Below are 72,089 nucleotides of genomic sequence, written 5' to 3'. Positions count from 1 at the left end.
ACTTGATATGATATATATATATATATATATATATATATATATATATATATATATATATATATATATATATATATATATATATATATATATATATATATATATATATATATATATATATATATATATATATGGAGCATATCAAGTGAGAGCATTTTTAAATGAGAGAAAGAAATATCAACCATTGGATTCATCAAGAGAGAGAAATTAATAGCCTCATTAATGTATTAACATTCTCTCTCTTGATGAATTCAATGATTGATATTTATTCCTCTCATCTCTCATTTAAAAATGCTCTCACTTGATATGCTATATATATATATATATATATATATATATATATATATATATATATATATATATATATATATATATATATATGAGAGATCAAATTACACTCAAAGAGTTACACCACATAACTTCATTTTGAATAAATATTTTTTAAAATCAACCATTAAAATGAAACACATTATTATATAGATCATACCTATAAAGTTTGAAATTAATCTATAATGATTTACTATGTCACTTAATTACATCAAAATTAACGTTATATTACAGTTCATTTTGACATTACTCATTGGATATCTTGATGGTATAGTAAATCATTATAGATTAATCTCAAATTTTATATGTATGATCTTTATGATATTATGTTTCAATCCAACGCTTGATTTTAAAAAACATTTATTTGAAATGAAGTTATGAACGAATGTAACTCGTGGTGTAACTCTTCGAATGTAATTTGATCATTCCTCTTATATATATATATATATATAATTTATAATTAATGTGAGAATAATTACTTATATTTTAATTAAATAATCTCTCTGTAATGTTAGTTTTTTACATTGTATATTTCAATATATTTGTTGGGATAATTTGTTAGAATATAAAGAGAAATAGATACAATCAGAGTGAGTTAGAATGAAATTAAAGTGAAGAGAGCGTTGATTTTTTAATTGATTTATTTGAGTGTTATTACAAACATGTATTATATTATTTATATAGTATTATACTACTAATTAATTTCTAGTTAGTAAATCACATATAGTAGTAACCACTTCTGTAACTAGTAGTCATTATGTGGAAACTAATAGTAATCAGATATGAACTAATTATAATTGTCAAATCACCTTATAATTAACTTCTAACTTCTAAACTGAATTACAACACAATACGCCTCCTAATTTATGTTGCTTAATCTTCTCATTCCCATCAAATCCTTTAGACCATCAAATTTTGTTCTCTTCAATGGCTTGGTTAAAATATTTGCAACTTGCAACTCTATTTTGTAATATTCAATCTCCAATCTATCTTTACTTAATTGATCTTTAAAGAAATATACAAACTTTCTATGCGTTTACTTCTCTCATTGATAATTGTATGGTTGGCCAAATCTATTGTTAATTTGCTGTCTACCAACACCTTGATCTTCATAATCTTACTGAATTTCAATTCTTCTAACAACACTTCAATTAACATTGTTTGACAGACTTCATGAGAGGTTGCAACATACTCTACCTCACATGATGATATAGTCATTATCCCTTGCTTCTTTGAGCTCCGTGAAGTTGAAGTCGCTTCAATCATAAACAAATACCTTGTTGTAGTTTTCATATTGTGTTGTATTTTTCCTGTCATATTGATCTTGCTCATTGGAACCTTTCACATACACTTTGTGTTCTGATGTGCACTTGTTAAATCCTACCTTTATTAAAAAGTTGTCAAGTCTATTGTTCATATATTACCTTACTCAGTCTGCACTTCTTCTCTTCTTGCCCTTTGATCTCAAAACCTGGTGGTTGCTTAACATAGATCTCCTATAGTGGTCCATTGAGAGAAACGGACTTCACATCCAATTGATGCATCTCCCTCCCTTGTATGTTGCAATGACAACCATAATTATTATAGTTTCATGTATAAATGACATTGAAATCAATTACAAGTCTTTAAAGGAAATCTATTGCTACTAGCCTTGCTTTGTACTCTGTTATCTCACCATTTTGTTTGAACTTCAATTTGTAAGTCCATTTTACATCTATGACTCTCTTGCTTGAATGATTTTCCAACTCACAAGTGTGATTCTTCTCAATTTATTTGAGTTCTTCTTTTATAACTTCTTGCCAATTTTCATCTTTCAGAACTTGATTGAGGTCAGTTGGCTCACATTCAGCGTCATGGCTTCTTCAATCAGGTCGCCAATTTCACTTATGACTTGGTTAGAAAATCTTTCATAATTAGTTAACTTGACTAATTGAGTTATGGCTCTTGTTGATCTTCTCACATCTTAAGTATGTGCCACTTTATTTACTTAGTCATCTTGTAAAGTGGTGTTGGTGCAATTTAGCCTTTCACCAATTTGCATTGGATTGTGAGAAACTTTCAACTAGTTCTATATAATTCTCTCATCAAATTGCACTTCCCTATTTATCATCATCTTATTCTTAAACGGGGAGAATAATTCATATGCACATGTTGAGTGATAGCGAATTAAAATCACAACTTGACTTTTATCATCTATTTCCTTTTGAGTTGCACAGGTACATGCCTGTAGCGGAGTGAGCCAAATATTTGAAGTGTTAAACAGTTGGTTTCAGGCATGCCCATGCATCATAGGGTGTTTTGTTTCTCAACTTATTTGTTGGACAACTATTAATAATGTGGATTCCAATTAATATTTTTTCCCCATAAATGGTTTAGTAATTGTCTTGCCTTGAGCATGTTTCTTGTTACGTTCAATATGCTTTTATTCTTTCTTTTACTAATGTTGTTGTGCTAAGGTGTATACGGTGCTAAGATTTCATGCTCAATTTCTTATTTCTCACAAAATTATGAAAATTCAGTTGAGGTATATTCGTCACCTCCATAAGCTCTCAACCTCGATGTCACATTAACTCTATTTTTCAACTAACAACTTGAATCTCTTTAAATATGTGAATAATTCACTTTCTTCTCCATTAAGTAAATTTACATATATATGGTGAATTCATTTATGAGGGTTGGAACATAGTAGTAACCCTTATTGACTTTACTTCAAAAGTCCCACGTACATCTGAGTGAACAATCTCCAACTTCTATTTTGACTTCATATGCAAGTCAATGATCGAATGACTTCCTTGTCTGCTTGGCTATACTTTGACATTTTGATTCGAGGCAGTCTGTACACCATTTTCTTCAAGTGCATTAGGCCATGACTCCTGAAATTTAAATGTTCATATCTTTGATGCCAAATCTAGTGTTGATCCTCAATTATAGTTGATGCAATGTATTAGTGGTCAGGCATGTTGATCGTGATTTTGAATGTTCTTTTGTTTGACATAGGTGCCTTCAAGATTAGTTTGAAAGTTACATCAAACACCTCAACTCTTTATCTTCATGAGGTACAGTTCTTGCCAAAAAATTAACCTAAACTTATTAGGTTGCTTACCATTAAACATATAACACATTGCATATGATTTTTTCTTGTCCATCCTTGTTCTTCACAAGAATATTTACGATACACTCTCTTAAATATGAGCCTCTCACACTGTGATTGTGTCATAGTGAGAAAAATGAACATTTAACCTTATATATTTAAAAAAACCGTATCCAAAAAATATCTTGATAGTATCAAGATACGATATATATAATATGTCTGACATAGATAATTTTATGTTGGAATAATATGGACTTTATAAAATTTTAATATCGTCATTATCAACTATTAGAACTTGTTTCTTTACTACCCCGCGAAAAATACTTTTAAGACAATGTTCAAAAATACATCAAGATTTGCTTCCATTCCCTCCTAAATCGAATCACTTTTTAATATCATTTTGTTAAAAAGTCATAAAGAGTGTCATAACAATAACAAACTTATTTATGATTATAACAAAATAAAATTGACATCACATCTCCATCTAACATTAAGAAATGAAAATTTCTTTACCCACCTCCCTATGGGTGGTCGGTCACCTCCTGCGAAAAACCAAAACTACCCCTGCTTCGGAAGTTCATTTCCGAAAGCGTGTTTTTTTAAAAAAATTGACTTACTTCGGAAGTTCATTTCCGAAACAATTATTTCGGAAGTTCACTTCCGAAATACTGCGATTTCTGCAGATTTATCAAAACACTCCCCCTCCCCCAATCATTTACCCTAAATCAAAACAAAAAGTGGCAGAGGCGAAAATTTGTGCAAACAGAATTCCAAAGCTGCATCAAGGCTCCAATCACACTGTTAAACAACATTCAAAAGCCCTCAATCCTAACACTTTGTAAGTTTTGAAATTTTTAGATCTATTATTCAAATGCATGTTATTTAGGGTTTTAATTGCATAAATGATATATGGCTAGGTTGTTAGTAGTATTTAGGTTGTTTAGAAGAATTTTGATTTGGTTTGAAGGTTGATTTAGGGGTCTGCCATGGAAGTTGCAGGCAGGGGTGTTTCGGAAGTTCATTTCCGAAAACACCTCCATCCCAGTTTTCGGAAATGAACTTCCGAAATATATCAGAAGTTTAAATTTTTTTGTTTTTTATTTTGTCTCTCATATTAATCAATTTCAATTGTTTACAGGAACATGTCAGGCAACCAACCAGCACGCAGGACTGACGCTAAGGGAAGAAAGGGTTCTTCAAAGAAAGAGGTGAAAGAGGTGAAAGAGGTGAAAGAGGTGAAAGAGGTGAAGGAGGTGAAGGAGAAGAAGGAGAAGAAGAAGCTTTTGACTGGTTCTGCTTCGCAGCCTTCAGGCGTGATCAACGCTGATGGTTCTGATACTGAGTGGGATGAGGATTGGTATAATTATCTTCATTCGGAGGAGTTCGCTCGTCGGGAAGAATAACATGTTTTTATTTTGTTTGATGTGTATTTTGTAACGCTCGTCGGGCAGAATAACATGCTTTTGTCTTGTTTGACGTGTCTTGTTTTGTTCTGATTTCGGATTGTATCGAATAATGTTTTTGTATTGGATTTATCATCTTAGTTTTTGGAAGTGGTAACCGGGGCTGGAACATATGACGGAGGAGGTGGATGTCTAGAGGAAGAAGAACCGGAGGTACGTCCACCGCGAGACAAATGAGCCAATCAATGTAAGCTATAGTTTATCATTATCATCTGGGGACGTCATTTCTAAAAAATCAAGATTAAAAATAATAAGATTTTTTTCCCAATTTTTTGTAATGACGTCCCCTGATGATAATGATAAACTATAGCTTACATTGATTGGCTCCTTTGTGTCGCGGTGGACGTACCTCCGGTTCTTCTTCCTCCGGACATCCACCTCCTCCGTCATATGTTCCGGCCCGGGTTACCACTTCCAAAAACTAAGATGATAATATTATCGTTGTAATCTTCACCCGATTAAATAAAGCGAATTGTAACTTTAATTTTCGTTGGAAGTCTTTTTTTCTCCCCACCACTCTCTCATCCCCACTTACCCGTGTTGAACAATATGTAACTTTAATTTTATGTAATATTATCGTTGTAATCTTCACCCGATTAAATAAAGCGAATTGTTGTTGTTTTTCATTTTATTCTGTCCAGACATATTTTCGGAAGTTCATTTCCGAATTCCCCAGGGGGGTGCGTTCGGAGATGAACTTCCGAAACACCACATTTTCTGAAAAAGTCACTTTATTTCGGAGATGCATCTCCGAAATCAATATTTTATATTAAAAAAAAACACGTTTTCGGAAGTTCATTTCCGAAAACACCTTTTTCAAGAAAAAAAGTACAGTTTCGAAAATGAACTTCCGAAACAAGGGGTATTGTGGTAAATTCACCGGAGGTGGCCAAGAAGGTTGGGAGGTGGGTGAAGAAATTCTCTAAGAAATTGAATATTGTAATAACCACTCTTATATTAAAAAGTTGAGCCAATCATTTACACTTAAATTGTAACATAACTTTGATTTAAGCTTCCAAATATATACATTGGACCGATCCTAATTTATATTTATACAAACTACAAATACAAAATCATCTTATAAAACCACTTATAAGATAGTGACACATGTAACTAATTAACAACTTTAGCATGATATCTTATTAAAGCCAAAAAAAAGTGATGATGCATGCATAGCCCAAACCATTTATAATAAGTAAAGTGGCTAATGAAGTCAAGAATATGCTATACTCTAAAATTGGAGTTTCCTCACTTCAAGCCAACATGAATAGTTGAGTGAAAACAAAACAATAAATAATTGAAAGTCATATTGCCATCCATCTTTATTCAATAGTTTATACATCACTATCTTATTTCTTAACCACTCAATAAATAAACTACACTCACACAAATATTTTTATTCAATGATAACTACCCTAAACTTTTCATTGTTTTGTTTTCAAGTTTTTGTATTCTTTCCTTCATATACAACCATAATAATCACCCTTTATTTTCTTTATAACTAGATGAAATCATTTCACTTCATTTATCTAGCTAAACTTTCATTTTTATGGTGTCATAATTTTGAGTTCCATTATATAGTTGTATCTCTCTTTGTACGGCATTCTAGTCAAAAAGGGGAACAATATGTAGCCAAATTTGTGGCAACAATACAATTACACTAATCCCCACCTTTTCATTTTCACACCAAATCTTCACTATTCTCTTCACCATCTTCATCATCACCTTAATCATATCATCATAACCCTTTTCTCTCCACTCTCCAAATTCAATGAACACCTAAAAACCAATACTCACGTGCATGTCACGTGTGTGAGATTTTCAATCTTTTTCATCTTCATCTTCTTCTAGTATTCTTCACCTAAACAAATCCACTTTTCTACCTATCTCAATTTTTTTTTTCTCACCCACTTCAAATCTCTCTGCAAAGTTCGAATCTTTAGCTGAAAATAGCAACACCCAGAAAAACCGTTACTCCAATGCGACGAAAAATGATTCAGTAGTTTCGGTTTCAGTTTCAGCTTCTGTGATCGTTCATCAATGGGGGGTTGCACTTCGAAGCCGCAGAAACCCAACCCATATGCCGTTAGAGAAACGGAAGCTGACCCAACGCAAATCCCGAAGACCCCGTTAAGTCCCGTCGCCGATGGTCATGGCCGGAAAGATAAAGATGACGTCGTCGCCGGGAAAAAGTCTCCGTTTTTTCCGTTTTACAGTCCGAGCCCGGCTCGTTTCTTTAAGAAGTCTCCTTCAACGCCGAGCCGGAGTACGAGCTCGACGCCGAGGAGATTCTTCCGGCGACCTTTTCCTCCGCCTTCTCCGGCGAAGCATATAAGAGCTGTGTTGGCTCGGAGACAGGGGAAGAAGGAAACTGCGGCGATACCGGAAGATACGGAGGAGGGTGGAGGGGATTTGGACAAGAGATTTGGATTTTCGAAGGATTTTACTAGTAAGTTGGAGGTTGGAGAAGAAGTGGGTAGAGGGCATTTTGGGTATACTTGTTCTGCTAAGTTTAAGAAGGGTGAGCATAAGGGTCAACAAGTAGCTGTGAAAGTCATTCCTAAAGCAAAGGTTAATCCTGTTCTTTTACCATCTATGATGGCACTAATTGCTAGCTATAAAGTTAAAATTGTGTTTGTTCAGTGTTGATACATAGATGAATCACTTGGTACATTAAGGAATATTGATATATGCTTGGAGTTCTTTCTAATTTGGGAGATTTGTTCACCTATTAGCTTGACAATCCTTGATGTTTTAGGTTGTTTTGCTCACTTGGTATTAAGGATTTGATGTTGAGGATTATTTGTCTAGAATAGTTTGGAAATGTTTTTCTAGGACTTGCAATGGAGTGTTGGCTTATGAGTTTTTGGTGAAAATTGGGTAGATTAGCTTCTTTTATAGCACTGGCACCTCTAAAAATAGGCGTGTCTGTGTCTGACACCGACACTTGTGATTACATTCAATTAGTTCATTTTTTCAAATTAGTACCAGTGTTGATGTGTCAGTATCATGTCCGGTGTCCGTGTCTGTGTCCGTGTTTCACTGTTTAGTACTCTTATTTTGAACTTGATCTAATTGTTAGCTTAATGTTGATAAAACTTATTGGAGTTAAACTTGATAAATTGATACTATAGCAATTGAATTGGCCTTGGAGTTTGGATGATACTGTTCTTTACTATGTACTGTACTAGTACAATTTTTATTTTTTTTTACTTTTCCATGCTTCATTCAACGCTTGTCGCCATGGTGTGTTTTACTTTTATTTCCTTGCGCCGGATTTAAGTCTTGTAAAGCGAACAATGTTCATCTTTATATGTTTTGGTGCCAGATGACAACAGCAATTGCAATTGAAGATGTAAGAAGGGAGGTGAAAATATTGCGAGCTTTGAACGGGCACAGCAATTTGGTACAATTCTATGATTCATTTGAAGACCAAGAAAATGTCTACATTGTCATGGAGTAAGTTTGGGGTGTTTGTTTCCTTTTTCGATTTTGAATTTAGTAGGGCTTCGCGCATCCTAGTTAAGAAATGTATTTATCTATACAAAAAATTTATTTGTTAGTTCAACTAGTGGGTTAGACGCTCATTCTTAAGTAGATCAAATCTACAAACATTCGTGCAATGTAAGAAACAAGTAAGTAATTAATATTTATTGTTTATATAGCATTTTCATAAGTAACCGGGTACTATTTACGTTTCAGGTTATGTGAAGGAGGAGAGCTATTAGATATGATATTATCAAGGTAATTCCCATGTTGTTAATAGTGGGAAATAGTGATGTTATCGGCGTCGGGGTGGGCAACCACACCCAAACGCAGCATCATGTTCCATAAGTGAGCAACGGCTGTCACGGCTGTGTGATTGCGGCGTGATTTCAATAATGAAATTTATTTTTATAATTGCACCTTGCCACTGTTAAAGTATTTAGAAGCAGAAAGAGAAAGAATATTGATATTGTATTGATTGATTTGTGATTACAATGATGAGATCTATATATAGCCTAACCTAGCAGCTCTAACAGAATGACAGCTCAGCTAGTTAGATATAACAGAAATGATATATAGTCTCAATAATAGAACTAAAGCTATGTATCTCTAATAGCCACTTACTAGCTACGTGTTTTATTTCTTCTTCAGAGGAGGGAAATACTCAGAAGATGATGCAAAGGCTGTCATGGTACAAATACTAAACGTTGTTGCATTTTGTCATCTTCAGGGTGTGGTGCATCGTGATCTTAAGCCTGAGGTGAGCATTTTCCTTCATTTGTAATTTCAGATTGTTAATACCTTGGAAATGATTGATTTGGCATTTCAATTCGGAAATTATTGCTTATTGTCTGACCAACCAACCACCTTGCATTTCTTATTCAGAATTTTTTATACACTTCCAAAGATGAAAGTTCCGAGTTAAAAGCTATAGACTTTGGATTATCAGATTTTGTCAGACCAGGTTTTTCTTCACAAATCCTTGGTTTGGGTATTAGTATCTTTTTCCTCTCGGGAATTGAGTGATTTTCTTATCTTTTTATCATGTCCTTCAGATGAGAGGCTTAATGACATTGTTGGAAGTGCTTATTATGTGGCTCCTGAAGTTCTTCATAGATCTTACAGCACAGAAGCTGATGTGTGGAGTATAGGTGTGATAGCATATATTCTATTATGTGGTAGTCGTCCGTTTTGGGCTAGAACAGAGTCGGGTATTTTTAGGGCAGTTTTGAAAGCTGATCCAGGCTTTGAAGAAGCTCCTTGGCCATCCTTATCTTCAGAAGCAAAAGATTTTGTCAAACGCCTACTGAATAAGGACCCACGGAAACGAATATCTGCTGCTCAGGCACTGAGTGAGTTTTCTTATGACCTCTAATATCGACGAGGTTCTAATAGGGCATTTTCTTGAGATTCGGGAAATAATCTTGTGTTTTTCAGGTCATCCTTGGATACGTAATTACAATGATGTAAAAGTTCCACTTGATATTTTAATATTCAAGCTTATGAAGACTTATATGAGATCATCATCTCTGCGCAAAGCTGCCTTAAGGGTGTGTTTTGGTTTCTTAATACCTTCTAAATACACTATAATGCTATACGAATTTGCGACTAAAATCACGTTACTTTGGTTTTAATTGTATTAGTTAATTTATGCTCATCTCTTTGGCAGGCCTTGTCAAAGACATTAACTGCCGATGAACTCTATTATCTGAGAGAGCAGTTTGCACTGTTGGAACCAAGCAAAAACGGCAGCATATCCTTGGAGAACATTAACAAGGTTTATTGTTATGTCACATCATATCAAGTTGTAAGAAGTTTATTGCTTTCTCAGATAGAATAAGTTTTTCTCATTCATATTTTCTGGGCAGGCCTTAAAGAAATATGCAACTGATGCCATGAAAGAGTCCCGTATCACTGATTTTCTTTCCTCGGTAATAATACCTTGTTCTGTTATTGTAGATTCCATTAGTTTTACTGTTTCCTATCTTACACTTCCTGCTATTTCTGTTTTATTACAGCTGACTTCATTACAATATAGAAGGATGGATTTTGAAGAATTTTGTGCCGCTGCATTAAGTGTGCATCAACTCGAAGCTCTTGATCGTTGGGAGCAACATGCCCGCTGTGCATATGAACTTTTTGAGAAAGACGGAAATAGGGCTATTGTCATTGAAGAACTTGCTTCAGTAAGTTAAAATCACTTTAGCCATAGTTATGGATATATTGCATAATGCCATATTTACAATTACATGGCTAATCATCATAATATTTTTTTTAGGAACTTGGACTTGGTCCTTCAATCCCTGTTCACGTTGTTCTTCATGACTGGATACGCCACACCGATGGGAAGTTAAGCTTTCTCGGGTTTGTTAAATTATTGCATGGTGTATCTAGCCGAAGTATTGCAAAGGTCCAGTAATGACGTAAAAGCAAAGGATTGTGGATCTGCTGAATTTTCTCTGCTATGTTGTTCAATCATACTTGAGTTTGTGTCTATTGTGCTGAGCAACTGATGATTGTTGCCTTGGTATTTGAAGCTAATTGCAAGCATAGCTCATTAAAGTATAGTTTGATAATGAAGTGCAAAATGATTCTTTTGAAGGTGATCAAATTGTAAAATAGTCTACAGAACCATGGCTTAAGAATTAAAATATGAATTGTAGATTTAGAATTAGCTTTGCCTTGATGGGTGGTAATAATTTAGTGTCACTTGTCTTAATGAATGCTTTTGTATACATTTTACATTTGTAAGTGTTATAATTTCTAATCCTGTTTTTATTGTATGTGTCATTGCCTGTTGACAATCCATAGTTGCTGGTTTCCAGTTTCATTTTTGTTACAGAGTAATTTTGAAAAAATTGTTGTGATAAAGTACTTGCAAAAATGTGGGATAAAAGAAGAGCATAAACACATGTAGTGCAACTTTTACCAACTAAAAATTAGTCTATCACCAGATAAAATTTATCTTAAATTTTGGATATAAAAAGCTAAGATTCTTGCTGCTCTTTAAATTGGCTCATAAATCATTGTAGTAAATTGAGATGCCTAGAATGCTTTCTATCATTGACTTACAATGCAACTATATTGACACTTTATCCCAGTTCAACTCGCCAAACCATTTGATATTATTGAGGATGTAAGTGGCGAATCGGATCCCTTTTTACCCTTTGAACACTGCCATGTCGATGTCGAACTTTAACATACTTACGGTTTTTGCCATTGCATCTGTCCTGATCCAAACTTGCGGCACTGTTTCCGTAGTCTACCATACCTGAAGCAGTTCTGCAGTAAGTCACTAGCTAAGTATATGCAAACAGCCTGCTTCTAGCTAAGTATATGCAAACAGCCTGCTTCTTTTCAATGTCTTCACATACCCTTTCATTGGTTTCTTCCAGACACCAAAGTAAAATCAGAAAATCTGTTTTCAACAGCATGTTTAACTTGTTAAGTGTTTTCTACAGCATGTTTAATTTGTTAAGGAGCTGAAAAATTAACTCTATACATCCTCCTGCTACCTCCACATTGTTGAGCACAGAAAAAAAAACATGTCATCGTTTTCCATGCTACAATCACATGACAAACAGTTCATTATTTTTCTTTTGCTTAACAGCCTTTGACAGGTTGGAAGAATACCATTTGTTATCATCCTCCATAGAAAAATCTTGATTTTGACGTATTTTCATTTTCCAAATGTGCAGCCAATTTTCCAACACCACAGTTCAACTTAAAAAGGAAGTAATTGCATGTGAAAAACTTGTGATCCCGTTACTCTAAAACCATGAGAATATCTCATTCCGATTTCGACACCATTAGCATTTCTATTGGCTGAATTGACTTCCAAAAAACCTTTACTTGATTGGCTCTTTAAGATGAGTTTCTATGTTTTTAGACTATAGATGTTGTATATAGTTTATAAGATTCATATTACAAACAATTTTATAACTTTGCAGCATCGCAAAGATATAGCACAGCAAAAGAATGCTAAAACCATGTTAACAGGACAATAGAACAGCTTGACATTCAAGCATCAATTTACTTAGTTGTAATGCTACTATAAATTTCATCAGAGAACATGATAGTTTGGCAAAATGATTTATCTTGACCAGGTTGCAAAAGGAACCCGCGTTGCAGAATGACGAAAAACCCTGCCATTAGAGTTAAGTTAAAGTTGTCTCAAACATTTCATTCAAATCTAATGTTAGTACAGTAGTCCTCCTCATCCACGAGAAAAGGAGCCATTACAGTTGAACACATCCCCAAATCCTGTAATCTAGTTTTACATCTGGTTACTAAAATCACTCAACATAAAATACATGAAACACATCCTAGAAGAGGAAAAAAATATTCTATTCAACAAACAAAAAATCTACATGAGGTGATTCATCCTTACCATCAACAAGACATTAAATTAAAAAGTCACTATCTTGTAGAAAGCTTTTGGTGCAAATCCTCAGTAAGAACTTGCCTCAGGCTTTCCCCAAAGAAATACAAAGACTTTTCACTATCCAGCATTCTGGGTTGAGCTCCACTCTCATCAGGATCCTTCCATTGCTCGGGTTCAGGCTCCCTAGCAATTTGGCACAAATTATGCAAAACACAACACGCCACAATGGTTTGAGGCACATGATGAAGACCTACATTCAAATCCTGAAGAATTGTCCACCTTCCCTTAAGCAAACCAATAGCTTCCACCACCACAGACCTTCCCTTCATAAGCATTCCATCAAACAGGTTTTGAGCAGGAGTACCCATCCCACTTGGAGAATAAGGGGTAAGCAAATACGGCAACAGAGGATAACACCAATCCCCGACAACATAAGGACGAACATGGTGACCACGAACATTAACAACTTTGTCCCAAACAACATCCCCAGACGTTAAACGCTGGTAAAGAAGACTATCCCTGAAATGGGTAGCATCATCAGTTCCACCAGGAGCTTTCACACAAACATCCCAGAAAATCTTCTTGTGGTCAGAAACAACCTGAAGAAGAACGGAAGGATAACCATAACGCGAAAGATAGGTAGCAGGGTTAGAACTTGGACCAGACCGGAGCTTCACAGGGCTAGAGTCAATGGCTCCGCACATGTTGGGGAGTGAGGTGAGTTCTTCAAAGGATTGCGTAGTTTCCACAAGACGGCGTCGACCGACCGGGATTTTGATGAATTCCGGGTAGAGTTTGGTGGCAAGGAGACGAGTAACCATGTTGGTGATTTTTGTAACAAGGTAAGGTTCAAGGGAGTAACGAGAAGCGAGGGTTTTAGCTGAGAGGCCATGAGCAAGACGAGAGAGGACCATAGCGACGGCGTAATCTGAAGGAAGAGAGAGGTTAGAGACGGCGATGTGGGGTTTGAGTTTGTCAACGACGGTGGTGAAGACAGGGTAAGAGAGACCATATAGAGAACGCCACTGAGCGTCACGGAGGGGAGGTTCAAGGGACCATATGTGTTCCGTTGAGAGGGCACGGAAAGCTGCGACGGAATAGTCGGAAGCGTTTTTGTTGCGGCGGCGTTTGTTACGGCGGGTGGTGCTGTTGGAAGGTGAGGATGGGGTACGTGTGGATGCGACGTGGGAGAGGACGGAGGCCATGGTGAAGAGGAGAAGTGGTGCGATGGAGGAAGAGTGGAGGAGGGAGGTGGTGGAGGAGGCGGAGGAAGTGGCGGTGGAGGAGAGTGTGTCGGTGGTTGGGTCGAGGGAGTTGTGGAGATGGAGGAGGTTAGAGAGCATTACTAAGAACCATTGATCCATTACTGAGTAGCGCAAGGTCTGAGTCAAAACCCTAATTTAGTTATTGTTTTTTTCCCAATTGGATCGGAATTAGGGTTTTTATTTTGTGAGAAACGGATATGGTGATGAAGATTGAAGATCGATCGATTTATCTGTGTGGCAGTGAGTAATGGGTGGAAGATGAATGAAGATGTGTGTTGTATTTGAATTTGACGAGGGAGGAGAAGGTGTGGGTTTGGGATCTGTAACAGAAAGGTGAGAGATTTGTTGCGTTGTTTGTGTTGAGTCTCTTTCTGCTTCTGGCGGTGGTGGTGATGATGGTGGTGGCCGGTCACTGCCGGGTTGAGCGCCCACTACCAACTACCGACCCGTTTCCCTTATTTTAAAGTTAACAAAACAATCATGCCGTTTTTGTGGGACCACTATTGCAATATGTTTTTTTGTTGTTGCATTTTTTTTAAGCAAGAATGTATTAAGAATATATTGATAGGTCATAGGAGAACTCAAGTTCTCAAATTTGATATAAACTTGATAAAAAAAGTTCAGATGGAATCCGTAAAAAGAAAATTACATGTCAATCGTTAATTACGATAAATACATAAGAGGGTTTCTACCAAACTCGTAAAAACTACAATGGGATTATGCAATTTTTTTAACAAACGCCCATCTCCAAATCAGGATTTTAATCTCCCCCATTATATTGAAAATGTTCCACGAATCTCCCCTGAAAACTACTCCATTTCTTACCAACCATAGGATCCAACAAACTGCGTCCTGAAGGATTCCCTCATTATCCTTTCTTATTTTCGCTTTCTTTCAACAAATATACCAATGCAGAAAACATTCCATAACGCTTTTCGTTCTAAAGAATTGGAGTTGTATTTATATTTTTACTTTTCATAAATTTCTCATAATATTTGGATTTTTTTTAGAGTTAAAAGTAGGGGTGGCAAAACAGGTCCGGTCCGCGGGAAAAATCTGTTTTGCCCGCACTTTTGTGCGGGGCATAGCAAAGTTTTAAGACTGCTCTCTTTAATGTGTCTGTCCCCTCGCATTCTGTTTTTAGCCGACTTTTGCGGGTATTAATTTTTTCATACAAATTTACTATTTTTAGTCTAAAAACTTCAATGCCCGCTGACCTTCCCCGTCATGCCCTCATTTTTTACGAGACGGGATAAGATTTTAGACCTATATTCTCAAATATGTCTGCCACATCCCGCCTTTTTTTCCCGCAGGCTTTTGTTGGGCCGACCTAAACGGGGCGGATATGCCCGTTTGTCACCCTAGTTAAAAGGTAGTGCCCTGACAGTGTAAAATAGTTTTGTCATTAAATTACTTTTTAAATAAAATAATAGATTAATTGGAAACATAGTGATGATTGGTTGATAGTGTAAAAGTATTTTACACTGTATCACTCCTTTTATATTTTTTATTTATTTGAAAAATAGGTAAATTCTAGTAATAGCATATATTAGTAGTAGTTTATATTTGATGACTCATATTAATTGATGTGTTAGATAAATTAGCTGTTTCAATTTGAGAAAACTTATACGATTTTCTCCTCCGTTCTTTTATAAGAGACAATTTATTTTTTTAAGTTTATTTAATAACTAACGTATTAGGTTTATTTATACATTAGATATATTAAGTATTCAGTGAACCTAAAAAGTTAATTATCTCTTATAAAAATGAACGGAGGTAGCATATAATATTTTAAGTGGAGATTATATATATTTTTCATATAACAAGTGTATAATTTCTCCTAAAATGCATACAGTTTCTTTCTTCTTATTTTCACTTTTTAAATAATTTTTAGAGTTAAAAGGTAGTGCACTGACAGTGTAAAATAATTTTACACTGTCATCCAATAGAAAATCATAAATGTGTCATGTTATTAAGTTTTTTTTAAATAAAAAATGGTTTAATTGGATATATGGGTGGTGATTGGTTGACAGTGTAAAAGTATTTCACACTGTCGGTGCATCACCCATTTTCTCTAATTTTTAAATATATTTGTCATAGTTTCATTGAAAAATAGTATAAATAAACACATTAAAAATTATTTTTCATTTGATAAATTTAAACATAACAATAAACTTATGAAACGTTATCGTTTGATTACTTCGTCTTTTGAGACCATTGTTTTAGGAACAATGGACTCAAATGTCCTCATTTAAGAGACTTGACTAGAATACCTTGAGTTAGGCCTAATTATCATAGAATGAGCTCATTGTAATTCAAAGAACTTGACTCATCTATCTCCAACTCGTAAATGATTCAATAATTTTTTAATAGGAAGGGGTATGATCACATGAAGAGCACGTGATCAAGCTCACCACACACCCTATGTATATCTTAAGAGAACATACCAAACCACATTTTAAGTAAATCCATCCAGTCACTCCTAGTAAATGATTGGAGTATTTTTGGCCATACAACTTAATCGCATCTCCTACATTTAAGGGTGACTCACCTCAATCACTTAAAATCCCAAGCAGTGGTACCTATCGGGGCGGGAAAAATACTTGAGCGCATCACACGCTCGAAATACAGACAGAGTCACCACTGAATTTTATTTATCTTTAAAAGGAAGGGAAAATATCAATAAAACCCAAGAGGAAGACATGAGGGTACAAAAGTCAGTTATGCAAAGAGAATGAATTAACACCTCTCGCATCCATTGTACTTAACTTGAACCATTTTGGTTATCTGTATGCTAAGGTGTTGTAAAAGGGCTACTAATTTATTGCTTACAACTAAAAATAATTTTTAAATTAATGTGCTCCCCTCGGTTTTGAAACCCCGTGCCTACGTATCTCCATTGTGCAATGAAGAAAATAGAGCTTCGTAGTTCGGCTAAAAAATTATTTTTGTTTGTTTGTGTTTTTTTAAAGAACGATGTTATAATCATATCCTAGAAGTGTTTAAACGTGATTTGTTTGATCGTAGTTCGGATGCTCGAAGCTATTAGTCATACTGCTAAGGAACAAATCATGACAGTTCTTTTGTAAAAATAATTGGTTTTTAGCATTAATAAGGAAAAAAAGAGTTTGATGTGTTATTGTGGTTGATTGTTTTGGGATATATAGTTAAATGGTCCCCTTTGCAGGAGGCACGTAGCTATACAGAGAACCGGAAAAAATGCACCACCAGTTCTTCGTCCACCTTTATTTGTGAAATTGTTTATGAGTTGAATCGTACTAAAGTCTATGAGTGGAAGTGAATACTTTGCACGATTGGGTCAAGCCTCCCGCATACAAAAGTATTCAGAACAAGGTCACCGAGGGACCAGAGATTTGCTCTTGTTAGTGTTGAAAATTGCCGATAAATTCACCGACGAGAAACCCGAAAAATTTCAAAGTAAGCTTTTTTCACTCTAATTAAGTCCAATGATGACGATGATTGAATATAAATGAATAATTTTGAATATTACTTGTTAAAACTTTGATGATGAATGTAGATTAAAACCTTGAAGTAAAATGATGAGTATGTTGATGAATGTGGTAAACATTTAATCCATGAAACTTAATGAAATCTTGGATAGTGATGATGATGATGATGATTGAAAAATTATTGATGTAGAATATAATACTTGCACTAGAATATGAAGAACATTGAGATAATAACACTTGAATTTTGTTGATTCTTGAATGATGAATACTTGTGGAATTGTTGAATATGCTTGATTATGGAATTGTTGAACTTTTGATGGAAGTTGAGTTCCTCCAATCGAGAATTTCTGTTTTTGAAATTCTAGATGGTGATGAACTTTAGTGATGATTAGGGATGAAGAAAGTGGTGGAAAATTGAGAGAGATGGAGGGAGAGAGAGAGAGAGAGAGAGAGAGAGAGGAGAGAAATGAAAGTATGAAAAATGGTAAAATTGTAACACCCCAATTTATCCTGTCGAATATTAATAAAATCAAAGTAATAAAATTTCATTCAACACAAACCAGGAAGTCACATTTCTTCATAAGACAAACACTTGCTCGCAGTTAACAATAGATACATAACACAGTTAAGTCGAATGAACTGATCAAAATATTATAGTCATCAAAAACATCTTTTATTACGCAGCAGAAATTATTCATAATTCAAATAAAAGCCAACATAGCAACATAGTTCGACAAATAGTCAACATCAATAAAAAATTACTTCAACAATCATATAAAATCCAAACACGAAAACAAGTAGCATTCATCCCCCCTCTAGTGTTACGTATCAAAGCACGACGCCGACTCGGATTAACGGAAGGAAAAATCCTTCACTCGTGCTCACCTGCACGTTACCAACATACGGGTAACATTCAAACATAAGGGGTGATATATCATAACAATATAAAGAAGTGTATGATAACAAGTATATGAAGAATAAAGTCCTACACAATTCACCACTTCACAAAGCATCAATATCATTAATCAACAAGTAGTATACAAGTATTTCAACAACAACAGCAACTCATCATCACATCATTAGTTAATACAAAGATTCATCATCAAATAACTCATCATCATTCATCACTATGTAAAATTCAATGAGACCAACAACTATGCGAATGCATGGGGTACTAACTAGGCATAAGCCCCAATCTCAATTGCCAATAAATAGAGGCAACAACAAGGCATAAGCCTTCATCTTAAGTTTCCAAACCAGGCCATCTTACAGAGCATAAGCCTCCATCATGAATGCAATGTATGCAACACATCATGTAACAATAACGACAACAATTATGCAACCATAAGGCATAAGCCTTTAACAAACGCCAACATAGGTCATCGCAAAACCACATCATACAATCACAAATTACAGTTAGAGGTGGAAAAACGGACCTGGCCCGTTTGACATGTCTGTTTTGCCTGCACTTTTCTGCGGGGCGGGCTAAGATTTTAGGCTTGCAACCTCTAATATGCCCGTCCGCCCCGTTTTTTTTGCGGGCACGGATATTTACATGTCTCTACATGTATAGGCATACACCCCTCCAACAACACAAATACATAAATTAATCACAATTTCACCGAATAATTCACAATCAATAATGATTAAAATGCTTAGGTCCCCAAAATTGTGGAAATTGAGGGTTTTTATAGTTTTTTTAGGTGATTATGGGTCATTGGGTTATGATCAAAGTAAGCACTTTATTAATGGTTAGGAATTGATTAGACGCTTAGTTGCAGATCACCAATCTTAACTGTTGGATGAAAAGTTATCAATGGTGAAAGATTAATGAAAAATTGGTAGAAAATTTGTTTGATTTTGTGTTAGTTTAAAACTTTTAAGGAAATTGAAGATAGATAGGAGGATGGAGGATAAATGCATGTGTTTAAGAATAAATAAGTAGTTAAAGGAAGTTAGAGACAAGACATGTTGGGATTTAGCATAAGTACCAAGTCTCAATGTAAGACTAATGTTCACTTGAAATGAACTTGAATTTTGATTTGTATTTACTTTTGAATTCCCCACTTTTCTTTGAAATTTTGTGAATCAAACCATGCTTTTGAATGTTTTGTTTGGGAAATGATTTTGTTGGAAATGAACACTTCTGCCTCAAAAATTCACTTTGAACCGATTAAAACCAACATCACCGAACCTTGACCTGATGATTGTGCTATGCAAAATGTGATTAATGCATGACCTATTTGGATGAAAAAATTTAAAAAGGTGGAGCAAAATTGGGGTATGACAGTATCATGTACATGCATGATGAAAATGCATATAATGAAATTCAAGGCAACACATACAACAAATATAAGGATGTCCAACCATAAAATCTTACTTGTTTGTCTTGTATTTGCAATTAAAAATTAACATTAAATGAAACATATTCAGTAACTTCACAGAAACAGGATGTGTTCAAAAGGTATCTGCTACAACATCTGACTTGTCCCTATTTCTATTCCAAAACATGTATTTCTCGTGAGGTTTTCTGGATCTTTGCCTTTCAAAGTAGCAACTATGTACCTTGAAACCATACACTACGCCAAAATGCATTTTTAATAGCACTTTTTTGAGCATTTAATAGCGCTTAAAAGTGGTATTAAATCCGCTGCTATTATATGTTTGCTACCTATAATAGCACTTTAAAAGCGCTATTAAAGTGCAAGTTTTATTAGCACTTTCCTCAAAGCGCTATCATAGTTAGTGTTTGGTTATTTAATAGCAATTCCTTAAAAAACGCTATCCTAGAGCCTTATATTTAATATCCATTATTTGAAACTGCTATTTGAGATCCTTTTAATTTTTTTCCAACAAAATCATAGTAGGAGATTTTTTAAATATGTACTACATCTAAAACTATTCTATTTTTCTCAAAAATGTAAATAATTAAGAAAATCTAAAACAAACAAACAAACAATATATATATATATATATATATATATATATATATATATATATATATATATATATATATATATATATATATATATATGAGGAGGGATCAAATTACACCCGAAGAGTTACACCATGAGTTACACTCGTTCAATAACTACATCTCGAATTAATATTTTTTAAATTCAACCGTTGGATTGAAACATAATATCATATAGATCATGCCTATAAATTTTGAGCTTAATCTATAATGATTTACTATATCATCAAGATATTTAAAGATTAACGTCAAAATGAGCTTTCATATAACGTTAATTTTGATGTAATTCAATGACATAGTAAATCATTATAGATTAAGCTCAAACTTTATAGGTATGATCTATATGATATTATGTTTCAATCCAACGGTTGAATTTAAAAAATATTAATTTGAGATGTAGTTATTGAACGAGTGTAACTCATGGTGTAACTCTTCGGGTGTAATTTGATCCCTCCTCTCTCTCTCTCTCTCTATATATATATATATATATATATATATATATATATATATATATATATATCCATTCTTTTGTATAATAAAACTAAATTTGTCATAACACGTTATTTAAGATGCATAAAATGTTTAAAAAATAAATCATAAAAATGAATATGATAAGTCTGCAACAACTATCAAATATTAATTATCAATTGACTACAACAGAACCTTGACATTTTGATGCTTGTTAAGAATGCATTAGCTTTAAAATAATAAAAGAATAGTATTCTAGTAACAAGCAATTTAGTTACATGTTGCATCATCTTAGAGAATTTAGAGAAAAGAATCTTCCTGGAAGCTTCATCTAGAGCTTTATATTTTGAAGGGCAACTAGAGTAGTTTCAAGCATATATAGTCCAGCTTGATTTGCATAAGTGAATATTTGAGATGCCTGTAATAATATTTTAATAAATTAATAGAATTTTCATTGGATAGTTTATAAGGAAAAATCTCATAGAATATTAACAAGTTAAAGAGAAAAGAGATTACATTTGTTTTATCAGAATGCATAATTGTATTACAATGGTTGAAAAGTTGCTTTATGTTTGCATCGCTAGCTTCAAACTCATCAAAGAAAAGCTCGACACTAGTGTGCATTATAAAAAAACGCTAGCTGGTACATTATTACTAGATCATATATTTAGGAAGTAACAAAATTTTCACATGGCTGATACAATATTACTAGATCATATACTTATACTGTTGATGTCAATTCCAATATCTTTCATGTAGCTATGACATCTTAGAATGCACAACAATTCAATACATCAACATATGAAACAAGATAAGTAATCAAGCAATACTTCAATAAACACATTTCATTAAACTCAAACTAGTAGTTCTGTAAAAGTTGGGAAATGATATTTAGGATCCAACAAAATCACAAGAATGTTCAGCAAATAGTTAAGATAAATACCTCCTCATGCTTGATTTTAGGAGAAAGAGGTACAATGATCTTATATTGGTGAAGCCGCCAAATTTTGCACACGGAACCACACAGGGGCTAGATTCGAGACAAGCATCAGAGTACGCATCAACGCCATAATTAACCCACTCTAGTCAAATGTCCCTAGAAAATCGAACAAGAAAAGAATGAGAAATATAATATGGATAAACATTACAAAAAAAGGTCCCATGAAGCCTAGGTTAGACCCCCATAATATATAAAACATTTCATAGAATTAACCTATAATCAACAACAATATTGATTTTCTGATATGAAATCCAACATAATTGTGGGCACCTTAATTTTTGAGGTATTGTTGCTTTTCACACTGCTTGTTCTACACCTTGAGCAAACTATATTAAATCATTAAAGATCATAAAAGTGGTACTCATCCATGTTCCTAAACTTCTTATTTGATGATTCCTGCCTCTATTGTGCAATTCATCATAATAAAAGTGACAAAACTACATCACAATTTTGACCTAAGCAAAGGTCAGAAGAAAACCTTGAGCATTAGAATGTCACTGATGAAAAGAAGCAACAATGGGAGAAAGATTGGTAAGATGACTAGGTTTTAAAAAACGGTCCGCAGCCCTGAAAACCAACAACGACACAACGGTGTTCACCATTTCTATGTTAAAGAACAATTTGAAGTTAACTCACATCGTATCGACTGCAATCAATGCTGCAACACCTGTACCGATTGAAAAATCTTGAAAACCTTTACGGGACCAAAACGCGACCGTGGCCATTTTTTCAAACCTTTTGACTACCATCCATCCTGCTTTCTTCAGTATAAGTGTAGATGCTACCAAAGTCACACAACAAAGAAATTTCTAAGTTAATCATTCTTGAAGCTTGATTAATATTTTACACTATTTATTAACAAAGTAAGAATTGTGTTGGAAAATTTAAACATCTCTTAACAAAAAATACTACACAATGTAGCAAGTCATATGATCAGTGGTTTATCCAAATAATTTCTAAGAATAACAGATCACAAATGCTTCATATTTGTATAAGAGAATCCATTTACAAACTCATTAATATTATTTCTAGAGAAATAACTGCAAGAGTTTTTTCCATTCCAAAGAACAGAGGTTTCTAATCAACTAAACCCCAGGAATTAAGATTTACTTCTCTAAATCCTTATACTAACTACTAAGCACTAAGCATGTTTCACTCATCTGTAATACGTTTTTTTTTTCATCCAGGGAAAAATATTTTAACAGACAACAAAAATAAGATTTACCCTAAATCATAAAAACCAAATTAAAAAACAATTAAAGTTCAATATGAAGATGATTGTACTTGTAAAGAAGAAGAGAATAGTTGTAAAGCTTACTTTAGCGTGAATCCAAATCTGTGACACACAAAGTATTGTTGAAGATGGAAGATGGTTTTTGGGTTTCAATCGATTTTTGGAAACAAATAAATCGAATTCTAAGTTATAGGTTCAATCGATTTATAGAGTTTTAATAGATTTTTGGGTTCAATCAATTATTTTTTTAGGGTTTATAAGATTGTGAACGTGATTGGGTTTGATAGAGAGAACGAGGCTTTTGAGATCGAAGGAGATAAGAATAGGCAAGAAGAGGGTTTTTGAGTTTAGGGGTAAAAGAAGGTGAGGGAAGACGAATGAAGAAGAAGGTGAATCGGTAAAGCTGAGGGTAAGTGCCATGAGAAAGTCACGGAGCTCGTGGGGTTGGAGTTTTGTTTTTATTTATTTTTAAAATAAAGTGGTAAGTGTTTTTATTTATTTATAAGTGTGTTTATTTTCCATGTTCAGAGTATTTTTCCACGTCTTTTTTTATTTGCTAAAAAAAATCTATGATAGCGCTTTTTAGAAAGTGCTAACAAAGGGGCGTCTTTGTAATATCGTTTACCCAAAGAGCGCTATTGAGTCTTTCGATCATTTTCGTTTTCATTTTTGTAAGTAGCCTATAATAGCGTTTATAAGAAAGTGCTATTATATGTCTCACTATATAATAGCGCCCGAGTAAAAAGCGATATTATAGGTCTTTGTGTAAGAATTTTAATAGCACTTTATTAAAAAGCGCTATTATATGCCAAAAATGTAGTAGTGATATTGTACTTCGTCATGTCATTCATAAACTTTCTTTCATAATCTTTTAGGCAACCCAATATGTCATGGTCTTCCAAATCCTTGGATAGTTTATGATTCTGCATCCCACATCTAACCATCATATTCCAACTGATACCACTTAGAACAAATCCCAGCCTAAACAGATATTTATCTTTCATATAATAAATGCCTTTATGAGGAATTAGTGTTTTCGGATACATTTATTATTTTTTAATTTCCTCCTCTCCCATAACTCATAATCAATTTATCCTTTCTCCATGGTATTCCATTAGTAGAATCATAACAAATAGTAGTGACTACAATAATGCCATGCTGTTTACTTGTAACATGTGTCAGTGCTAAAACTTCAGATCAGAATTTAAATATCTGTCATTTACAACACATAAATATTAAACTATCACTTTCATAAATATGGGGAAAAAAAATTCAAAATTACATTAGTTGAATAGAAAACATACGGTATATATGATGAAGAACTCCGTAAAATTTATACAAGAATCAGTCGAAGAAGCTGTGGGCTCTAGACCACACAAGTAAAGAACAAGATCGGCAGACATATAAAAAATTTCTGGTATACCGAAAATTTTAAAACTTCCGGTTGATTTAAGGCTAACTGAAAATTTTAAAAATTCCAGTAAGTTACTCTGATTTTCTATATTAGCATCGAAAATTTCAAAATTTCTGGTAATTCGCCACCGAAAATTTGTAAAATACAAATAATTCTTTATAGAAACTCGATTTCGTATATTGAAAAATTCAAAGAGGGTACTGAAAATTTAAATTTACTGATTTTGAAAAGTAATTTTTTTAACAAATGTAATTATTTTTTAGATAAATAATAATACATACATTTTTGTCGAGAATTTCTAACTAGACCCCATGAATCTCACACGGACTGCAAATTGACAAAATTGTCCTTCTGCTTCCGTAGATGTACCTTCGAAAGCATTTTTTTAATTATTTGGGAAAATCCCAAATTAATTAAGTTCATGAAATCTTCCGTATCTACATCTATGGATTCCATAGATATACCTACGGAACATTCCGTTATATTTTCAAATCAATTGCGTTTAACTCCTAAACTCATTTTTTTTAACAAAATTGGAATATCAAATTATAGTAAATCAAAGTAATTGGAAAACCTTAATTACACTATTTTGATTTACTATAATTTGATGTTCCATTTTTGTTATAAAAATTGAGTTTTGGAGTGAAATATAATTGATTTAAAATATAACAGATATTTACGTAGGTACATCTACCGAACACTCTATTTTCAAATCCTTTCGTAGATGTAGATACGAAATATTTCATGAACTTGAGATTTTCCCAATTATTTAACGCTTCCATAGATGTATCTACGGAAAAAATCAATTTTTTTTCTACGAAAGCAAGGAGAGAAATAAAATTTTACCAAGTGACTAAGAGATTCATGGGGTGTATTGAGAAATTCTCTTTTTGTCGGTACGAAAATACGAGAGATGCCATATATAATTTTGGGGTAGGCGTTAAAATCTTCTTGAACTAGGACAACAAGTCCATTTCAAAAGTCCAGCTTTAGGCTCTGTTTGATAATACATGTTTCCGAGTTTATAGTTTATGTCTTATAAACTCATATGATAATTTAGACTTGTTTGATAACGGTATTTTCATCACGAACTTATAGCTTATTTTCTAGACGCTATTTCAAATAGCGTTTTAACTTATATCTTATAGCGTATTATTTTTTCTTCCTTTTTTATCCTTATTATTTTAATTAAAATTCATTTTTAACCCTTATAATTTATTTTAATTTAAAATAAAATAATTATATATTAAATATCTTTTATGTCATTTTATATTTATAAGTTAATTGAACCTCTAATTTTACAAACACTTCAATTAGCTTATAAGCTATCCGTCTTAACCATCTGCTATAAACTATCAATCATCAGCCATCAATCATAAATTATAAACTATCAACTAACTTATCAATCAACAGTTATTTTTATCAAAGAGACCATCAAGAAAAATAAGCCAATAAAAAGAGAATAATAATCAATAATAAAATAACTAATTAATCAAAGAAAAATAATTCAATCAAACAAAAATAAGAAAAAAACTGACAGGAAAAAAAAAGTCTCCATTAATCCCCCCAAAATAATTACAAAGCGAGAAGTGACGCAGCTTCTTCTTCTGATTCTGCTTTCATTCTGCGAGGGTTTTCAAAATTGAAGAAACATTCTTCGGTTTACTTGACGGAATTACCATAAATCATCTCTCAGCCTCAGCTTCCTTCGTTCTTCACCCCAACCCTAATTTTCCACCATGACTGAGGTTCGATCACCCCAATCTTCTCTCACAATTTCTTGTTTCATTCTAATAATACATTTTTTCTTCGATTTTCGTATTCCCCTAAAGCTCTGAAACCTAATTCCAAGTTAATGTAAATTATTTTGAGGCATGCTTATAGTTTAGATTAATTTTATATGATTGTGACTTGTGCTTGATAATTTGTATGTAGTATTTGTGTTTATGAACTGTTTTTCTCTTTTTTCAGTACTGGGTAAGTCAGGGAAACAAATGGTGTGATGTCTGCAAAATTTTCATATCAAATAACCCGTCCAGTATCAGAAATCATGAGCTGGGGCAGCGTCATAAGGACAATGTTACCAAGCGGCTCGCTACTATGAGGAAAGATAGCGCGGCTAAAGAGAAAGAACACAAGGAAACTGCTAATGCCCTTGAGAAAATCGAAGCTGTAAGCGTTTTTTTCTTGCATTGCATTCTTATTAGTTATTACTTTTTCGTTTGAATAACTACTCTAGACTACACTGGATCAAACATATGATTGTTTCTCTGTTGAGGTTCATAGGTTTGTTTCCATTTCATAGTTTCTTAATAGTTGAAAAAGAACCTTTTTAAAAATGGATAGCAGCATGGTCCTAGATAGAACATTATGGCGAAATTTGATTTATGTAGCCGATCCCACTTAGTGGGATAAGGCTTGGTCGTTGTTGTTGTTGTTGTTGTTGTGGTTTTTATGTTATATTTTTTTACTATTACCATATGTGAACAGGGCTGAGTAGTTGTCATTTGATCTATACTTGAAATAGGAAGATTTTTGTCTTCAAGTTATGTGAGATATTTCCTGTAGAATGAAAGACATTGATATTAGAGGTGATAATGAAGTAAGGACAAGAATATGCCGAAAGCCTTCTGATTAGTTACTTAAGTGTTAATAGAAGGCTGAGAAAATTATATTTGTGTCCAACACTAACTCATGACAAATGGATGTGTCAAGTGTTGTCAAATAGTTGCAATAACCACGCTACATTGTTAAAGCGTAGCTGAATTTGAACACATTGCTATTGCTTTGTGATACGCTATTTAGTACAAGGTGTTCCCAAATAGTAAATATAGCGGTGCTATAGCATTGTAGTGTTTTGAACAATCTGTTATTGACAACACTGGATGTATCCTGAAAAATACCAAGCATCCCTCTTCAATATACGCTACACACAACATAATTATGGATGCTGCTTGCTTCCGTAGTATTTTACCCTGTTGTTCTTCCCTCAAAGCCTATGAAAGTCTTAGGAATGACCTGAACCAAATGCTCAGAACATACGTGATTCTCACAAAATATTCTAACAATTTCTTTCTAGGAATAATTGCTGGAGGACTATGTAAGAATAATTGAGTAAAAGTTTTCAAGCTAGAACAACACATAATGCACATATTATGGTTTTAGTAGAATTCCAGCTTCATATTATTTTGCATTTTCTTTCCAATTAGTTCTATATTGAATTGAATCTCATGTGGGCCCCCCTAGACAACCCATAACCACTATGTTAGTGCTCTCTACATAGAATTTCACCCAATAATAGAGAAAAAGACTGTCAAAGAGTGTCCTGCTACCATTTCTTTTGGTCTCAATCCCATAAAACCACTTGATCATGTGAGGGTTGTCATGAACCACACAACTTGCTATTTCAAAAGGTTAAGCTATTGAATGAATGGACTTGTTATGTCTAATACAACACTTGCAAAAGCCCTTTAGGCTTGAAGATGACAATTAACATGTACACCGTACTTTGTGCTGAAGTTTAACATTAATTAGCGGGGACTGTAATATCATGAAGAAACTTTCATCAAAAGATTAAACTATTGGGTTAAAACATTGAATTGTTTTATATTTAACATTTCTTCCAATTTAACAATTAAACAATTCTCCAATACGTCTTTCTCATCTATCCAGAGTTGTTAATCCCGGATAGCGGAGCGGAGCGGCCGACCTCCGGGAATGGGAATAGTGGGAATAGCGGTATCCCGGATAGCGGGATAAATTTTTGTATATTAGTAATTATATAATAATTTATGAAACATGTCATGTAATTATAAATAATATAATAAATTTTTAAAAAAAATCTAATTAATAAAATAATAATAGATTAAACTGATATATGTTATTATTATTTTTTATTATTAATGATATTATTTAATTAGAAGTAATTGTTCTGACTTGGTAACAGGATTTAGTAACTTTGGTTTGGTTATTTATAACTTTGTAACTTTAGTCATTTTTAGCCTATTTTTGTGAAATTAAAAATTTAAGAAAAAGAAAAATAAAGATGAGAGAGAGTTATAGGTGAGAAAAAGAGGGAAAGTCACGTGATGCGACCTGTGCCTTAAAGTTCCCTTTTACAGCTGTAAATAGCTGTTGCTGGTGCAATATTCAATATATTATTTATTTTTATTACTTTTCAACATTTTTTTGGGAAAGTGTGTATCCCTTCTTCGTCTTCTTTCTTTGGCTACAGCTTTCTTTACTTCTTCATCTTTCTTTACTTCTTCATCTTGTTTCTTCTGTATTTCTTCTCCTCTTCTTATCAAAGTACAGAAAAAAAAGTCTAAAAAAACACAGAAAACGGGATAAGCCGCTCCGCCCGGGAACAATCCGCGATCCGCTATCCGGTTTCCCGGCTGTAGCGCCCGCTACAGCATCTCCGCCACCGCACCCAGTATCCCGCGCGGGAGGGGGCCGCTCCGCTACGGAGCGCCGGGATAGCGGCCGGAGCGGCCGGGAATGACATCTCTGCATCTATCACATCCTTTTCATATCTAAATTAAGATATGTGAACCTACATAAAAAATATTGAACTACCAATTTTAATCTTCAAATTATGAATTTTTGAACCCAACAATCTCTGCTTTTGTCATCCAAGGGTTTTCTTCGATGCATTCAACTCATATTCTCCTACATCATTCAACATCAAATATTTCAAATCACGATCAAAATATTACTAAGCAACATTACCAATCAGATACTCTTACTTGTACCATTGTTCTGTGGAAGCTATTGTTTGACCTCCATGTCAAGAAGAATTTTTCCCATAGCTTGTACTGCCATAATACAGTGACATAATTAATACTAGACTTTCATCATCGGATTGATTTTTACACGAGGGGCCAATGTGACAGTGCATCATCATGCAGTTCTTCATCAACCCATAGCTCTTGTAATCCTTGTTGGGGGGATGTCACATCCCCGTGCTTACATCCAAAGTCTACTATCAACACAATATTTTTACCATAGCTTGTACTGCCATAATACAGTGACATACTACTAGACTTTCATCATCAGATTGATTTTTACACGAGGGGCCAATGTGACAGTGCATCATCATGAAGTTCTTCATCAACCCATAGCTCTTGTAACGCTTGTTGGGGGGATGTCACATCCCCGTGCTTACATCCAAAGTCTACTATCAACACAATATTACTATATAATGTTTGTGGGGACACACCGACTCTTCTCTATTCCAATCGACATACTCTTGTTTTTGAGTTGTCTTTTTCAATAATGCTCATATCTTTGGCATCTTCGGTATCATTGAGTTGCCTGACCAATCATGTCCTGTATTAGCCCTTGTTCTATTTTTCTTTCTAAAAGACTTATTTGTAAAAAGCTTAAAAAGTTTTGTAAGTTTAGCTTGCGGGAAAGTATTAGAATTTAGAATGTATGGAACGTTTATCATACAGTATCATAGTTGATCTCTTATTAAAATTTGTTGAGACAGAGAGAGAATTGAATTACCTAGATGAGTGAAATCTAATCAGCATTATTCTCGCGAGGATTTGTTATATCCATGGCGGGCTTTGATAGCATGCCATGAACCTACTATCCCCAAAACTTAAGCTATTTTGGTGAAAGGTCTGATACATGTTTTGGACTATTTCACAAGTATGGGCTATTAAATGAAGCACAAGAATGTTTTTATATTTGACAAAGATCTTGAATTTCCAAAGGGTCTCTTTAAGTGATATGCTGACTCAATGAAAGTTTGGGGAATGAACTGAAAGTAGCAGGAAGTTCACTGATAGGTCTGTTATTGTTATTTAAGTTGTTACATGTTAGTTAAAAATTGTTAGTTTAAGAAGTTGTTACATGTTATTAAGTAGTTGGTTAGTTAGTTAATTAGTTAATGGGTAGTTAGTAGTTCTATTGAGAGGTAGTTGGGCCAAATAAGGCATACTGCCTATAAATGAAGAGGAAGATTAAAGAGAGGAGATCTGGTAACTTAAGAGGAATAGGGCCTTTTGGCATTGGGAGGTAAGCAGACCATCAAAGTGCTGTCATTGTTTGTAATCATAGGGGATTCTTCCCCATTTTCAGTTATAATATACCAGTAGGTTCTATTATTCACACTTCCATTGATGTTTAAAACTGGAAAATATTAATGTTTCAGGAATACTTGTTAGTTCACATGTTATTTTTAGATGAGATACATAACCTTTTATTTAACTATTTCTTTATATTCTAATGCAGAGAGCACTGCTTAGCTATCAAAAGGATAAAGCAAAGTTTGAGGAAGCTAGTGAATCACATGAATTGGATGCTCAAGGAGGTAAGTATTAACTTTCTTGCATCTATTTCTCTTGATAGAGTTATAATTAACAGTTAATTTGCATAGTCTATACGCAGTTATCAAATAATTATCTATGTGGGTAGTAAATGGGAAGCTGTGTTTGAAGAATTGAGAAGTTAGAATTTGTTATACATAATTATTATTATAGCCCAGCCAAAGTACCATCCTTTTTGTGAAACCCGGGCAACCTTTAATGTTATCTAATAATCTTCGTGATCTTTTCTAGACAGTTGAATGTGGTATACGGTATAGCCATGTAGCTTCATATTTGGTTCATGGTCTTGAACCTGAACTCAAAATATGTTAGTGTATTTCATTACTTTTTTTAAAATTAATTTCTCATCTCGATGCTGATATTTGATGGATGATTTGGTAGAATGGGAGTTTGACAGCACTTCAGGCTATTACTACCATAAAACAAATGGATTTTGCTATGATCAGAAGTCAGGATTTTACTATTCTGATGCCATCGGTACGAGTGTTATACTTCTCATTTACATGTATATAGTAGTAATAATATTGCGTTGATACCATATCATATTGTAATTTACTTCTAAAATTTTAACAGGTAAGTGGGTGACCCATGATGAAGCATATGCCTCACCGCACTTTGCATCAAATTCCGGGCGGAATATACCATCTGGAAAAAAGGGATCAAAACCTTTACAATCTAAGTTAGACGATATCAAACCAAGCAAACATCATGATGGACTGTTACCTGGGCCTGTTCTTAGAGTGAATCCCATGAGAAACGCAAAAGCCGCCCCGTCATCTCTTGCTGTTGGTAAGAGAAAGAGACCCAATGAAAAATCCAAGGTTGTCTCCCAAGAAGAAAAAGAAGCTCTCAAGGCAAGAGAGGCTGCAAGGAAAAGAGTTGAACAGAGGGAAAAACCATTGCTTGGGCTTTATAACAAGCCTTACTAAGTGTGGAAGTATTTGGTAACACCCTTGTCTTTTCCCATAAAAATTGAAGGTTATATACATGTCTGATTGGTTTATGCTGACATTAACCGTGTCTTAGTTCTCAAGTGTTTTATTTTCTTGTGAATGCACCTTGTAAAATATGTGTAACTGTTCCATTTTCATGCAATGCATGTTAAATTTCTGATGTACTTGAATGTGTGTTTTGGGAAAGTGTTGAAGGAGAAAATGACTTCAAAGTCAGATTTAAGTTAGGCTGATAAAATACATGTTAAATGATCCTTGTTGCATATTAATGATTCTAATATTTTTTCCCTAAACTACAAAACAATCCAAATTAAACCATGGACTTATCAACTTTGTCATATTAAATATCAGAAATGTTCGTCCTTGTTTTTGTCAAAATTATGAGGCAGACACTGGAGATATTTCATTATGAATTTAAGTTGATTTGTTTTCCAGGACTCAGGTGATACAAATTTCCAATTTTACAGAGTAATTAATGTGTAGGAGATGCCAATTTGCATTTGAAATTATCAACTTTGTCATATTAAATATCAGAAATGTTCGTCCTTGTTTTTGTCAAAATTATGAGGCAGACATTGGAGATATTTCATTATGAATTTAAGTTGATTTGTTTTCCAGGACTCAGGTGATACAAATTTCCAATTTTACAGAGTAATTAATGTGTAGGAGATGCCAATTTGCATTTGAAATTAAGAATTGTAATTTCTCTCCTCTAATAATCTATCAGAAACTTTTGAATTGATAAAAATATTCTTCAGATTCTAGAATACAATTCCATTCAATAAATCCCTACGCTCAGCAATAGAAATCTATTCTCACGACCTTTTCTCCCTTAATTTTGAAACCCTACTAAAACTCTTAGAAATACAGTATTTGTGTTTCAAATGACAATCAAATATTTAATGGACTATAGACACTATATTTCATCCGAAAACAAAGGTAATGAAATTCTTAAACCTTTTTCATTGTATTTTATAACGTGTTCGTTACATTCATGTCACATACTATTGTGCGTTTTAATATTCTTCAATCTGAACTAATGACAAACCCCCCAGATTGCACTTTCAGACTTTATAATATGAATTGACGTGTTCCTAAAATTTATTCTTAAATTAGATCTAAAGTAAAATGTGTTCTTAAATTTGTTCCTATAGATCTTCGTGAGATCAGAGGCAATATGATCCTTACAAGAAATATTCTTATGAATTTCAAGAAAAGAAATGGTTGCAATGTGACTACTATCATGTTGGGTTGAATATGGGTATACATTGGTCTATAAAGGGGATGGATGAATAAACCTTTCCCCAATAAAAAGTTTTCCGAAGTCACACTTTAAAATTGTGTGGAAGTAGAACTGTAGAAGTTTTAGAAACGTGAATGTAGAGAAATTACACAATTGACTTAATGTATAACAATGACACTTGGATGATGGGTTCACTGGTAAACAATATACTAATTAATCAAATTCTATTCATAACAGAACATTATTTTATTAATTGAATTAATTATCTAATATTATAGTTTTTACATATATGAGGAGAGATATATTTAGTCAAAGAGTAAGTATAGAAGAGTTACTCCAAATCTTAACCTTTAATTTTCATTAATCTAATGGTCTTAATTGATCATTTAATCCATTTATTTTTGGAAATATTTTTTTAAATAAAAAATTAATTAAAGCCGTTAGATTAATAAAAATTAATGGTTAAGATTTGAAGTAACTCTTCTACACTTACTCTTAGAGTAAATATATCCCTCCTCTATATGATCATTAGAAAGAATGTTTAGTCGACTAGATCGAACATAGATTTAAGCTTAAACATTAAATCACTGTGAGCAATAAAACCTAGCAACATGCAATTTTAGAAAGTAATTAAAACTTAATAAATGGTTTGGTTTGTCGTCCTCGCTTGCACTTAATCCAGACTCCAATGACAAGCAATAGAAAATTGCAGAGTCTTTCACCAATTCAAATATTATTATGAGTGTCTTTTGATGCAATAGATAATCATAGATAAACTAAAAACTTAAAGTCAATTGCTAAGTAAAACATATCGGAATCTTGATCTTCCTTCTGTTGTTCATAGCTCACGAGGCTACCAATTCTTCAAGAACTTCAATCGATATTAAACTAACCACCTTCTCAGAGCCAACACACTCCAAAGTTTTGTTTACATCGATCTTCACTCAATCCTACAGAAATTTACTTGTCCGAGTATTTAAATTGTTGAAGGAGCTAGAAACTCCAAGATTTCATCCGTTGCGATATTCACTCGATCCTACTGAAATTCCCTTGGAGAAGAAATTCTTATTTTTCTTCATTGAATGTCAATCTCTAGAATTTATAATCACAATCTGATTCTTCATTCTGAAAGCAATATTAATTTTCACAAAAACATTAAAACACCTAATGTCCTATGAAATACGACTTACGCTCTCTCTTAGAGTTGAGTAACTACAACAATGATGTTTTTGTATATAGGTTGAAGATGAAGATTTTTTGAAGAATCTCACATAAAACTTGTTCATACTCAATAAATCAACTCAAGAAAAAGTTTTTCTCCAAGGTTAATTTGAAAAAAGTTTTTGTGATTGACAAAACACTCGTTTTTAAAAGATAAAGAAAAGTTGTGAATTTTTTTTAGAGAGAGAAAAAATTGATTTATATATGTGCTAAAGATAAGACACAAAATAGGTGAAAAACCAACCATTTGATTTTAGTCAAAAACTAAAATAATAATTTGAATCAAGTGAGAGAGTGACATGAAGCAAGATGAGAAAATCAGGATTTTACTTGTTTGATTTGAGTCAAGCCAATCCATAAATCGAGTCACATATCCCGAGTGAAATTCCAAAATTAAGAATTCATTTGTGATTCGAGTCAAACAAAGTTATGAATTATGTCAGTATTTTTTTATTCAAGCATGACAAAACCATGAATCTAGTCAAGCCTTTTAGTGCCAAAATATTTAGTCATGATTCGGGTCAACAAAAATTGTGATTCGAGTCATGCTTGTATGAAAATCTTGTGTCAAGTCTCTAACTTGTGATTCAAGCCACATAATGTTGACTTTAGTTAAATGCTCAATTTTAAAAGTATTGTAAATGGTTTCAACCTAAGAGAGAATCAAGTATAGTTGATAGGGACACAAAATACAATAAAATGATAATTTCTAAAATTTTGGGAAAACATCAAAACTGATAAAATAACACTATTATCGACAAAATAATTTCATATCAAGCATATTTATAATGCACAATGCAGATTTAGAAAGTCTACCAGGGTCTAAGACCTGAAATACAACATCTATTGAAATTCTTGGTTGAGAATGAGTATGTGTATATCTACAAATTAGTTGTTGATTCACAAGTTATCAAAGATATTTTTTTGCATCCATCCAAACTACATCAAATTATTTAACATATTCTTACAATCTTTGTGTTTGATTTTGCTATGCAATGGAACTAAAGAAGACCGAAAATAGTGAGTTCACCGTTTATTATGGCAATTCACCGTTTCCAATGTAGTGGAGAGGGGACTGGCCTATAAGGTAAGCACTCCAATGCTCAAGTCAATAAGAGAATGAGAATTGAAGTTAATTTGAATGGAATAGGATTTAAATACCTTTGAATTTGCGTGCTTTCCGCTTTAAATAGGGGATATGTTGATAACTGCATGTTTGTGGAACAACGTGGGATGTGGTTAGCCATTGGCTTGATCTAGGTTGTTAGCATGACGTTCTCGTAGAAGGTTACCTACAACACAATGGAAAATAAGTACACGTGCTCTGCACTCTACAGTTTATTACTTCGTAATTAGTTCTTTATCTTTTGGGCCTTATGGAAGGCCAAAACCAGTTGCCACCCTAGCCCTTGTCTCTACTTTGCAGGGCGAGAATTTGTGACATGTATCATTACTCAAACATGATATACATATGCATGGACATCCTATATGAAATGTTGTTAATCTCGGGAATGGGCGTATTAGATCCCCCCTTTTGGAAGTTGTGACGTAACATTAGGAATGACTGACACACATTTATTTGCAACCTAGTGATGGTGTTTCTCCTTTTTTAGAGTGCTCAAGTGATTTCAATTTGTTTATGAGAATATCTCAATTGTTGGTAGTGCAGGTTGATCATATGGTCTTTGGTATTTGAAGGGAGTATAAAAGGTCTTTAAAGCATTACTTTGCATACTTTTTTGTTATTAGTTGTCTACGAAGAAAGTGTTTTCATTTCCTCCATCATTCTTCCTTGGAAATGTTTTATTCTGATGTTGGATCAAACTCAAACAATCTTGTTCATCAACATTGGTTTTGCATTCAAGATTGATCTCCATGGCCTTAATGTCACCTTCTTCTTGGTCCTGATGCAAGGTCTTGCAGATCCATTTTGCTCTAGAAAGGTCAATACTGATTATTGTCGCCTCGTCATAGACATTGTGATTTTTTAGCTTGAGGTGGACATGGGAGGCCACTGCGTCCGGTGCCGCTGCAAATGGTTGGCCTATAATGTAGTTGTAAACATTCATTCAAGGAACAACCAAGAATTAGAAGTCAATGGTCCTAGTATCTCTTCCCTCCCCAAGGTAACCATAAGCTTTATGTTCCCATACGGGCCAGTTACAATATCATTGAAATTCTACAGGTTAGACCCTTCATAAGGCCAACACTTTTCATTCATCAACCCCATCATCTAGAAGACATTCGAGTATATAATGCCATAGGAGCTGCCACCATCAATTAGTATCCTAAAGACGTGGAAGTTGGAAATTGCGACTCTTATGACCAAAGGAAAGATCTCGTTAGGGATCCCTCCAACCTTCTCGCTATCCTCAAATCCAAGGATAGGTCTTTCAAGGTTGTTGGTACAGGTGCTCCCCTCTTTCTTGTTGACGACCATCATGTCAATAATCTTCCTCTTTACCTTACTATTGGATGAGTTACTTGCTCTTGGGGCACCTTTTGTGATGGAAGCGATGTATTGGTGCTTTCCTTTGTTCCCTCCGTCGTCCCCACCATGCCTCTTTGCCTTTTCCCCGACCATGGCTTCTATGGATTTCCTGGGGGATTATTTCCTCTTAGAAGAGTCTTCTCGGCTTCTTTTCCTATCCTTGGTATACACGGACAATCTCCCCTTTTTAATAGCCCTTTAATTGCATATTTCAGATGGATGCAATTTTTTGTGTTGTGGTCATGACTCTTGGGGAAATGAGAGTACTCGAACTTATCGTTATGTGCACACCTTGAAGTGAGGTCTATATTCAATTTCCTCATTAGACCGGTCAAATTCTTTCTCTAAAGGTTGACCAAATCTCGTGTTCCTTGACCGCCAGCTGCTTTTGTCAGCCAAAAGCTTTTCTTATTAGTTGATGTAAGGTTATTCCCTTCTAAATAAATCCTTTAATTTTTGGATCTCTTTCTGCCATATTGTTTCCTAGAATGCACAGTCCGATATGAGGCAATTCTCAAAGATCCAACACTTTAGGCTTTCATTCGAGCCTTAAATAGTTACTGCCGCCTTGTGAATTAGTCAATGTATTTGAGCCGAGTTACCTTCTTACCCAACGTGACTCCACTAAGCACGACCATAGTGGTTGGTCGCCTCTTTCTGGTGGTGAAATGGGTGGTGACAACCTTGTACAAGCTAGATAAAAAATTTATACTTTTGTTTGGAAGGGACTTGTAACAGGCTTGGGGCCGTATCAGTTAGGGTTAGTGCAAATAGCTTGCACTCCACATCTTCGTCGACCGATTATCCAAGTTCTTAACGTGTTTATTTGAATCTCTAGTCCCGTTATAAATCTAGAACTATAAAGGCTTCTCTATTGACTTTGGGATTCAGTTGTCCAAGTTGCAAGCAGGCATGTGGTTTTTCTTCCGCGGATGGACGAAGGCATTTTCTTAATACCTTTTCCTCCTCCTAGGATGACGAACTTCAAGTAAAATGTGACTAACCGTTTCCTTCATGATTAGGGGAATGACTATGACGCATGTGTCATCGACGATTTTAAGATTTCTGGACCTTTTCTGGTTCCCTTCTCGACTCAAGAATGGTTGTTTTGTGTGAAGCCGCCTCTTAAACGATGTTGTTCCTCAAATTGGCATCGTGTAATCTCTATTTAATCCGAGTGATCCTATCTGCTAAGGTTTGGGAGTTCTATTGTTGAATCATTTGGTAGACGTTGTTCAACAGTTCGTTGACTCCCTACAATCCAAATTAGTCTACAAGAGATGAAAACAGGGGAGCGTTTCTCGTTTGGACACCGTAGGAAGGCTAGAGGTCTGAATAAAGGTTTTCCAGGTGGAAATATAACATTGATCAGAGGAATGGGGAAGGTTGAGATGCTCCTTGATCCACCCTAGAATGGAAATAATTGTTTGGCGGGGCAACGGGAGGAGTAATTGTTACTACTTTATCGTCTTTTCCTTGGGGAGGGGCAGATGATTCATGGCAGTTTCTGCGCATGTAGCGGCTTGCCTTTGGACGGCAGAGCGGGTGGCTTGGAAGTTGCCATCGTTGGCGAATTTGATGGAGGAAAGTATGAATCCGAATTTGACTTAATTAATCAAGAGATGGAGATATGGACTTTGATTGAAGGAGATATAGATTTCTAACAGATATGATTCAGTTGAATCGAAAGGATTTAGATCTTGGAAAATCAAAGGAATTAGAAGTCGATTCCAACTGACATAACCAATGTTCTACACTAGACATAGAGAAGAACGAAAAAAGTGAATTCACGGTTTGTTACGTCGGCTCGTGTAATGCCCTAGACAACATTCAGGATTAGCCAATTACCCCACAAACCAATACGAGTCTTTTCAGCATGATTTCACCTCACTTACACGCTTTTCACCTCACCCATCCCATAATTGCTCCAAGTCAAACACACTTAACTGTGTATTTCTTATGGAACGATCTATCGAAAAAAATATGCATCTTGTTGGTATAGGTAGTACCAATCAATCCTTATAAGTTTTTCTTCAACCATGAAGTCTCTTCCCTTGTTGGTATAGGATAGATGAATAATAACTGCATATGTGTGGAACGACGTGGGATAGAGATAAGAGTTGGATTGATTTGGGCGAGTTGAAGTTGCCTCAACCCTGCTCGACTTGATAAGAATTAGCTCAGCTCAAAACTTGACTTGAGTTCGACACAAACATTTTTTTAAGCTCCAACTCGACTCGTTTTTAAGTTTATAAACAACTCGATTCAAATTGTTATGTTTAACTTTGCTTATAGGACATTTTTTAAATCTAATATTTTTATATATTTGATATTTTAAATTAATATTTTATTTAAATAAAAATATTAAAATAAAATTTAAAATGTAAATTTAAAATAAATCTATTTGATTCATATTTAATTTATTTAATTCATGAATCAAATTTAACAATTTTAATTATCGAATCGAGTTTCAAACTATATTTAAATTGGTTTGAATCTTTGCCATTCCTAAATAAATGATGTGAAAAAAACAAAACCAAGTGGATTCAAAATATTAAAAAATAAGTGGTTTTCCCATATATTTAGTGTTTTTTTGTGATTTCGTCATTTTAGTGCGTTGTTGTTTGTTTTGATTTTCCGTCTTTGTGCGGTGTATTTTGTTTTTCTGTCGTTGTGCGCAGTGTTCATTTGTTTCAGGTTGAAATATGAGTTTCGATCTAGTGCAGATCCTATCTATGACTTTGGTGTCATTAACGCTACAGATCTGGAGGCATGAATATTTCAGACATTTCAATATAGTCATAGTGATATTTGTAGGCATATGCAATTTGCCGTTTTATGCTATTAACATGGATGCTGTGAGTTCGTTTGCAGATTCATCTTTTTTGTTTTTGGCGATTTTTAATTTGTATTGCAACAATGTACTCTATCGATTGGAATGGATGAATATTTTATTTAATCAAAAAAATATTATGCATTAAGTACGTGACATAAATATATTTGATTAATTCACAAATTGTAAAGTCAAAGCATTTTCATGTGAAGCAGAATTTCCAAATACAAACGAAGACAAAATCAACATTAAATCTTCTTTAAAATCTTTTCATTAATTTTACGTTATTTTCACTATAGGAAAAGGAAAAAAAAAAATCAAAACCTAAATGAGCATGTGCAACGACTTGTGTATCTTCATTAATGTCTGAATTTAAAACTGTACATAAAAAATGTTCTGAATTTAAAATGACGGAGTCAATAATTTCGGCTGGCAGTGACGCTTGTCTCTTGTCCGTAGCTAAAAAGTTTACTACTACTTGTGCAAATTACTCCATGTACTAAATATAGGGCCGTGTTTGTCAAATTCTCTTTTATCTATGAGTATAAATAAACATTTCACGTTTTTATACTAATTCTTCAACCTTTTGTAAAATAAATTGTTTAAAGTTTTCTATATAAAAATATAATTTTTTTTATATATAAAAAAGTATAAAGAATTAAATATTCCAAAATTTTTTCAAATTATATTATTTTTAATTAAAAAGTTTATTATTAATTTATATTATTTTTTAATAGTGATTGATGAATGTTAGTGTGTGAGACAGTTAGAGTAAGAAAAGAAAATGGAAGAGAATGAAAAAAAAATATGAGTTATTATTAACTGTATTAAAACTGAACTTTATATATATATATATATATATATATATATATATATATATATATATATATATATATATATATATATATATATATATATATATATATATATATATATATATATATATATATATATATAAAAGTAGGTTACTTTCTCTGAAAGTAACTATTATAAAAAAATTAATTAACTTGCTAATTAAGTTACTAATTTGGATTATATCACAACATACCCCTTATAATCTAAGTAATCGAACACAAACTAATCATAGTTGATATAAACTATTTTAATTTCTTTCTCAAAGTTAGGAATTTGTCGATCTTTAGTCCTTTGGTGAAAATGTCGGCCAATTGTGCTTCACTCGAGCAATACCTCACTTTAAGTTCACCTTGATTTATCTTCTTCCTTAGAAAATAAAACCTAGCCTCAATGTGCTTACTCATTCCATGCAGATCTGAATTCTTTGCAAGATTTATGGCTGACTTGTTGTCAATCTGCAACACTAGAGGTTTCTTCACTTCGACCTCTATCTCTTTTAGCATATATTTGATCCAAATTGCTTGACATGCAACATATGATCCTGCTATATATTCAACCTCACGTGATGATAATGCCACCACAAGTTGCTTTCTCGAGTCCCATGAGATTGGGGCACCAATTACTTGAAAGAAATAACCAGTTGTGCTTCTTCGATCTTCCTTATCTCCACATCAATCAACATCCGAATAACTTTGCTTTCATAATCTCATGGAAACATAATTCCATAATTTATTGATCCTTTTAGGTATCTCAGGATTCTTCTTGCAGCTTTCATGTGTGACACATATGGTTCATCCATGTATCTATTCATCAATCCGAATGGGAAACCTATATCAGGTATGCTATTGCACACATATCTTAGAGATCCTACAATTTGATTGAACAAAGTTACATCAACTTTGTCCTCCTCCCCATGCTTCTCTAGTTTCAAATTTAGTTCGACAAGTGAAAATGCAGGATTTAAATCATCCATCCTGAATCTCTTGGGTATCTCTTTGACATATTTCCTTTGATGTATTACCATACCTTGCTTGGTAATTTTAAATTCCATGCTTAAGAAATATGACACCCAAATCTGACATTTCAAATTCCCTCTTCATTAGCTCTTTGAACTTCGACAAGTTCTCCATGCTATTTCTAGTTACTAGCAAGTTATCTACATATAAATAGATGATTGTTATATCTTGTGCCAAAACCTTAACATAGACACCATACCCAGACCTAAATTTGATGAATCCCAAATCGACTAAGTATGAGTCAATTTTCTTATTCCATGCCCTAGGTACCTGTTTGAGACCATAAAGGGCTTTGTGCAACTTGTACACTTTCATTGCTTCCTCCGGTATCACAAACCCAAGAGGTTGTGTGACATACACGACTTCATCTAGGGGACCATTCAAAATTCTAATTTCACATCTAAGTGAAATGTCGACCAACCTTGCCTTTATGCCAAGGCTACCACCAATCTGACAATCTACAATCTTGATAATGATGTATATACTTTAGAGTAGTTGACTCCTGCTCTCTAAAGAAATCATCGAGCTACTAATCTTGCCTTATGTCTTGCAATCGACCCATCAGGATTGCACTTCAAATTGAACACCCATTTCACTTTGATGGCTTTTATGTGTGTTGGCAATTCGACTAGATGCCATGTGTTGTTTCTTTCAATCGCTTGTAATTATTCGACTATGGATGACTTCCATTGTTTATTCTTTAAAGCCTCATTATAGTTGACTGGTTCAACACATGCAAGTAAAGCAAAATGAACTAATTCTCCATTTTTTGGGACTTTATCATCACCAACCATTTCACAGTTTTGAAGCCTTGCTAGAATAACTCTATTTCTTTGAGGTCTTTGGCTTGTGCTAGCCACACCCTCTCTATTATCTGTTTCAACTTCAACTTCGACAGGAATTTCATCGATTGGAATTTCTTCGTGCTCACTAATTTCTTCATCAACGCCATAGCTCATCAATGACTTGTTAGTTGCATCACCTGAATTCCAATCCCAACAGACTTTTATCAATCAAAATGTCTCGACTCATTATAATATTATCATTAATTGCATTGAATAACATGTATGCTTTAGTTTTATGATATTCTACTAGAATCATAAGTTCACTTTTATCATTAAGCTTCCTTCTAACTGCATTACGAACATTCTTGTAGCAAATAGAGCCAAACACCTTCAGATGATTCACTGATGGTCATTTTCCACTCCACACTTCTTCAAAAACCTTGTTTTTCAGTTTCTTGGTAGGGCACCTGTTCAGAATATAAATAGTAGTGGTGACTGCTTCCATAAGGATTTTGGCAGATTCTTTTACTTCACCATGCATCTCGCCATGTCCAATATGATTTTGTTTCTTCTTTCTGTTATTCCATTATGTTGAGGCGTGTAAGGAGAAGTTCAACGAAATGAGAATCACAGGGCAAAATTCTAACACAAATATAAGTTTTTGGCGTGAATATCACGTGGCAAATTTGTAACGATTTTTTCACGTGGTTACTAGTTGCGACTTGCGCTTCTGCAGCGTGTTAACTTGTTCACGTCGCTAATTTGTCCTTTTTGATATGATATTTCTGTTTGTGGCATGAATATCATGTGTCTAATAAGTGTTTTTGTGTAGTGTGAACTTCTTATAGTTACTTAATGACATTTTGTGTTTGTTTTTTTTCCATCTACGATATTAGAAATATCGATCTAAAAAACAATTAAGAATTAATTATATATTTTCTATTAAAAATAAATATTGTTGAGAGTTGTTTATGATTGCTAAACATAGAACATATATATATATATATATATATATATATATATATATATATATATATATATATATATATATATATATATACTAGTAGTAACAAACCCGTGCATACGCACGGGTTCTGTTATGTTACGTGCATTTGGATACATCATTTATTTTAAATAAAATGTTGAAAAAGAAAAAATTATTTAGATAAATAATTGATCATTTCATATATAAAAATATTTAGATCAATAATATATTTTTTCCCGTATACCATTTTTGGATCAAAAATATTTGATCATGAATACCATTTCTCATATATAAGAATATTTAGATCAATAATAGATTTTTTTCCCGTATACAGACTTCATTTTTGTATAGGTATCATTTACAAAAATATTTGGATCAATATTAAATTTTCGTATAAAAAATATTTAGATCAATAATAAATGTTTTCCCGTATACTATTTTTGGATAAAAAATATTTAGATCATAAATATCATTTCTCGTATATAAAAATATTTAAATCAATAATAAATTTTTTTCCCCGTATACAAACTTCATTTTAGTTTAGGTATCATTTACAAAAATATTTGGATCAATAGTAAATTTCATATATAAAAAAATTTAGATAAATAATAGATTTTTTTCCCGTACAGACTTCATTTTTGTTTAGGTATGAATCAATATTAAATTTTCTTATGAAAAATATTCAAATCAATAATAACTTTTTTTCCCATATACTATTTTTGGATAAAACATATTTAGATCATAAATACGATTTTTGTATATAAAAATATTTAGATCAATAATAGTTTTTTTTCCGTATACATACTTCATTTTTTGTTAGGTATCATTTACAAAAATATTTGGATCAATAGTAAATTTTGTATATAATAATATTTAGATCAATAGTAAATTTTTTTTCAAAAAATAGTAGATTTTTTTCCGTGTACCATTATTGAATAAAAAATATTTGGATCATAAATATCAATTTTCGTAAACAATAGAATTTTTTTCGTATATAAATATTATTATTGTTTATGTATCATTTACAAAATTATTTGGATTTATAGTAATTTTCATATATTAAAATATTTAGATCAATAATAAAATTTTTGGCCTATTCTACTTTTGAATAAAAAATATTTGAATCATAAATACCATTTTTCGTAAATAATAGATTTTTTTTGTATACCATTTTTGAATAAAAAAATTTCGATCATAAATACCATTTTTCGTAAATAATAGATTTTTTCCGTATACAAATATATATTTTTGTTTAGGTATCATTTACAAAAATATTTGGATCAGTATTAAATTTTCGTATATAAAAATAGTTAGATCAATAATAGATTTTTTGAATAAATTTTTCCTGTATACCATTTTTGAATAAAAAATATTTAGATCATAAATACCATTTTTCTCGTATATAAAAATATATAGATAAATAATAGATTTTTTTTTGGAAGAAATAAGTGAGAAAGTGATGAAAGAAAAAAAAATTGAGAGAGATTTGGTATGTTTGATAAAATATGAGGGTTGTATTATTTTAGTAATAAAATTAAGAACTTTATTGTGCAAAGACCAAATAAAGACAATTTTAATGTGGTGGCCAAAAATTAAATAAGGGTATTATAGACTTTTCTCAATTGTCTTCCTACGTGTACTCAGCTTGGCAGAAGAGGTGTTATCAATTATAGTAGCCTAGGCCGCCGTCCCCTTTGCCTAGTAGAAGAAGAATCAAGTGTTCATCTCTTTTTTCATTGTAATATTTCAGTTCTGATTTGGTCGGGTCTGTTCACTTGGTTGGATATTCCGACATTACCTATGTTGAGGTCTGTTTTGGGGAGTTTAGAAAATTTTGATTCACGGTTGCTAGGAAAGATAAAAAAACTCCGGAGACTCTTGTGATTTGCGGTGACTTGGATTATTTGGCTAATGCTATTATCTTTAAAAATGTACGGTTGGATACTTCTGTTGTATTTTCTCGGGTTAAGTCAGGGATTAGTTGGACACTAGTAATAACAGTTATAAGATTGATATCTAGTAGGAGGATGAAATGTTAATCTTATTACCTATTTGTATTAGGTTGTATTAGGTTGGTTCGAGTTAGGCTCATATATTTTTTTCTTTCCCTTTTCTGTATCGGATTGAACACCTCTAATGCCTCTATAATATAATTTTTTGTTGTTGTTTATAATAAAAACAACTACAACCTAAATGTATACATATAATATACTTGTTTTGTTTTTTAATAATTTATTTTACCTAGGTTTATGTGAAAGAACCTTTTGCTTTGTTACTATGTACTGTCTATGCTACGGTATATGAAAAATTGGTGTCAAAAGCACACCTCATAAATTTATGAGCAGTGCTATGCTTACAACAAGTTTTTACACCTTTACTTGCACCTTATAAAATACTGCAACTATTTGTATTTAATTGTATTGGAAAAAGTAAAAGAATAATTATTAAAAATAGCAACAGAATCAAACCGTATAAAAATACGGTGTAAATGTCATTCTTGGTGTAAAAATAGGTAAATTTTCTTGTAAATTTATAAAGAGCTGTGCTATATACACCTTTTTTTTACACTTTGTAGCTTACACCGTATATATATACATTTCATTGGGTGCTGCACACATTTCAAAGTGAGAAAAAAATAATTAAAAAATGATGAGTATATAGTTTTTGTAAAAATTATGTATAAATTATGGTGTAAGTGTACAAATGAGTGTAACCATATCATTTCTCATTTATAAAGGGTTAGTAAAGAATAGATGATGAGTACTTTTAAAATGGCAACATAGTTGAATGTCATTATTGTTATAAATATAAGTGATGTAACAATAAATTTTGCTTTTAAGAAAATTTTGTTTTCTTTCCTCCTGATACTTATCTTACATATTAGAGAATTTGAGATAGCGGAATCACTTTTAGATGCCATTGTCTGTTGTCAACTTCTTTATGCTTTATTGATAAGCTAATTTCCAATGCTACCAACACTATGGACAACTATATGGCACTTCAATTTGAATTTCTGCTAGTTATATGCATGCATGGAAAGATTTTAAAAGACTTAAGGGATTCAGTCGAATTCTTAACCACTCTACTTTTGTATACAAATTGGAGGTTGAATTTCTTCCACAATTATGTTAATGCCTGCTGCATTGATTCTGCTGTTACTGTACAATCATATCTTAACGACTGTACAATCATTACTTATTAAAATATTAAATTATTACAATTTTTAATATATAAATTTTCATATAAATTTACTCTAGATATTAAAATATCTTTAATCACTTGTTAATATTTTATTTTAAAAAAATTATTAATTTATAAATATCACCAACTTATTTATATTAATATATAATTTAAATAAATGCTGAAGTTAATAATTAAACTCTAAATCAGCATATTATACTCATTTAAAAAAAAAGCACATAACATATTTTCTAATAAAAATGCACTAATTTGTAGATTTTTTCCTCTCTAAATCTACTTGATATAAAGATTATAGCTTATAGCTTATAGAATATTAATTTAATTTAATTTATCTTCTATTTTTAAATAAAATAAAAATGTGTTAACCTTTTATTAAGAAATTCCTCTTATGCATATACCTAATAACACATTTTTATAAACCTTGAAATATAAATGTAAATAATATTCAAACTAATATTTAATAGATTAAAATAATTCCATTTTTTTTATTAATTGAAAGATTAATCTAATAAATTAAAAAAAAAACTTCCTCTAGCTCTATTTATAAAGTTCAATGGCATATTTTATGTATATTAAAAAAATTGATTTAGTAGTTAATTTGTATATTTTGTATTTAATTATTATCTTTTTTAATAAAAAATAAAGGATATTCATTAAACAAATAGTAAAAATGATAGTTGGATATGTCCAACATATTTTCAAAAAAATTTAGAAATTACAAAATAGAAAGTAAATTCCATCAAATTTTATAATCAACATAAAAATATGTATTGTTTAATCTATCTGCACATATATTTTCTCTGAAAATATGTAAGATATTTTGAATTAAAAAACATATAATATATAAAGTATTATTTCATTTAATTAAAAGATGTTAAGGGGCAATATTCATATTAGAGAATGCACAAATACTAAACATTGAATTGTTTCAATTAAAAAATTTCTTCAATTCACGTCGTTAACATATTTAATAGTTAACATGATTTCATGTCATTCAGATCAAATGAGATACAAACTTCAATCTTAATTAAAAAAATTCATAATAATATTTCTAAATTATCTCTAAATTTCAAGACAAATTTATAGTATTAATAAATTTTATATTTAACAAAATAAATATATTTAAAATAATAAAAAAAATAAAAATCTTATAATTAAAAAGAAGTAAGTTTAGAGATTATTTATGATATTTTCTTATCAAACTAGTAAAGGTTTAGAACCAAATTATTATAGGTGTGCTTGCTTTGCATTCTACCGAAAGGGAAAAAAAAAAGTAGACAATAAAAGGTGAATTGGGTTACGTATTACTACTACATTAACAGAGCTTCATAATCATAGTCATAAGTAGCCTTTACATAAAGACTGTATTGCATGCTTAGCTTGCCCTTTCTTTTCATAAAACACTTAGCTTTTTCTTTTAAGACACTGCGTGTAACCATATGAACATGCATGGATTGGATATATATGCTGAAAAATCTTCCTCTTTATCCTTTATTTTTCTTCCTTTTCATGAAAAACAACTTATTGCTCAAATCACTTATTCCAGCATGCAAGTGTCCAATCACATACATGAATTGCTGCCTATTCACATTATAGCACATTAGCACTACTGGAAAATATTATAATTCAAATATACTACAATTTATTTGCAATGATGGTAGGTCATTTTATATATGTCTAAATTATTAGTATAGTACAATTAAGCAACGGTGCTTATTATTATGAGTAAAGCACCTGGTTGATCTAGAGTGAGTTGGTACTTTGAAGCAGTTCATGTAGACATGAATGACATTGATAGTGGTCCAGGATTACAGCCTTGTTCGTGACATAAACTAATACTCCTCACATACTTTCTAATTTTGCAAAAGTTATAGATAAGTTATTTCCACCAATAATGTTGCATAATATTTTTAGGGTGTATCCTACCATTTTTCTTTTTGTTTTTTCTATTAGGTATGTGGGGAGAGGGACCAGGAGTATAGGAGGGTATAATATGAGACACGACACATGCCAATGTGTTACACATTTATAAATTCACATTCAAATGTTATCAATCATTGCATATCATGTAGAAATGGGCAAGTAATCACATGCTTTAGTTATCTTACAATTAGTACCTTTTTTAACTTTAATTTGACTTTGGGTGCCCAAATCAGCAACAAAATTTACCCTATCCTACATATTTGAGATCATTATTCCATAGCCTAATGATTATTATTGTAGCCTAAAAGCTTACTTATTTTCCTCAGTCATGTTTTTATACTTTTAGATTGTAAAATTGATTTTCACTATCTTTTCATTATGATTAGAAATAATTATGATTAGAAATAATTTTATTCATGGTGTGAATCTTGTATATTTTTAATTTTGATTTATAAGTAATGTGAAATTATTGGATTCAATCCAGAAACAGTTGTCTTTCAATCGAGGTTAATGGCAGGGTGCGAGCACGTGGTTCTGACCTTCTTCTAAGGTCTATGTTAAAATTAATTTCAAATTCGTGATACTGCGATTATAGTTACGAGGTATTGTTCATTTTCGGTGTAAGAACACACATAAATATAATTTTTAAAAAAGACGTCCCATTAAATTAATGAATTTTCCGTGTTGTATATAATTACTATTAATCTCGATTCTCAAATAATATAAAACAATGTAGAATTATTTTCGACAATGCAAAGCTAACTCTTACATTAATTACTTTATTGTTATTCCCTTCATTCTATTTATAAAAAAGTTAGTAGTTTTTTATTAATTATATCAAATTTATTTTTCAATTCACTTTTATCTAACTAATTTTACAACAAAAATAAATTAACATAGTCATTTGCCAAACATGAAATACACCAAAGCATCAACAAATGTAAAGAACCTTTTGTATATGTTTGTATGTGAAAGGTACACTTATATGACATTATGTTCAACAAATTCCAGTCTCTTTTCTGGATACATACTCAAAACAACATGAAAATGAGAACAACATGTTTGGCAACAACATAGAATTCTACCCCAAAAATGAAAAGTAAAAGGGAAGAAAAGTAAACAATCCAAACATGGCTTATGCTTATGAACGTGTGAATGACCCAATCCCTCTAGAAATCTGATCCATACGATGATTAGACCCCAAGCAACCCAACAAACCACGCTTATAAGGCAAGAATGTTTTCTTCTTCATCTCCTCAGTAGCGGCCCGGTTCATCGTATAGTGCAACTCATGAGCCGAAACCGGTCCACGCCGCTTCGAAACCGAACCGGAACTCTCAGTAGACCGGAAACTGAAATTCCGAGCATCTTCCTCCGCCGCTGGTTTTTTCGACAGAGCCGTGTACTTTCTCAGAGGATCTTTCTCGTCTGCTCTTCCCTCAGAAGCACTCCGGAATAGAAGAAAATCTCTTATCTTCCATTTTTTATAGCTTTTTGTAAATGATAAGAACGATTTCATGTTGCTTGTTGAAGAAGAAACAGAAACGGAGTCAGAAACATCTTTTTCCTCGGTGTTGTACACGATGTCGGAGATTCTCAGAGGTGATAACGATCTTGTTCCTTTCCGACCAGAAGAGAAAACTCTGTCTCTCCCTCGTTTTTCTTCTTCGTTTCTCAGTGTAACGAATGGTTTTTCTTCATGAACGGTTTTATTTTTTCTTGTTTTGGGAGAGGTTGGTGGCGGGGGTTTCAAGGGCCGGATCTTTCCGCCGTCGAAGAGTTCGTCGGCGGCGGAAAGAGATGCTCTTGGGAGATTGCCGCTGAAATCAAACTGGAAGTCATCGTCGTTACCGAAACTGTAGTTGTTGCTGTTGTGGTTGGGATTGGAGTCGGTGTGAAAAGGAAGAGGGGATTGAGGGAAGAGAGGAGAAATGCGAGATGGGCTGGTGGGGGCACTGAAGAAGAAGTTGTTGGCGAGGCGTTGAGGTGATGAAGGAGCGGTGATGTATGGAGAAGAACAGCTGCTGTCGAAGTTGAACTCCGGTGGTGTAACCGGTGACATAACTTCCACCTCCATGGTGAGGTTGATGTGTGGGGGGTGAAAGTGAAACCAGTTGCTATGGTGGAATGGGAAAATGGGTGTCGGTTTGAATGTGAAAGGATGGTTATATAGAGTGAGAAGGAGAGAGGAAAGTGGGAAAGATTGACTAGAGTGAACGACTTGAGGGGTTATTTATTAGAACAAGCAGCCTTTGATAGACTATCACATTAATTAGTTTTTGAAAATTTTCTCTGTACATTTATGTGTGATTGGTTGATGTGCATTAACTCTTAATATTTGAGAAATTCTAACTTCTTTCATAATCTAAAGAAACATTTGTTTTGGTCGTAAGATTGATCTGGATTACTAGCAAAGTCTTTGCGTACGAAATAATTTTTTTGAGAAGAAAAGTAGAATATCTGTTTAACATTTCATTTTTCTTGCACTGCTATTGGGCTTTTGTCCTTGAGCCTTCTAGGCGGTCCAAAACAGTTGTCCTCCAAGCCCTTGTTTCTGTCTTGTAGAAGAAGGTTTGTTACACGTGCTCTTGCTCGGCCACAAAATCTGTGGACGTGGAAGTCTTTGATAGAAGGAAATCGTTGTTCTCAAGAATAGGTGCATTAAATACCTTTCTTATAAGAGATAACATTTTTGCTTTGAGGGGCTGATATGTTTCCCTATGATAGTTGGTGATGATGTTTCCTCTTCTTTAGAACACTTGAGTGTTTTGGAACAGTTTTTAGGAGATCTCAGTTGCTGGTGGCGTGCAGTAGATCGTACGGTCTTAGCGGACGAATATGGTATAAAAGGCTTTTGAGCCGTCATTTTGACATTTGTTGCTATTAACGACATGCAAAAGAGTTCTTTTTGCTTCCTTCGCCATTTTTTTCTACAAGCATTCTTGTCCTAGTGTTTGGTCAAGTTCATATGATATGGTTTGTTGGTGTTTTTCGTGCATGCTTGCTTAATCCATCTTCCAAGATAAAGTTTTAACTTTCCTCTTCGGCTCATGTTCCCCCCTTTTTAGGATTTTTAGAATAGTGAATCACTTGATTTTTCTATTTTTCCTCTAAGATATTTTCTTCGGTTGTTGGAATTTTTAATCATGGAGATTGTATCAACCTCGATCAGGAAGACGGGTATGGATATCTCAGGTGACTGGGTGGATGGAGACATATTGAGGGCCTGTTTATGCTTTTCTTTCTGAGTGCATGCAAGATATTTTTAGCCTCCCTTATAATCTTTTGCATAATATTGTGAACTGCAGTACCCCCTTGTATATCCCTACTTAATAACATCTTAGCTACCAAATTTCATATTCACGAGCATGCGGGGGCAAAACTAAATATATTTGTTGATCTCATCTTCAATTTATACCTTTGTAAGGGCTTCCTTTTTAGTTGGTTTTGGCGTCTCTCCTTCATACGTGTGAATCATGTAGGACTGTAATATTTGAAAAATACTATCCCATGTATCCTAGCTTAGTCTTCCAACCGTGCAGGATAAAGACGTCTCTATCATCTGCAGACAACAAATGGTCTAAGTACTCAACATACATTTGATAAACTTATTTTTGAATAATCATAGATTGTGTAGAGATGAACACATGTTTAGGAACTATTCATGTGTACCCTATTTGGGGAAATATCCTCCCAAAAAGATACTAAACCATATGTAATGCCCATCTTATTTTACTAGAGCACAAGCATACCTCATCCAGAAAACGTGTCTTGCAGTGATCGACACAGGGTTAAAAAAAGTACATATTGTTGTAATAGTCAGTCCTGACGCTCTAGATACAATTTTGATAGATGGTGACTTTTAGTCAGAAAAAAGATGATAACATGTTGTTCTTCCTCCATGTACGCAAAATCATAATCCCTTTTGCCATTATCGAAAAATGGCAAATTATTAATGAATGCATAAACATATATATTAATGAGTAAACAACATTGAATATAATATTAATGACAAATAATTAAATAACTACGTTAATATACAACTTGAGATAGTGTCATGTATCAAACCAATTTTTTTCGTTTCAAAATTTGTGGTAGTATTAATCTCCCAAATTAAGTAAGTCATGGAAATGGTGTCATATGCCAAGTCACCGACCATATTAATGTCATTGGAATATTGCAAGTACACCACATGAGTGTATATGGTCCTCTTGCATGAAAGTATATATCTCTGCTAGTGCTTGTCCATGTTAAAATCATATGCTTCACAAATACTTATATATTCCAAGTTTTTCTGAATGTCATTTTCAAGAATTTGAGTCGTGCATTACCCCCTGATCTTTTCAACTTCTCACATATCTTCTTATGTGTCAGATCTAATAAACTAAATCATCATGTTTACCTATTAGCCTAGAAATTCTAGCTAAAAGGAAACTAATAAAGGATAACTTGTTGAGAAATGCTAATTGTTGGAAGCATTAGTTAACAAGTTTCAACAGAAACAATACCATAGCCTAGAGAGTCTCGACCAACATGATAGATATGGTTTAGAAGAAACACAAGCGAAGATCCATAAGATTAGGATCACTCTTTCCTCTAAACATGTCCAAAATCTCAAAAATAGCATTTTGACGAAAGTCCGTCTCGACAAGATACTTGCATCGATGAGGTCATCAGTTATCAAAAGAGACTTAGAAATTTTATAAGTCAAAGAGTCAGTTGAAAAAAGGAGTGTGGACGAGTATGACATCAGACTGTATGAAGAAGCAGTTAATGACTCTGAGTTGTTACTAAAGGTGAAAATAAACACAAGAAAGGTATGGTTTGAATTGGGTTTCAAGATTAAAACTTTTTCGTTTACCCAAACACAAATAATACAAATACAACAATGATAAAAGAACACAAGTATTTTTATCCTAGTTCCCCTATGACTAGGTTAGTCCATTCCACCCGCCAAGGTGGTTTCACCTTCTCAATAAAGTATTAATCCACTAATAAATTTTTTGATTACAAACTCAATGACACATAGCCAAAGAATTTTCAAGGAACCTGATTATGCTCTAGTCCCTCAAGGAAATTAACCAAAGGTTAAGAGTACAAGATTATGTTTACAAATTGCTTCTAAGTAAACTGATACACACAGTTTAGTTAGAAATTGTAGCTATGTGTCAGATCTAATAAACTAAATTATCATGTTTACCTATTAGCCTAGAAATTATAGCTAAAATGAAACTAATAAAGATAACTCGTTGAGAAATTCTAAGTGTTGGAAGCATTAATTAACAAGCTTCGATAGAAAAAATTCCGTAAACTGAGGAGTCTCAACCAACATGATAGATATGGTTTGGAATAATCACAAGAGAAGATCCATAAGATTGGGATCACTTTTTCCTCCAAACATGTCCAAAATATCGAAAAGGACATTTTGACGAAAGTTTATCTCGACAACATACTTGCATTGACGAGGTCATCAGTTATCAAAAGAGACTTAGAAATTTTCTAAGTCAAAGAGTCAGGAACATCGACAAGTATCACATCAGACGGTATGAAGAAGCAGTTAATGACTCTGAGCAGTTACTAAAGGTGAAAATAAACACAAGAAAGGTAGGGGTTTGAATTGGATTTCAAGATTAAAACTTTTTCGTTTACCCAAACACAAATAATACAAATACAACAATGATAAAAGAACACAAGTATTTTTATCCTAGTTCCCCTATAACTAGGTTAGTCCATTCCACCCGCCAAGTTAATTTCTACTTCTCAATAAAGTATTAATCCACTAATCAATATTTTTTTATTACAAACTCAATGACACGCAACCAAAGAATTTTCAAGGAACCCGACTATGCCCTAGTCCCTCAAGGAAATTAACCAAAGGTTAAGAGTACAAGATTTTGTTTACAATACGCTTCTAAGTAAGAAGAGACACACAGTTTAGTACAAATGAAACTTTCTCACAAAGAATGCAAGATAAAAAGCTTTAAGTAACAACAATGGTTTTCTTCTTTGTGTAGTTTCTCAATGTTTTGTTCACAATATTTGTCACTTATTCATCACGTGGTTCTTCTTTCTTTTCCATGCTTCAAAGGCCTTTTTATATAGATGATGATTAGATTCATTGGAGGATAAAGTTGGAAAATATTTAGAATCACATCTTGCATGAAGACGTTGATTGTACCATAGTAGAATGGAGCTTGCAACAATAGTGGATGGAATGTTTGGCAACATGATGGTGCAATAGTACCGTCCTTTTTCCTAATATTGTGGATAGTGGAAATGATATTTTCTTTTGTACTATTTCCTTAGTAACTGCTTTTAGAAGTTATCTTCTTGAATTAGAGGCTTCGAATATAAGTTGATGAAGCTAGAGTAGATATCAGAGTCTATCATAGTCTATATTTAGAACTTGGCTTCAGAGTCTTAAGAGTTCAGAATCCTGAGACTTCTCACACTTGAATTATCAGTCATTTTAGATGGATACTTGCATATGTATTGACTTAACAATCCAGAAACTTGAATTCTTTTAGCACACACCTTTGTATTCTTCCTTGGTTCAGAGTATGTTTGATGTCTGAAGTTTAGAGTTTGCTTGTTCAGAGTCCATAGATTCAGTAGTCCAGAGTCTAGAACTTGCTAGTCTAGAGTCTATTAATCAGAATTTGCGGATTTAGCAAAACAATTAGAGTACAAATTCTCTATACATCATAAATCAAGGACATTTACGGAACTAAACTTGTTCCAACAATCTCCCTTTTTTTATGATTGGATAAACATATATTAAAACTTCATAGTTAGGTTTGTAAGCTCCCCCTAATTTTTACAGAGGATTGGATATCCAAACAAGATTTCCCAATGGAAGCATATAGCCATAACTCTTTAACGAGGTTAGGGCATATGGGTTCGTTTATCATGTCAAAATAGCCTTTCCATTTTTTTAGAAACATTTTCCATCAGCTTGAAGCCTTGGTTATTCAATTCCTCGAAGTTAATTACCTTCCCATTGATAACAAATAAGATATCTTTATCTCCATGGAAGGTTTTTGAAGGCATTTTTGAAATGTGGTTAGATAAGCATCGAAAGAGAGAAAAAAAGGTTTTGAGATACAAGTGAATGTGAGGGATGAAAGAAATGTTTGAGAGTTTATTCATTAGAAATATACATTGTAGACTTTGTTATCATCAAAAATCAAGGATATTTACAGAATCAAACTTGTTCCAACAATTATGAACATGAGATATTGGACATTTCAGCAGTTTTTGAAGCACGACGACATGGAAACATTTCAAAAAGATAAATTGCATGTTTCGACACGTGTTTTCCTCTTTGAAGAATAACTATTGGAGACAGTTATTTTTAGATTATTATAAGTAGCAGGCTCATACATTGTAATCAATGCCACAAAGTTTCATACATACTCTATAGAGCTGAAGTATCCAAGTCAGAGAGTGAAACAGTTTATGAGAAACGTGTATGGATCTGCGTCCTTTCATTTTATTGTCTTTTTATTTCCTTAAACAAAACATTTATCTTTACTATCTTGCATTTCCACTTTTGTTTAATGTCATCTATTGCATTTTACATACTTTTCATTTACTAAAACATTCCTTCAATTGTAACAAAAAAAAAACATTCCTTCAATTAAGTTTTGCGTTTACTTTGTCTTTGTACAAACAGTTTCATTTAATTCTCACACACTATTTTTCACACAAGTGCTCTACACAAACTACTCCCGAGATTTTCCGAGTTAATATCACAAGCACCGTAAACTCGTGATTGTTTACCAAAAACACCAATAAATAAATTGACACGCTCAGTGGGACCCGTTTGTGTAGTTAATTTTAAAAGTTTTGCAGAAAAGTGATGCCTTACGATCATTCATGCGTGTTCTTCATGCATAACATGATTATGAGTTTCGAGCGTGTATGCTTTTGAGGAGTGGTAAAAGACTTCCTAAAATGTCTCGTACTGTAAGAAATCAACCTCTCCCCAGAATAATGCTCCATATTGTTTACTAGTGTTTTTCGTAAACAATCGTGAGTTCTCGCATATCTTCCTATGTGTCAAATCTAATCATCTAAATCATCATGCTTACCACTTCAACTTTGATTAATATGATGCGATCAAGAAGATGATTTTGGATGGAAAGATGGAGCATATAGGAGACATAATCTAGTGTCATTATCAACTCTTAAAAAAAAAGTAATCAATGTGCTATAATCAATGTAACAGTGGAGCCAGAAAATTTATGAAGTCTAGGCAAAATGTAAAAGACCACAAATTCACATTTAATATAATATATAAATGGTGAATTCTTATTTACCCACCTCAAAAAGGTGGGTAAGGTTACATTTAGTGTAAAATGCATTGAAAACATCAAACAATTGTTCTATATAATAAATAATTAAATACATAAAAATTAAATGGCGTCATCTGATCAGTGGAATGTACACTACCCATCTTTTTGTGATGGGTAGAGAAGTTGTCCCCTATATAAATAGTCATCAATCAAAATAAAAGAGACTCGTCATTTTGTCAACAAAAGTATAATTAAAAATAAAAGAGATGATCAATCGTTAGTTGGTCCAGTGGTGATTGGCGCTGAACTTGGTAGGGAGGATCACGGTTCGATCTCCCACAACTACGATCAGGAGGGGGTTGAAACTATTTGATGCCAAAACTGACCCCCAAACCCGATAGTGATAAGCCAACAAAAATAAAAGAGATGAAACATAACATTATAAATTACACTTTATAACTTATAGGATTTCATTTTTCATTTTGGTCTCTCACTAACTAAGAGTTTCAATTTTTGCTCTTCTTTTTTACCATACAAATTATCTCAATCCCAAAATAATTTTTGGGCTAGAGCCGAGCAGATGCCTTGTTTGGCCAGACTTTGCATCCATCAATGAATCATCTTTTGTTGAGTCACCTCTTAGAAAAAACTAGTCATATTTTCTCTTTTGCTCCGACGTGTTTCTTACCTTTTTTTTTTATTTGATGTATTTTTCTAATATTAAAAAAAATAGTAATATGTTTTATATAATAGAGTAATTTTTAAATATAAGTAGAATAAAAAATTATAACTTCCATTCACCTTTTAAATAATGAAATAGAAAATCTAAATTTCATTAACTTTGTTTTCATTTTTACATCGATCCAAATATGGTCTTAACTTGTGATTTCATTGAGTCATGCTTTCAATTTTCTCATTGTTTCTTTTTCTTGCCAAGGTCTCAAAACTTTCTTTAACCATCATAATAGATATCTTAATTTAACATGCCTTAGAAGAAAATTTCTTCACCCACCTCCTAACCTTCTTGCCCGCCCCTGGTGAATTTACCATACTACCCCTTGTTTCGGAAGTTCATTTCCGAAAAGGTACTTTTTTTGTAAAAAATGTGTTTTCGGAAATGTATCTCCGAAAACGTGTTTTTTTTAATATAAAATATTGATTTCAGAGATGCATCTCCGAAATAAAGTTACTTTTCAGAAAATGTGGTGTTTTCGGAAGTTCATCTCCGAACGCACCCCCTTGAGGGAATTCGGAAATGAACCTCCGAATTTATGTCTGGACAGAAGAAAAATGAAAAACAACAACGATTCGCTTTATTTAATCGGGTGAAGATTACAACGATAATATTACTGAAAATTAAAGTTACATATTGTTAAACACGGGTAGGTGGGGATGAGTCAACATTTTGATAACGTCGTCCGCCGATCTTTGAAGTTTCGCGTCCAACTCGATCGGGCCTTTCGAAGAAAATCGGTCGAACGTTGTCCACAAAACTGCTAAATCTTCGTCGTTCTTGATCTCAAAAGGTGTGAACTTAATGCCTCCCTCGTCGTTAAGCGATGGCGAGCGGTACTCGAGCTTGACAACCTTTTGATTCTCGGGATAATGCAAAAGCGTGTTAAGCGACGGTATCAACTCCGCAAACGGCGTATCGCGCGAGAAGCGAAATTGGAACGGCATCGGGTAGCCGGTTTCAAAGTAGACGAATGCTAGGTGGGGGTAGGTTTGTGTCATTTGTGTTTTGTGGTGTGAAGAGGATGAAGAAGAGTGTGTAGTATTTATAGACTTATTGGAGCATTGATGGCCCAACAAACCTTATCCTGCCTCAGGGGACCTTTCGGAAATGAACTTCCGAAAATAGGAGGCAGAGATGTATATTTCGGAAGTTCATTTCCGAATTATGCAGAAACAGACATAAATTTTGCATTTTGTTGATTGCTTAGTGTGTTGTGTAAATTGAACAAATGGAAGGTACATTAAACATAAATTAGACAAAGATGACATAAAACATACTTATATTATATATGTATTGAATCGGTCCGATTTTACATGATAAACAACAATACATACAAAAATGGTCATTACAAACCAAAAACGATCCGGAACGAACTAAAATTCACCGAACCAATCGGTGGATCCTAAGTCCAAAATAGGCACGTTCTTCGACCGCTCTCTATTTTGCTCGCGCTCTTGGCTCATCATTTCTTCAAACTCCGCCATTCTTGAAACGAAAGGATCCGGCCAAGTCTCCGCCTCATTTGAACGATGTGCGGTCCATTGACAACAAGTAGCCGGTATAGGACACCCCGGTTTCAAAAACACTTGGACGAAGTGCCGCGATCGTAGATACCCGATGCATATGATCCGGCCCGACGAGTCCAATGGCGGTCGACTATGAAGTGGAAAGAAAGTCTCACTTAGTCCAAACCTCGTCAAATCGACGCATACAATATCATATGCACTTGCTATTAAATGACCCATATCGGGGAATGACATCCACTTCGAGACCGGAGCGATACCGGTAAGTGATGGAACAAGTGAATCATGAATTTTCGCAAACTTTTCTTGATTTTCATATAGTCGGCCGTATATGTCCCGATACGAAGTCAACTTCGCAATAAGTTCCCGTCGGACTAAAGTGTGATTATTTTCCCCTTTACCGAGCAAACCCGCAACGGCCCGATATCCACAATTGCCGTCGCCTCCAACATCAACGATGTTATCGATATATTTGTGCATAAAAAGTGGCATCTCATTAATGTAGACAATGGGTGATTTTTTTATCGGCGGTGTGCGAGGTGGCTTCGAAATACGGGCACCTTTGTTACCACTACACTTGGACTTAGGTGTCTCATGAATTTCCGGGAACGATGCATCAACATGTTCAAAGTAGGAAGGAGATCGTTTTGTTGACGTGTCATCTTGTGTAATTTTGGACTTTTTCGGTGCACCTTTCGTCTTAACCGGTTGAGATGGCGGTTTCAAACCGTTGGTCTCCGGAAATGCGATCTTTCGCAATTGTTCTTTTATATGCATTTTTGTTGTGTCGTCCGCTTTAGCAAACTTCTCCATTATCACTTCCAACTCGTCGGAGATGGTGATTTTGGAGTCATTTTCTTTCGGCGGGTCAAAATCATCAAAATAAAGTTTCTTCCAATGGTCGGCTACCTCATCCATGCGTATGGGTGAATTCAACTTTTTCTTTTTTGCAAGTATACAATCACATGGAAGGCCGTATGTCTTTCTAATGGTGCACCCACATAATGAACTATCCGTCCCCGTGGTCTCCGACCGCTTAGCTTCATGAAACAAAAAATTCAAACCCGTTCGAGATATGTTGTAAATCAATTGGGAGAATAGAATTTGGCCCTTATACCGGTGTTCCATAACCATCTTGCTCCGACCGAACGATGTTTGAATTTCATTGTGTTGATTTTGGAGCATTTGGTTGACGGTGTCCCATCCCCGACACAAATCTCCCTTGCTATCTGTAATACGGTGAACTGACTTTATAATCGAAATGTGCGGATAGCAAGAGTCGCCACCGACTTTTATTTTATCCAATTTTAGGAAAGGCTAAAAGAACAGGAAAAGACCTTTTAAAAGATTTTTGAGTTCGGGGGGTAAGTTATGCAAAGGGAAGGTGTAAGGCACCCTTTGCATCCATGGTTATCCATGGGCTCTTAATTGCTTAGCTCACTTTTGAATTGTTTTGAATTGTTTGAAAAAGTAGTGTGTGAATAAGAAAAGATTCGTTTAAGGACTTTAGCTTGCAAATAAGCGTAGCCTTGTTTGAAAGTATTTAAAAAATGAGTGGGAAAAGATTTTGAAGTTTTGAATTTGAATTTGAATATGAGCAAGCATTTAATAGCAACTACCCTAAGTTTGAAAAAAAAGTCTTTTAGCCTTTCAGGGCTATCCATACCATAAGAGGGTAGGAAGTCCTTTTATTGGATTTAAAGGGTCATCGAGGTTTATCGTTCGCCATAAGACTGACCCTGCCATAAAGAGGGCAAGTGGTCTAAGGGAAGGATATAATAGTCATTTAATCTTTAGGCAACAGGCGAGGATACCTTAGCAATAGGGACAATCATCATTCGAACCGAGGCAACTTAACTTCGAGGGAGTTTCAATAACTTTGAAGGCAACAGGCAACATTGCTTTAGGTATCCTCGGAATCAAGGGTCTTGACTATTTTTTAGGCAACAACATAAAGGCAACAAGGCAACAATATAAGGCCACAAGGCAACAATATAAGGCAACAAGGCAACCAGAGAGATTACCCTAAAGGTGTGTGGGTGCAACAATCACGTGATTAATATTCAAATAATTTTATCTTATAATTAGTGATCTAATTTATTTTCAAGGCTTGCACTCCCTAGGATTACTAACCACGCAGTTTAAAATGAGCAGAAATTAAAGTTCCTACGCTATTACAATAAACACCTGCGGGGATGGGGGAAATTAACAAATGGAAAAATAAGAAGGATCAATAATTAGTTTTAAACATTGAAAACCTAGATCTTCTCGACCCTTCGACTGACCCTGAAAATTAAAATGAAAATAATAAGGGTGAGTGTATTGACTATTCGAAGCAAACCCTATTTTGGGCAAAAGGCAAAAAGTAAAATAATATTTAAATAAAATAAAATAAGGATTGGAAACTTAGCTCTGATGGTGAGTAGTCGGAGGATCGTTGCTAACCCTGAAAAACGAAGAACAGAAAGGTAGAAAACTTTTTGTGGCAAATACAAGGCATTGATAATCATGTAATTAAAAATAAAAAAAAAATAAATATATATAAAAAGTTAAAAACACTTAGCTTTTGATTTGACGGCGCGTAGCCGGAAGATTTTGGTTAACTCTAAAAAGTTAAACACAAAGAAGAGAAGAAGTGTTAGTGCATTTAAAGTTCATTAGCTATGGGTATAAACCCTATTTTTTCACTAAAAGGCATGTAAATGGGGTTGAGCAAACCCTAAAAAGATGATATGAAATAAGTGAATATCTAAGTGACTAAATAGCCCTAATTTTAATTAATATAAACAATGTTAATATTATATAAAAAAAAAGTCAAAACTTCGATTAAATAAATTAAAAGGTTGCGAAAATATAATTTTATAAATAAATAAGTTTAGATAAAATGAGTTTTCCTTTCAAAAATAATAAAGAAGCAAGAAAAAAAAATAAAAGAAGAAACATATAATTAACAGTAAATAAATAATAAAAGTTAGAAAACTTAGCTGCTATGATCCTGTGTGGTGAGCTTGTGATGGTCCATGGTGTGCTAGCCCTTCAGAAGCGTGAGATCTGGGGCATCAAGAATCAGACGGCTATGAACGAAGGGTGTACCGTGACCCTATCTAAAGCAAGACCACTGGATCTGAAATCAAATTGAAACAAATAATGAAAATATTGATACGCCGCTGGGTATCGAACCCGCGACTATGACGTTAGTGGTGCATGTGCTTCGCCACATGTACTGAATTCGCCCTGTGATATAACAAATCCATAATATTAATATAAAACAAAATCAAGTGGAGAAAATTTGAATTGCGCGCCTGCACTTCGTCTCCTTCATTCAGTTTCAGAAAAAACAAAATAGTTTCACCCACGGTTTTTCCGCCGTGGCCAAAAGCCCTCGCCCTCCAGACCTGTAAATCTTCACTGATAAACACAAAAAAAATTGCCCAGATCGACCATAAATCATATCACGAATTCAAATGGATGATTAATTTAATCTGAAATTGGCTATAACTCAGTTTCCCCAAAATCTCCTACATGAACCCTAATCATGGCGTTTAGCAATTCTCGAACCAAACCTTGCAATTAATGATTAAAACACAAACCAAACAATCATAGGAACATGTATGCATACTTAAATACTATTGACATTGCGTAAATTAGCATATTGGGTTAAAAACAAAACAAGCAAACCGTGAGCCTATGCGAGGTAAATCTGTGTGCGTGAGATCTTGGAGATGATGCAGATGGCTTCAGAGAATACACAGGAACGCGACTGGGACCCCAAAACGCTATGAGCTCACTACAATTGTTGAATCCCAATCCAAGTTTCCTTGATTTTTTTTTGAGTTTTTGTGAAGGTATCAGAGGCTGCAAAACCTTATGTCCATCCACCCACAGCATCAATTTTCTTCTGTTTATATAGTGGAAGAATCAGGTTTAGAATTCAATGGGATAAATCCAATTTTAGCATGATTTTCTTTGATGGAGATTCGATTGTAACTTTGTGATGAAGATTTGATTTGAAAAAATTACTTCTATTTTTCGTTTTTGGTCTTTCCGATACCAACTGAGAGTTTTTTTGTTTCGTTTTGTTTTTTTATTTTTATTTTAATAATAATAATAATAATAATAATAATAATAATAATAATAATAATAATAACAGCAACAACATACTAAACTTTAAAAATTACTATCCTAATTATATATATAAAAAATTTAATATAAAATAAGGTTAGAACTAAAGTTAGCAAATAAAAGACAAAATGTCAAGAATGAGATTCGAGTCCGGGACTGATACCTGCGAGTCTTAATCTCTTACCAATTATGCCAATTCACTTATTCAAAATAAAATGGCGTTCGTAAATATATGAGAAGCAAATTTTAGGGTATGACAGCTGCCCCTGTTCAATCTTCTTAAACCTGAAGATGTAGATTGGCTTGTGTACCTGTTTGGATCTGAAGGTGGAAGAGGATTGAACACTAGAATACCCAAGAAATTTGCCCTTGCTGAGATAGGGACTTTTGCCAGAGACGGGCTTAAAGATGCCATCAGATCTGGATAAATACGATAGTCAGGATAAGTCATACGTTAGACTATATCCGAGCTTGAAATATTGAAAGGCGCTTGTCAGAGATGGGCTCGAAGATGCCATCAGATGTTTGGAAGAGTTGTTTGTATAAAGCTGATGCTTTTCAGACTGGATCATATGCATTGATTGTATCTGAAGTAGAGATGAAGTAATGTCTTACAGAATACTACCTGGAGAGGTTTTTGAATAGATAGATCATTGACTGATGTAAAAGAAATTAGGCTTTAGACAAAGCTCGGGAAAAAGTGTCTTGTAGAAGATTAACTGAGAAAACTCCTTGAAAGGGCAGTAGATGTCTTAGAACATGTTGGATAAATATTTTGAAGAAGAATACCTAGAAAGGTTGAGATATGTCTTAAACAAGATTAACCTAGAAAGGCTTTTAGGAAGGATATGATATGTCTTAAACAAGACTACCTAGAAAGGCTCCTACAAAGGATACGAATCATCTTAGAAAAGATTACCTAGAAAGGCTCCTGTAAAGGATATGAGTCATCTTAGAAAAGATTACCTAGAAAGGTTCCTAGAAAGGATGATAGACGTCTTAGAGAAGACTACCTAGAAAGGCTCCTAGAAAGGATATGAGTTATCTTAGAAAAGATTACCTAGAAAGGTTCCTAGAAAGGATGATAAACGTCTTAGAGAAGACTACCTAGAAAGGCTCCCTAGAAAGGCTCCTGGAAAGGGTGATAAATGTCTTAGAAAAGACTACCTAAAAAGGTTCCTAGAACGGATGAGAAGTTCTTTGATTGTTTCTGAATTATCTTTGAAGAAAGACTCGGAATGGAGTATCAAAAATGTATTTGTCTTGAATGAGTGTTGAGATCGAATCGTTGATACGATTGTATTTGCACCGTACTTGGATGATAATATTCTTTTGATTATGAGATGACCTGAAAGGGAAAGATTAGTTTTATGCAATGTCATGATGCATGTATTGAGATTCTCGAAATAAACGAGAGTGCTGTATGTTATGCATGTATTTATGAATGATGCAGGGATGGACTATATAGTCGAAGCACATTGATAACTTTTGTATAGCAACAGCTGATTGAGACAATAAATCCTTGTATGCTGTTGGAGATAATGACAAGAGAATTCCTGTCTTTCGTTTATGATATCCAGCTGGGGATTTTTGATCTTCGCTTGGGGACGAGATTATCTTGAGTTATCTGATCCTGATGTATCCTGGGGACAAGAGAAATGAGCATAATATCCGACCAGATTTCTGAGCAACAACTCTGATAGATATAGCGAGTTTGAATAAACCATGCTAGAGAAGAAGATTATGTTGGAGATATGAAATCCTTTGGGGAACCAAGTCTCTGTTAGGAAGAGTTTGCTATGTGGGGATATATTATGAAAACTGCTCTGTGGGGAATGTCCAGAGATTTTCAATTCTTCATTGCCCCTTGTCTTTGAGTACTTACTGTTGAAAAACACTTGCGAGAGTATATCTGCCCCTGAATCAATAGCTTGGCATGCTCGATACTTGAATTTGGAATTAGAACTTCAAAGAAGAGACAGATACTGACATCATCTGATGCTAGTAGCTAAATAGCATTTGTTGAGATTTGTGACTGATGCGACATGCCCCCAGTGATGGACTAGCTTCTGCTTATTCAGTGCCTTTTAGAGATTATATGATTTGTTACCAGATTTCCCCCAGTAGATGGGATAATAATATGTCATGCCCCTTGTGTAAACAAGCTTTTAGCTGATCGAGTCATGTATACGAGACGTCTCTGCAAATTTATTTGTCGGGAGGACTTTTAGTCAGTAATTATGCCCCATGCAAATTCTTCCTGATGCCAAACATTTGAAATTACGTAGACAAAATTGTTTTATAATGACACTCATTAAAATGCAATGCATATGTCTGCCTTGGAGTTTAAAAACGATTTTAGTAAAACAAAATATGTAAGAAAGTGATATTTGTAAAAACATGATATCAACTCAGGATTTTTGGTAAACTTTAAGGAGTCGGGATACCTTTTTTGTGATAGTACGCTTTCGAACTAACCATGCTTCAGTTAGGACTTTCAAGGGTTGTAACGTGGCTTGGTTCGCGGTTTAAGAAACAAAAGATAAAGGCTCAAAATTTATTTATACCCATCCCCTTCTTCGTGATGTTCTTCGATCCTATGCTCAGTCAACTTTGCATTTCAGCTTTAGTAAAGCTTGACGTCGTAACATTGATATTTGATGATGGATAAAACAACATGAGTTTGTTCGGATAGGCAGTCATCCCTTTTGTAATACTTTCTTTTGTCGAGGATTCATAATGACCTTTTTTGAAATGTTTTCTTTTGTCGAGGATTTGTAGTGGCCTCTTTTTTCGACTTTATTATCCCTAACTTTTGCCTGAACTGTTTTATTTTGTGATTACAGTCAGCGGGATGTTTTGGTTTTTGATAATTCTCCTTCATAGGTTTTGACTTAACATCTTTTTTCTTTTTGGTGGACATTGACTGCCTATTTTAATGGTTGCGGGAACCCATCATTATCTGTATAAACAACGGCTAGTATAACTGAGTTAACTGAGTAACTACCCTGCCCCAGGTTATGAATAAAGGGTTTCAGTTTGCACGTGAAAGAAAACTCCTACACCTCAGGCTCAAAGGGGTTGACGAGGGATTATCATCCTTATATCTCCACTGTTTAGGAATTGAAACAATGCCTGTACATCGTCAGCATAGTCTGTTCGAAAGCATACTATATGAGGTTGCGGTATCGTTTTCGTCATCCTCCCTCAAAAGGCTTACAGCTTTAGCGAGAGTTAAATATCATAAATAAAACCAAGTAAAAACAAAGTTTAATATAGAAATAGGAAGATAAATAAATCAAGACAAAACATGTGCCATGCATTAATGATTATGATAAAATAAATAGAGTCTGACATAAGACGAATGTTTAAACAAACAGGAAAGAAATTGCGAATGCGAGTAAATTAATGATCTTAAAAGCCATCCTTTAGACTTTGTGTGGCTTCTCTGGTTGGCCAAATTCAACGATCCCTTCTTCAATCAAGTCTTGAATTTTATGTTTCAATGGCCCACACTCTTCTGTATCGTGACCAGGACTATTTGAATGGTAAGCACATCTTGCATGATGTTTGTACCCAGGGACGGGATTAGCAGGAGCTGAGTATGGAGGCAGTAGAGTTATCAAACTCCGATCGAGCAAGTGTTGCAAAGCTTGAGCCAATGGCATGTGTAGTGGGGTAAATGACCTTTTGGGTTTGGACTTCCAAGTACGTTGGCCACCTTGTTGTTTACGTCGATCTTTCTGTTGTTGTTGTGTTGGAGCCTGACTAGGGACCAGGACTGCCCCAACAATGTTGGATTCATTCCTCCCATTGTATGGCTTTTTAATAGTACCAGAAGGAGTAGCCACCTGAATTTTTCCGCTTCGGATACCACTTTCAACACGTTCTCCAGTCAGTATGAGGTCGGTGAAACCAGACGAGGAGCTTCCAAGTAAATGGCTGTAGAAAGGACCAGTCAGTGTATTCATGAACATATCGACCAATTCTCTGTCAGTCAAGGAGGGTTTGACTCTTCCAGCTAGATCTCTCCATTTTTGAGCATACTCCTTGAAACTTTCCTCGAGTCCCATAGACATGCTTTGTAGTTGCATGCGAGTTGGTGCGAGGTCAGCATTGTATTGGTATTGCTGATAGAAAGCAACAACCAAATCTTCCCAGGTACGGATGTTGGTACTTTCCAGTTGATAGTACCATTCGAGTTGAGTTCCAGATAAACTCTCTTGGAAGAAATGGATCCAGAGCCTCTTATCAGCGGTGTGGGGCTGAATCTTTCTTACATAAGACCTCAAGTGCATCTTGGGACAAGAGACTCCATCATACTTAGCAAAGGCGGGAGTTTTGAATTTCGGAGGAATAACTACCCCAGGAACGAGTCCTAGTTCTTCAAAATCCAGCCCAGGTACCTTCTGAATTTCCACGCTTCTCAGGCGCTCTTCTAGTAGTCTATACTTCTCATCAGCATAATCCTCGTCTTGAGGATACTCATCTTCTTCTTCTTCTTCCTGGCCATCAGAACCTACATGGCTTCCCTGATTGTTCTTGACACTAAGATCATCTCCTTCCTCTTCCTCATCTTTAGGAATTCCAGTTTCTGCAACCTTCTTGGGACGACCCTTGAATCTTCTTCCCAGGTTGATCACTCCTTTGGGCTTCTTGGTCTTTTTCTCCTTCTTAGTCAGAAGGGTTTTCAGCTCGTCTTGCCCCTTGGATAAGTTCAGGATCAGATCTTGGAACTGGGCATTCTGAGCTTGAAGGTCTTTGACTGATTGCTCGAGATCCATTGGTGCTGAAATAAACAGCGAGAGAAGATGAGAGACCTGTTATGGAAACCTGTTATGCGATGTTATGAATGCAAATGCAATGCTTTCAAGGATCTTTAGAAAATTTAATTAGCAACGTCAGAAAATGATTTGGTCGCATCTTCGTCTGAAAAATTCTGAATTTTGTCCTTGAACGACTTTCTTTGAGAATCAAGCTCACTATATCGAGTGGGTCATCGCCTCCGATTCGGGATACTTGTACTTTTGAATTTGAAAGTATATGGCTAGAGGAAAATAAATCCTCTTGCCCCTTGATAGGTACTGAGTCTCTGAATTGGAAGGTTCATGGCTAGAGGAAAATAAATCCTCTTGCCCCTTGATTAGGAATCCAGTCCTTGATAAGAGTACCTGCAATTGTGCGCCCTAAATTCCTAAGATCCTTGAAAGTGTTAGTTAACATGCAATGTTATGATGTCATGATGTCATGCAGATGTATTGTAGTAAGCAGAGCATAAGGTAATAAGGACGAGTGAGTCCCACAAGAAAACCTGCAAGGAAACCAAAGGGTTAGTAGCAAGCACAGACAAGTCACACAAGTGTCCTTAGGTTTAAAGGCTCGCATGAAGTTTGTAGGTAAGTACCCTCCCCACTGAAGTTAAGTTGATTCAACCTGTCCTACGTAAAGATCGGGTTCTAGGGAGCTCATATCATTGACCTTTCTCGAAGGCGCTTATCTCAGTTCGGCAATCGAATCACCAACCGAGAAGGTCCTGAAAGTCCAGTCCATATGAGTGTAGCTTCGAGTATCAACCAACTTCAGTCGGAACCAAAGCCAGCCATCTCGCTACTTTCTAATAGGCCAAAGTCAAGTTCAACTAAGGTTCTAGGGGCAAATTAGTGCTTAATGACACCACGCAGCAGCCAAGTGTTTCCTCGAGTCGGATCTCAAGGAACACCAGGACAAACAAATGTGTCACACTAACGATGGCCACCATATCAACCACATCAGTATACGCTGTGCAGTTTCCTTGGTCTCATGCCATTTACCTAAGGTTCTCAGATCCAGGTCAGGATCTTTCACACAAGTAAATACCCAAAACAACCTTTGAAATATAAAGCAGACAAATCAAACAATTAAAGTGAATCCTAAACTTTAAGGTAACCCCTCTTTTAATCGAAAGCGTCCCCAGCAGAGTCGCCAGTTCTGTAATACGGTGAACTGACTTTATAATCGAAATGTGCGGATAGCAAGAGTCGCCACCGACTTTTATTTTATCCAATTTTAGGAAAGGCTAAAAGAACAGGAAAAGACCTTTTAAAAGATTTTTGAGTTCGGGGGGTAAGTTATGCAAAGGGAAGGTGTAAGGCACCCTTTGCATCCATGGTTATCCATGGGCTCTTAATTGCTTAGCTCACTTTTGAATTGTTTTGAATTGTTTGAAAAAGTAGTGTGTGAATAAGAAAAGATTCGTTTAAGGACTTTAGCTTGCAAATAAGCGTAGCCTTGTTTGAAAGTATTTAAAAAATGAGTGGGAAAAGATTTTGAAGTTTTGAATTTGAATTTGAATATGAGCAAGCATTTAATAGCAACTACCCTAAGTTTGAAAAAAAAGTCTTTTAGCCTTTCAGGGCTATCCATACCATAAGAGGGTAGGAAGTCCTTTTATTGGATTTAAAGGGTCATCGAGGTTTATCGTTCGCCATAAGACTGACCCTGCCATAAAGAGGGCAAGTAGTCTAAGGGAAGGATATAATAGTCATTTAATCTTTAGGCAACAGGCGAGGATACCTTAGCAATAGGGACAATCATCATTCGAACCGAGGCAACTTAACTTCGAGGGAGTTTCAATAACTTTGAAGGCAACAGGCAACATTGCTTTAGGTATCCTCGGAATCAAGGGTCTTGACTATTTTTTAGGCAACAACATAAAGGCAACAAGGCAACAATATAAGGCCACAAGGCAACAATATAAGGCAACAAGGCAACCAGAGAGATTACCCTAAAGGTGTGTGGGTGCAACAATCACGTGATTAATATTCAAATAATTTTATCTTATAATTAGTGATCTAATTTATTTTCAAGGCTTGCACTCCCTAGGATTACTAACCACGCAGTTTAAAATGAGCAGAAATTAAAGTTCCTACGCTATTACAATAAACACCTGCGGGGATGGGGGAAATTAACAAATGGAAAAATAAGAAGGATCAATAATTAGTTTTAAACATTGAAAACCTAGATCTTCTCGACCCTTCGACTGACCCTGAAAATTAAAATGAAAATAATAAGGGTGAGTGTATTGACTATTCGAAGCAAACCCTATTTTGGGCAAAAGGCAAAAAGTAAAATAATATTTAAATAAAATAAAATAAGGATTGGAAACTTAGCTCTGATGGTGAGTAGTCGGAGGATCGTTGCTAACCCTGAAAAACGAAGAACAGAAAGGTAGAAAACTTTTTGTGGCAAATACAAGGCATTGATAATCATGTAATTAAAAATAAAAAAAAAATAAATATATATAAAAAGTTAAAAACACTTAGCTTTTGATTTGACGGCGCGTAGCCGGAAGATTTTGGTTAACTCTAAAAAGTTAAACACAAAGAAGAGAAGAAGTGTTAGTGCATTTAAAGTTCATTAGCTATGGGTATAAACCCTATTTTTTCACTAAAAGGCATGTAAATGGGGTTGAGCAAACCCTAAAAAGATGATATGAAATAAGTGAATATCTAAGTGACTAAATAGCCCTAATTTTAATTAATATAAACAATGTTAATATTATATAAAAAAAAAGTCAAAACTTCGATTAAATAAATTAAAAGGTTGCGAAAATATAATTTTATAAATAAATAAGTTTAGATAAAATGAGTTTTCCTTTCAAAAATAATAAAGAAGCAAGAAAAAAAAATAAAAGAAGAAACATATAATTAACAGTAAATAAATAATAAAAGTTAGAAAACTTAGCTGCTATGATCCTGTGTGGTGAGCTTGTGATGGTCCATGGTGTGCTAGCCCTTCAGAAGCGTGAGATCTGGGGCATCAAGAATCAGACGGCTATGAACGAAGGGTGTACCGTGACCCTATCTAAAGCAAGACCACTGGATCTGAAATCAAATTGAAACAAATAATGAAAATATTGATACGCCGCTGGGTATCGAACCCGCGACTATGACGTTAGTGGTGCATGTGCTTCGCCACATGTACTGAATTCGCCCTGTGATATAACAAATCCATAATATTAATATAAAACAAAATCAAGTGGAGAAAATTTGAATTGCGCGCCTGCACTTCGTCTCCTTCATTCAGTTTCAGAAAAAACAAAATAGTTTCACCCACGGTTTTTCCGCCGTGGCCAAAAGCCCTCGCCCTCCAGACCTGTAAATCTTCACTGATAAACACAAAAAAAATTGCCCAGATCGACCATAAATCATATCACGAATTCAAATGGATGATTAATTTAATCTGAAATTGGCTATAACTCAGTTTCCCCAAAATCTCCTACATGAACCCTAATCATGGCGTTTAGCAATTCTCGAACCAAACCTTGCAATTAATGATTAAAACACAAACCAAACAATCATAGGAACATGTATGCATACTTAAATACTATTGACATTGCGTAAATTAGCATATTGGGTTAAAAACAAAACAAGCAAACCGTGAGCCTATGCGAGGTAAATCTGTGTGCGTGAGATCTTGGAGATGATGCAGATGGCTTCAGAGAATACACAGGAACGCGACTGGGACCCCAAAACGCTATGAGCTCACTACAATTGTTGAATCCCAATCCAAGTTTCCTTGATTTTTTTTTGAGTTTTTGTGAAGGTATCAGAGGCTGCAAAACCTTATGTCCATCCACCCACAGCATCAATTTTCTTCTGTTTATATAGTGGAAGAATCAGGTTTAGAATTCAATGGGATAAATCCAATTTTAGCATGATTTTCTTTGATGGAGATTCGATTGTAACTTTGTGATGAAGATTTGATTTGAAAAAATTACTTCTATTTTTCGTTTTTGGTCTTTCCGATACCAACTGAGAGTTTTTTTGTTTCGTTTTGTTTTTTTATTTTTATTTTAATAATAATAATAATAATAATAATAATAATAATAATAATAATAATAATAATAATAATAATAATAATAATAATAATAATAATAATAATAATAATAATAACAGCAACAACATACTAAACTTTAAAAATTACTATCCTAATTATATATATAAAAAATTTAAT

General features: G+C 33.9%; 4 protein-coding genes and 1 long non-coding RNA gene across 6 annotated transcripts; 2 read left to right on the top strand and 3 right to left on the bottom strand.

Annotated features, from left to right (window-relative positions):
- Window positions 1-6,365: 6,365 nt before the first annotated feature.
- On the top strand, window positions 6,366-11,154 carry LOC131602609 (CDPK-related kinase 5-like). Its single transcript, XM_058874767.1, has 11 exons — window positions 6,366-7,449; window positions 8,207-8,337; window positions 8,581-8,622; window positions 9,016-9,124; window positions 9,250-9,328; window positions 9,420-9,716; window positions 9,802-9,914; window positions 10,034-10,141; window positions 10,233-10,295; window positions 10,383-10,550; window positions 10,643-11,154. The coding sequence occupies exons 1-11, from the start codon at window positions 6,919-6,921 to the stop codon at window positions 10,781-10,783; spliced, it is 1,782 nt and encodes a 593-aa protein (XP_058730750.1). The 5' UTR covers window positions 6,366-6,918; the 3' UTR covers window positions 10,784-11,154.
- Window positions 11,155-12,521: 1,367 nt separating this feature from the next.
- On the bottom strand, window positions 12,522-14,545 carry LOC131602610 (protein ANTAGONIST OF LIKE HETEROCHROMATIN PROTEIN 1). Its single transcript, XM_058874768.1, has one exon. It carries the CDS (start codon window positions 14,110-14,112, stop codon window positions 12,784-12,786), a length of 1,329 nt encoding a protein of 442 aa, XP_058730751.1. The 5' UTR covers window positions 14,113-14,545; the 3' UTR covers window positions 12,522-12,783.
- A 6,300-nt stretch (window positions 14,546-20,845) lies between these two features.
- LOC131607432 (uncharacterized) lies at window positions 20,846-23,611 on the bottom strand. 2 transcript variants are annotated; one of them, XR_009285303.1, is made up of 5 exons: window positions 23,244-23,611; window positions 22,562-22,706; window positions 22,196-22,380; window positions 21,869-22,021; window positions 20,846-21,343 (listed from the first exon to the last, which is right to left on the bottom strand). It is a non-coding gene; the product is annotated as an uncharacterized LOC131607432 (long non-coding RNA). The 2 variants fall into 2 exon arrangements; XR_009285302.1 differs by having other exon boundaries at window positions 20,850-21,343; window positions 22,196-22,706.
- Window positions 23,612-26,115: 2,504 nt separating this feature from the next.
- LOC131602608 (zinc finger protein ZOP1) lies at window positions 26,116-32,028 on the top strand. Its single transcript, XM_058874766.1, has 5 exons — window positions 26,116-26,321; window positions 26,545-26,745; window positions 30,817-30,895; window positions 31,293-31,388; window positions 31,485-32,028. Exons 1-5 carry the CDS (start codon window positions 26,313-26,315, stop codon window positions 31,838-31,840), a joined length of 741 nt encoding a protein of 246 aa, XP_058730749.1. The 5' UTR covers window positions 26,116-26,312; the 3' UTR covers window positions 31,841-32,028.
- A 17,268-nt stretch (window positions 32,029-49,296) lies between these two features.
- Window positions 49,297-50,621, bottom strand: LOC131607431 (uncharacterized). The gene has a single exon (XM_058879436.1). It carries the CDS (start codon window positions 50,492-50,494, stop codon window positions 49,559-49,561), a length of 936 nt encoding a protein of 311 aa, XP_058735419.1. The 5' UTR covers window positions 50,495-50,621; the 3' UTR covers window positions 49,297-49,558.
- Between the last annotated feature and the right edge of the window lie 21,468 nt (window positions 50,622-72,089).

Source organism: Vicia villosa, linkage group LG5 (genome assembly GCF_029867415.1).
Source record: "Vicia villosa cultivar HV-30 ecotype Madison, WI linkage group LG5, Vvil1.0, whole genome shotgun sequence".
Taxonomy (NCBI): domain Eukaryota; kingdom Viridiplantae; phylum Streptophyta; class Magnoliopsida; order Fabales; family Fabaceae; genus Vicia; species Vicia villosa.
This window is presented reverse-complemented; position numbering and strand designations above follow the sequence as displayed.

What these genes read in the sequence shown, in the direction of transcription:
- LOC131602609 (XM_058874767.1), top strand. Translation starts at nt 6,919, where the DNA reads ATGGGGGGTTGCACTTCGAAGCCGCAGAAACCCAACCCATATGCCGTT. An exon ending in AATGTCTACATTGTCATGGA is followed by an intron (nt 8,338 to 8,580) that starts GTAAGTTTGGGG and finishes TTTACGTTTCAG; the next exon opens with GTTATGTGAAGGAGGAGAGC. An exon ending in ATCAGATTTTGTCAGACCAG is followed by an intron (nt 9,329 to 9,419) that starts GTTTTTCTTCAC and finishes CATGTCCTTCAG; the next exon opens with ATGAGAGGCTTAATGACATT.
- LOC131602610 (XM_058874768.1), bottom strand. Translation starts at nt 14,112, where the DNA reads ATGGATCAATGGTTCTTAGTAATGCTCTCTAACCTCCTCCATCTCCAC.
- LOC131602608 (XM_058874766.1), top strand. An exon ending in CCCTTGAGAAAATCGAAGCT is followed by an intron (nt 26,746 to 30,816) that starts GTAAGCGTTTTT and finishes ATTCTAATGCAG; the next exon opens with AGAGCACTGCTTAGCTATCA. An exon ending in TTACTATTCTGATGCCATCG is followed by an intron (nt 31,389 to 31,484) that starts GTACGAGTGTTA and finishes AAATTTTAACAG; the next exon opens with GTAAGTGGGTGACCCATGAT.
- LOC131607431 (XM_058879436.1), bottom strand. Translation starts at nt 50,494, where the DNA reads ATGGAGGTGGAAGTTATGTCACCGGTTACACCACCGGAGTTCAACTTC.